Source organism: Tamandua tetradactyla, chromosome 4, assembly GCF_023851605.1.
Source record: "Tamandua tetradactyla isolate mTamTet1 chromosome 4, mTamTet1.pri, whole genome shotgun sequence".
NCBI lineage: Eukaryota > Metazoa > Chordata > Mammalia > Pilosa > Myrmecophagidae > Tamandua > Tamandua tetradactyla.
In genome coordinates, this window is record NC_135330.1 from 198548690 (window position 1) to 198620778 (window position 72089).

Here is a 72089-nt window from a genome sequence, read left to right on the forward strand (position 1 = left end):
GCCCCCGCCCCGAGAACTGTGAATTCCCCCTCCCCGGCCGCTCCTGCTCTGGGTGAGCGCTTCTGTCCCTCACAGACGTCTTCCTCCTGCAACCCGCCAAGCCCGCAGTCACTCCGGTAGTCTGCACTGAGCCCGATGGCCTCGGCGGGGGAGTGTGGAGATGAACCAAGGCGGCCTCAGGGAGCTGCCAGCCCCACGCAGGGACCCCCCCAGCCCCACTCAGGGACCCTCCAGTCCTCAGCCCCACACAGGGACCCCCCAGCCCCACTCAGGGACCCTCCAGTCCTCAGCCCCACTCAGAGACCCTCTAGCCCCAAGCAGGGACCCCCCAGCCCCACTCAGGGACCCTCCAGCCCCATGCAGGGACCCCCCAGCCAGGCTGCGCTCGGAGCAGAGGCCAGGCGCCAGGGCCTCACCCGGGACCAGCTCAGTGAGTCTGCAGGTGTGCCACCTGGAAATGTGAAATTCTAAAAGGTCTTCAAGGTGTTTGGATAAACAGCAGGACTTGGGAAGCGCTGGTTTCTGGAAGAGGAAACGGATGACTGATGACCCGCCAATGCCCGCGGCGCTTTGAGGGGCCTCTGTGGAAGGGTGGTGGGTGCAGGGCCAGGAGGCGCCTTTGGCTGCAGGGTGGGGCATGAGGAGGGGTGCAGGGGCAGGGTGCCCCACAGGCCACAGTGTGGGGACACGAGCACGGCCAGCCGCTTGGGAGAAGTGCGGCAACCTGAGGGAGGTGTGGCCACGGCTGGCCTGGCTGGAATCAATCAGTAGCAAATTGCAAAATCTGTTTTCTGAGCTATTGAAAAACTGGGCGTTGGTGGTACTTCCCTCATAGGGTTGTCAGGAGGATAAAATGCCACATCTGTCGGGTCTGAATATCTCTGAGAGGTCTTCGCACAGCCACAGGCCGGCACGACGTGGGTTGAGTGGGACGGCATTGCAGTCAGAATACCTGGATGTAAATCCTGTTCCACTCTTATTCACTGTGACTCTCCGGGCAAGTCTCTTAACCTTCCCGTTCCTCGCTCTCCACATGTCCCCACCCTGCTCCCCGTCGCACAAGTAATCTTTCTGTAGCTTTGATCTCATCATTGAATTCAACAAATATAGCACTCCTGTCCACGGCTTCTTATCGTCTGTGACTAAGGGAAACCCATAAAGTTGGTGTTGTCCGTCCCTGAGCTGACACCACAAATATAGCACAAATTGGTTTTGGCCTAAACAGTAGGAGCTTATTGGTTTATGGTTTTTGAGGCTGGAAGGACAAAATCAAGTTACCGGCATGGCTCACTTCTTCCTGAAGCCTGCAGCACGCTGGTGCCGACTGCCGACATCCCTCGGGGCTCCCTGGCTTGTGTCTCTGCCTCTGCTTGGCGAGGACCTTTCCATTTTCTCTTTGGCAACTTCCAGCTTCTTTGGATGAAGCCTCTAATAACACGGATTAAGACCCACCCTCACTCAGTTGGGCCACTCCTTAACTAAAAATAGCATTTTTAAGGGATCATATTTGTGGTGGGTTCTCACCCACAGCAACTTGGATTGAGGTTGAGAGCATGTGCTCATTAGGATACATCATTCAACCTACCCTAATCAGCATTTAAAAATTCCCAACAATTTTTCCCAACCTTCTCGCCCACCCTCCTTTTTTTACCATCACAAAAATATGCTGAGGTTTAGCCTTTAAGCTCTGAGCATTGCAGTCCCCATCTCAGGCATTCCCTCCCGGGTTGTCTCTTGTAGATGCACCTAACCATTCTTCAAAGCCCAGCTCAAAAGCTGCGCCCTCCATGAAGGCTTCCCTCATCATCCAAACCAGAATGAAGCTTTGAAACTCTGTAAAAATGCTTGGACCTCCACGAACACATGTATCACCCACTGCTTTCACAGGGGTTATCAAACATGCTTCTCACTCCTTAAGCTTCTGGACAACAGAATTGACTTCTTATTCACCATGGTCTGCGTGAATCGATTGACTCATTGCCTGCCCTTTCTGTGTAAGAAAATTATAATCAAATTCTGAGTTTTCTGCAGTTTATTCTGAAATTCTCTCTGCATTTTACACTTTGCTCACTTACTGTCTTCTCTTACTTATTAATGCCATCCATTTGAAGACTAAATCTTTGATTTTCAGAGCAAAGATATCCTACTGTTTAGGATATCTCTTAATGAAATATATACTTTAAGCGTTTAGAGAAGAAAGGCAGTTGGGAGGGTACGGGTGCACTGTGTGTGTAGTGGGAGGCAGTTGGGAGGGTATGGGTGTACTGTGTGTGTGGTGGGAGGCAGTTGGGAGGGTATGGGTGCACTGTGTGTGTAGTGGGAGGCAGTTGGGAGGGTATGGGTGCACTGTGTGTGTGGTGGGAGGCAGTTGTGAGGGTATGGGTGTACTGGGTGTGTAGTGGGGGGCAGTTGGGAGGGTATGGGTGTAGTGGGGGGCAGTTGGGAGGGTACGGGTGCACTGTGTGTGTAGTGGGGGGCAGTTGTGAGGGTATGGGTGTACTGGGTGTGTAGTGGGGGGGCAGTTGGGAGGGTATGGGTGCACTCTGTGTGTAGTGGGAGGCATTGGGAGGGTATGGGTACACTGTGTGTGTAGTGGGGGGCAGTTGGGAGGGTATGGGTACACTGTGGTGGGGGGCAGTTGGGAGGGTATGGGTGCACTGTGTGTGTAGTGGGGGGCAGTTGGGAGGTATGGGTGTACTGTGTGTGTAGTGGGGGGCAGTTGGGAGGTATGGGTGTACTGTGTGTGTGGTGGGAGGCAGTTGGGAGGGTATGGGTGCACTGTGTGTGTGGTGGGGGGCAGTTGGGAGGGTATGGGTGTACTCTGTGTGTAGTGGGAGGCAGTTGGGAGGGTATGGGTGACTGTGTGTGTGGTGGGGGGCAGTTGGGAGGGTACGGGTGTACTGTGTGTGTGGTGGGAGGCAGTTGGGAGGGTATGGGTGTACTCTGTGTGTAGTGGGAGGCAGTTGGGAGGGTATGGGTGACTGTGTGTGTGGTGGGGGGCAGTTGGGAGGGTACGGGTGTACTGTGTGTGTGGTGGGAGGCAGTTGGAAGGGTATGGGTGCACTGTGTGTGTGGTGGGGGGCAGTTGGGAGGGTATGGGTGCACTGTGTGTGTGGTGGGGGGCAGTTGGGAGGGTATGGGTGCACTGTGTGTGTGGTCGGGGGCAGTTGGAAGGGTATGGGTGTACTCTGTGTGTAGTGGGAGGCAGTTGGGAGGGTATGGGTGACTGTGTGTGTGGTGGGGGGCAGTTGGGAGGGTATGGGTGACTGTGTGTGTGGTGGGAGGCAGTTGGGAGGGTATGGGTGCACTGTGTGTGTGGTGGGGGGCAGTTGGGAGGGTATGGGTGCACTGTGGTGGGGGGCAGTTGGGAGGGTATGGGTGCACTGTGTATGTAGTGGGAGGCAGTTGGGAGGGTATGGGTGCACTGTGTGTGTGGTGGGGGGCAGTTGGGAGGGTATGGGTGCACTGTGTGTGTGGTGGGAGGCAGTTGGGAGGGTATGGGTGCACTGTGTGTGTGGTGGGAGGCAGTTGGGAGGGTATGGGTGCACTGTGTGTGTGGTGGGAGGCAGTTGGGAGGGTATGGGTGCACTGTGTGTGTGGTGGGGGGCAGTTGGGAGGGTATGGGTGCACTGTGTGTGTGGTGGGGGGCAGTTGGGAGGGTATGGGTGTACTGTGTGTGTGGTGGGGGGCAGTTGGGAGGGTATGGGTGCACTGTGTGTGTGGTGGGGGGCAGTTGGGAGGGTATGGGTGACTGTGTGTGTGGTGGGAGGCAGTTGGGAGGGTATGGGTGCACTGTGTGTGTGGTGGGAGGCAGTTGGGAGGGTATGGGTGCACTGTGTGTGTGGTGGGGGCAGTTGGGAGGGTATGGGTGCACTGTGTGTGTGGTGGGAGGCAGTTGGGAGGGTATGGGTGTACTCTGTGTGTGTACTGGGGGGCAGTTGGGAGGGTATGGGTGTACTGTGTGAGTAGTGGGGGCAGTTGGGAGGGTACGGGTGCACTGTGTGTGGTGGAGGCAGTCGGGAGGGTATGGGTGCACTGTGTGTGTGGTGGGGGCAGTTGGGAGGGTATGGGTGCACTGTGGTGGGGGGCAGTTGGGAGGGTATGGGTGCACTGGTGTGTAGTGGGAGGCAGTTGGGAGGGTATGGGTGCACTGTGTGTGTGGTGGGGGCAGTTGGGAGGGTATGGGTGCACTGTGTATGTAATGGGAGGCAGTTGGGAGGGTATGGTGTACGTGTGTGTGGTGGGGGCAGTTGGGAGGGTATGGGTGCACTGTGTGTGTGGTGGGGGGCAGTTGGGAGGGTATGGGTGTACTGTGTGTGTGGGGGGGCAGTTGGGAGGGTATGGGTGCACTGTGTGTGTGGTGGGGGCAGTTGGAGGGTATGGGTGACTGTGTGTGTGGTGGGAGGCAGTTGGGAGGGTATGGGTGCACTGTGTGTGTGGTGGAGGCAGTTGGGAGGGATGGGTGCACTGTGTGTGTGGTGGGGGGCAGTTGGGAGGGTATGGGTGCACTGTGTGTGTAGTGGGAGGCAGTTGGGAGGGTATGGGTGCACTGTGTGTGTAGTGGGAGGCAGTTGGGAGGGTATGGGTGCACTGTGTGTGTGGTGGGAGGCAGTTGGGAGGGGGTGCACTGTGTGTGTGTGGGAGGCAGTTGGGAGGGTATGGGTGCACTGTGTGTGTGGTGGGGGCAGTTGGGAGGGTATGGGTGCACTGTGTGTGTGGTGGGGCAGTTGGGAGGGTATGGGTGTACTGTGTGTAGTGGGAGGCAGTTGGGAGGGTATGGGCACTGTGTGTGGTGGGAGGCAGTTGGGAGGGTATGGGTGTACTGTGTGTGTGGTGGGGGCAGTTGGGAGGGTATGGGTGCACTGTGTGTGGTGGGAGGCAGTTGGGAGGGTGGGTGCACTGTGTGTGTGGTGGGAGGCAGTTGGGAGGGTATGGGTGCACTGTGTGTGGTGGGAGGCAGTTGGGAGGGTATGGGTGCACTCTGTGTGTGGTGGGAGGCAGTTGGGAGGGTATGGGTGACTGTGTGTGTGGTGGAGGGCAGTTGGGAGGGTATGGGTGCACTGTGTGTGTAGTGGGAGGCAGTTGGGAGGGTATGGGTGCACTGTGTGTGTGGTGGGAGGCAGTTGGGAGGGTATGGGTGCACTGTGTGTGTGGTGGGAGGCAGTTGGGAGGGTATGGGTGCACTGTGTGTGTGGGAGGCAGTTGGGAGGGTATGGGTGACTGTGTGTGTGGTGGAGGCAGTTGGGAGGGTATGGGTGACTGTGTGTGGGAGGCAGTTGGGAGGGTATGGGTGCACTGTGTGTGGTGGGAGGCAGTTGGGAGGGTATGGGTGACTGTGTGTGTGGTGGGAGGCAGTTGGGAGGGTATGGGTGCACTGTGTGTGGTGGGAGGCAGTTGGGAGGGTATGGGTGCACTGTGTGTGTGGTGGGAGGCAGTTGGGAGGGTATGGGTGCACTTGTGTGTGGTGGAGGCAGTTGGGAGGGTATGGGTGCACTGTGTGGTGGTGGGAGGCAGTTGGGAGGGTATGGGTGTACTGTGTGTGTGGTGGAGGCAGTTGGGAGGGTATGGGTGTACTGTGTGGTGGTGGGAGGCAGCTATAGCAGTGACTTGAGTTATGAAAACATCTTCTCTGAACAAGATTAAGGCGACCAACACTTTGAAAGCCCCCAGTCCTGACTCTCTGCAGGGCATTTGGTACAGCAGCCCACAGAGAACAAGGTACAGGTGCGAGCATGAGATTTTAGACCTACTGGAAATAGATTTTTCATTTTTAATGCAATTTTATTGAGATATGTTCACACACCTTATAGTCCATCCATAGTATACAGTCAGTGGCTCACAGTATCATCATATGGTTGTGCATTCATCCCAGTCAACTTTAGAACATTTTCAATACTCCGAAAAAGAAAACCAAAACTTCATGTCCCATGTAGGGGGGAGGGTAGTAACTTCACCTGCCTAGTTGGGCTTAGAGAGAGAAGCCACGTCTGAGCCACAAAAGAGGTTCTCTGGGGGTGAGTCTTAGGCATATTTATAAGTAGGCTTAGTTTCGCCATTGCAGAAATGTGTTTCATAAGGGCAAGGCTTGTGGTTGAGGGCTTGGCTTATTAAATTTGGAATCCCTAACGCTTGAGAGAATATCAGAAATTTCTCAGGTGAGGAAGTTTACTATTTCCACCTATTTCCTCAGTCCCTCAAGCGGGCTTTGCAAAAACTTTTTTTTTTTTTTTTGGCAAATACTTGTTTTTATTTTCTGCCCAAAACACTCTGGATGTATCAGGGTATTAAATTAACCTATACAGAATAACAAGATCTCATTCACAATTCTAGGTTCCATGTATTTGTGTTGTTTAAATAAACTGACCCTACAGGTTAAGTTAAATAGTGTGCTGCAGAAAAATTAAATTTTGAACCAAATACACGCCTTTTCTTTTGGTCTCACATGGCAGTTGAGGTTTTAAAATACAGTCAATATCATCTTTTCCCCAGTATTCTGATTTACCTTTGTCCTAACCAGATCAGCTTCATTCATGTCTCTAATCAAAGCCTGCTCACTGTTTCAGCTCCACAGTCTCTGTGTGGAGTGATGCTGATTTTCAGAGCTGCAGAGCCCTCACTCGGAGTCCCAGGTGTTGCCCAGAGACCCAGAGTTCCAGGGAACTACCCAGTTAGATGATAAGAGCACGACATCTCAGAAGTCACAAATAACTGTTAAAACTCAGGAATAGATGTGACTGCTGTAGGAGCGTACAATCTGGGAACCTTTATGATGAGCGTCATTGAACGTTGTACACGCCTTAATCGTTGATTGCCCAGTCTTTGCCCATGTTGTATTCCCTGATAACCTAGGCTCTCAAATTTGGTTCTCAGAGTTTGCTCATTATAGTGAGTCCATATTGGTGAGGGCTTGCAATATTTGTCCTTTTATTTCTGGCTTATTTCACTCAACATAGTGACCTCAAGGTTATTCACCTAGTTGCATGCCTCATGACTTCATTCCTTCCCGCAGCTCCTCACTATTCTGCCGTATGTTTATGCCACAGTTTGCCCTTCTGTTCACTAGGGGATGTAGCCCGAGGCCACCGCCATCCATTGGAAATCGTGAAAAACATTGCTGTGCTGGTTTGAAACTGTTATGTCCCCCAGAAAAGCCGTGTTCCTCTAATTCAGTCTTGTGGGGGCAGACCAGCTGTTGGGTGGGACATTTTGATTAGGTTGTTTCCATGGAGATGCACCCACCCAATTGTGGGTGAGACCTTTTGATTAGATGGCGATGTGACCCCACCCATTGAAGTTGGGTCTTAATCCTTTCCAGGAGCCCTGGGTGGGAGAGAACGCAGAGCTGACACACATGGCTGAGCGAGGAGACAAGACACAGATGCTTGGCGACGGACAGAGGCTCAGAATGAAGGTCACTGGGACACAGGAGCTGAAAGCAGCAACCAGGATGCTGGGCTGACAGTTGCCATGCCCCTTCCCATGTCATGTGACTGGGAGACCCTGGACATGCTCAGCCTTTCTTCAGTGAAGGTAGCCTCTTGTGGAGGCCTTAATGTGGACAATTCCATGGCTTTGAAACTGTAAACTTGTAACCTAATAAATCCCCTTAATAAAAGCCAGTCAATTTCTGATATGTTGCATTCCAGCAGCATTGGCAGACTGAAACACTTTCCTTTCCCGATGGTCTTTATTTCTTCACTCTTCTGCAAACCTCTCTCTCCTGTCTTTTCCTACCTGTCCATAGCATTCCCTTTAGTATTTATTACGGTGCAGGTCTCTTGTTCATAAACTCTCTCAGTGCCTGTTTATCTGTAAATATTTAAAATTATCCCTCTTTTTTTTGCACGGGCAGACGCTGGGAATCAAACCTGGGTCTTCAGCATGGCGGGTGAGAACTCTGCCATTGAGCCACTGTCGCACCACCCTATCCCTCATTTTAAAAATTGTTTTAATGTTTTTTGTTGTGGAATATAACATAGATACAAAAAAGCTATAATTTTCAAAGTACATTTAACAAGTAGTTATGAAACACATTTCAAATTTGGTCTGGGTTACCAATCCACATTTTCAGGTTTTTCCTTTTCACTCCTCCAAAACACTGGAAGCTTAAAGAAATATCATTACGATGATTCAGCAGTCATACTTGTTTGTTAAAGCCTGTCTTCTCTGTCATAGCTCCTCCTTCTCCTTTGTTCCTACACCCAATCTATAGGGGTCTTTGGGCTATGTCCATTCTAACTTTTTCTTGTTGAAAATTAGTGTCAGCAATATAGGATGGGGGATGGAACTGGTAGATATTCTCGGAGAGGCAGGCCTCTCTGGGTTCCAGGATTCATCTGGCCTAGGAACCCTCTGGAGGTTCTAGGTTTCAGGAAAGTAAATTTAGTATATGAAACTTTTGAAGAGTCTCAGTTAGAACCCTAAGTGTTCTTTAGGGTTAGCAGGAATGTTGTTGGTTGGAGTTTGGCAAGCCATGGCAATTAGCATTATCGAGCTGAAGCTTGCATAAGAGTTGCCTCCAGAGTAGACTCTCGACTCCATTTGAACTCTTTCAGCCACTGATGCCTTGTTTTGTTACATTTCTTTTCCCCCTTTTAGTCCAAAAGGTGTTGTCAATTCCGTGATGCCAGGGCCAGGCTCAAACCTGAGAGTCACGTCCCCCATTGCCAGGAGACTTTCACCCCTGAATGTCCTGTCCCAGGTAGTGGAGGGCAATGATTTTCCTTTCAGAACTGGGCTGAGAAAGAGCAAGAGAGGCCACATCTGAGCAATTAACGAGGTTTCCTGGAAGCAACTCTTAGGCATAATTTTAGGTAGTCTTAGCTTCTCTACCACAGAAATAAGTTTCATAAGGGCAAACCTCAAAAGCAGGGCTTAGACTCTTTTCCTGGGGGTCCTCAATGTTTGAGAGAGCATCAGGGGTTTCCCAGATGGCAAAATTTAACATGCCATGCCGGAGACCTGGGTTTGCTTCCCAGAACCTGAGCATACAAAAGAAAAAAATTACAAAAAAAATATTATCTAATTGGTTAAAACTTATGTATTAATTATTAAGTTCTAAGAGAAAAAATTCAAAATACAATTTAGAACACAATGTTGCAGTGACGTTATCTGTATCTGTAATGATAGACTGTCACCAATCCTACACATCCCATTTGTTAAAGCCAACTTTTTTTGATATTGCTATTCTGCTCTGTAGTCACATCTCAAAAAATCTGGAAGTTGAGGAATTGCAATGATTGTGGCCAAAGCAAGAGTTTCCCACAAAAGCTCAAATACTGTGAAGAACTGGGTATTCCTTCTTTCTGGCAAAAGCACAAAGCATAGAGGTAGACTATAGAATTGTTGGCCTCCATTGGCCAATGGTTGGTCACTTGGAGGTTATCTAGTCCAGCCCTTCAACATGCAGATGAGTCCATTCGGGCCTGGAGAAAGTGACCTGCTGAGGGTCAAGCAGCAAGCCAGGGGCAAAGCCTGGACCGGGGTGGAGAAAGCCAGGAGAGATCTTCACTCCTGCCCTCACCCTGGAAGGCTGCTCCGTGTTTTCAAATCGTGGAATGTGGAAGAACCTGTTGGACCCTAGCCTGTGACCTGCGAGGTAACTAAAGGGAGCTCAGGATAGAGACAAAAGAGTCTTGTTGACCCCAGGAGGGCTGGTGCTGGCCCTTCCTGCTGGCCCTTGTCTCATGCCCTCTGCCTCCAGGCTCACCACCGCCATGCCACATGCGCCTCTATGACCAACTCAGCCCGCCCACCAGGGGCCTGCACGGCTGTCGCCCTCTATGCCGAAAAGCACTCTCCTTCGTTCTTTCTGGAGCATTTACTTTAGTCTCATTTAGGTGTTACTTCCTTGAAGAAAACTACCTGATTAGGATGGGTCCCCTTAGATGTCTTAATTGAGGCACTTATCGTAATATGTCATTTCAATATGTGTGGCAGTAGAGGCCAGTGTGGGTTTTTTTGATTCACGTTGTCTTAATGTTTCTTTTTTTAATCTAATTTTTAATTTTATCAAAGTACATTGCACTTAGAGTCAAAAGGTTCTGCAAGGCCTATGAGGAACAGCAATCCTCTGCCCCCTCTCTGCCCACCACTTCTTTTCTTTTTAACGTCTTAAAATTTTATTGTGGTAATGTTTACACAATGCAAAATTTCCCATTTTAACCATGTTTGTGCATACAATTTAGTGGTATTTGTTGCAGTCACAATCTTGTGCTACTGTCAACACTGTCCATTGACCAAGAGTTTTCTGTCACCCCAAGCATGAGGCTCTGTACCCATTAGGCAATACCTCCCTAAACTGCCCAGCTCCTGGGAACCTGTTATCTATTATCACTCTCTATGAATTTGCTTATCCTGGGAATTTCATACAAATGAAACAATAAAATATTTGTCCCTTTGTATCTGGCTATTTCATTCAACTTGACGTCTTCAAGTTTCATCCCTGTTGTTGCCTGGATCACAAGTTCATTCCTTGTACAGCTGAATAGTTACCCACTGCAGGGACATACCACCTTCTGTTTATTCACTTACCTGCAGATGGAACCTTGGGTTACTACCACCTTTTGGCTGTTGTGCCTCGTGCTGCTATGAGTATTGGACAACAAAAGTCCGTTGTCATACCTACTTTCATTTCTTTGGGGTATATGCTTAGAAGTAGGATTGCTGGGTCATACAATAATTCTGTGCTTACCTTTCTGAGGAACAACCAAACTGCATTTTTCACAGTAGTTGCACCATTTTAAATTCCCACCGACAATATATAAGACTGTGCTCGTTTGAAATGATGTATATACCTAGAATAGCCACGTTTTAACCCTATATCCCATTTTGTAAAGGCAGTTGTTTCTTCTGATCCCTATTCAGTATTGTATGTTTGAAACTGTAATTAGATCATCTCCCTGGAGATGTGATTTAATCAAGAGTGGTTGTTATACTGGATTAGGTAGAGGCATGTCTCCACCCCTTTGGGTGGGTCTTGTTTAGTTTCTGAAGTCCTATAAAAGAGGAAACATTTTCAAGAATGAGAGATTTGGAAAGAGCAGAGAATGCTGTAGCACCACGAAGCAGAGAGTCCGTCAGTCAGCGACCTTTGGAGATGAAAAAGGAAAACGCCTCCCGGGGAGCTTCATGAAACAGGAAGCCAGGAGAGAAAGTAGCAGATGTGCCCTTCCAGCTGAGAGAAAACTGTGTTTGCCATGTGCCTTCTCATTTGAGAGAGAAACCCTGAACTTCATTGGCCTTCTTGAACCAAGGTATCTTTCCCTGGATGCCTTTGATTGGACATTTCTATAGACTTGCTTTAATTGGGACATTTTCTCGGCCTTAGAACTATAAACTAGCAAATTATTAAATTCCTCTTTTAAAAAGCCATTCCGTTCCTGGTATATTGCATTCTGGCAGCTAGCAAACTAGAACAGAGACTTTCACTTTTCTGCATCCACCTTGTTACTTTCTTTTTTTTAAATAGCCACTTTCAGGGGTGTGAAGTGGTATCTCATAGTGGTTTTGATTTGCATTTCCCTGATAACTAATGATGTTGAGATCTTTTCATGTTTTATTGCCCATTTGTATATCTTTCTTGGAGCAATGTCTATTCAAGTTCTTTGCCCATTTTTGCATTGGGTCCTTTGCTTTTTTTGTTGTTGATATTTTAATTCTTTGTGTGTGTGTGCACCTAGGGTATTGACTTTATGTTTATTTATAGCAGACTAATACTAATACTGTTTTCCTAAATTCTAGCTGTTGATTTCCTGTAAGGAAATGAGGACTTAGCACTCCTATACCCTCTCCTCCCACACACACTCATACACATGTTTGCACAGCACAGGCACATCTGCTCTGTTCCCATCTTCCAAAAATATTTCCATCATTTTTTGTTAGATAAATATATGATATCTTCCTTATTTTGATCATGTAAATAGAGCTCAGAATTATGCCCCTTATACCATTTCCTTTCTTATATGTTATGTATTCCTTAAACATAATTTTTATGTTCCCTCCTGTTAGTAATTATGTCATTTTCTCCTTGGCTTAGTTTTTAATATGCCTGTTCTAATTTATCCCTAACCTTCCTCCCATAAATGTGAATCTCATTTCGGTATGTGTAAGCATGAGGCATTAATTTCACCTTCCTGGAGACAGTCCTTCTGGAGCCCTTTCCTCCTGCCGCACCTGGAAAGGCTGTTTTCCGTGCTTGCCCTGTTGCCTTTGCCATTGCCCGGGAATTCTGTCTGCTTTGCTCCCATGTGGGATCTCTTGTTTTCAAGTTCCCTCTCTCAGAGCCACAGAGGTCTCATTTTTAAAGCAAAAAATATAACAGAAATGTCAGTTACAATAGCCACATAAGCCCAAAGGAATAAAGGTCCCTTCTCAGATGTATCTTTTTTATTTTGACATCACACATTTCATCAAGTGTTGTGTTTTCAAGGTTGTAGTTTATAATACCATTTTACTTAAATTCTCTTTTATAACATCTATGAGTGACTTTTCACAGTTCTAACATCCATTACCTTGCAAGAAGGTAACAAGGGCATATATATATAACCAATGTATCACAGTTAAATCATGCAGATAAAAGTGCTTCTTTGCTTTTGAAATTTTGGCTGCATTTAGAAAGGCTTAAAAAAATGGGTAACAGCTTTTGAATGTGCTCTGCAGGAACGATCAATTTTGTAGGATTTCCAAGACAGCAAGGTAAAATCCACAATGCTCAAATATGGACTGAAATGCCTGTAGCAATCCAAACAGAATCTCAGTGAGATTTTTGTGAAAATTGGGAAGCTAATTCTAACATTTATATGGAAATGCAGAGGGCAAAGATCAAAACCTGTTTGATACAACCAGCCAGCAAAACCTCCCATAAAGCTGCAGTGATCGAGAGAGCCGGTGTTGGTGCACGACTGGACAAGGGGACCACTGGAACTGAGTGGGAAGTTCAGAAGCACCTTTGTGGACCCCTGATTTACGACAGGGTGATGCTGTGGTCTTTTCTCTAAAGACTGCTGCCTTAACTGGACATCACATGGGAAAAATGTATCTTGATTCTTATGTCACACACCACATGCAAAAATCAATTCCAGTAGATTTAAAATCAAATGGGAGAATAAAACAATCAACTTTAAACAAAACACAGAAGAACATCCTCAAGACTCTAGAATAGGTAAAGATTCTTTAAAAACATTATAAATTGGACTACTTTAAAGTTGAGAATTTCTGTTTATCAAAAGATAACCTTAGGAGAATTGAAGGGCAAGCCATACTGAGAAGAAAGATATTTATAACACATTATAAGGAACAAATCAGGAAGAAGAGACAAATGATCTAATACAATATTGGCAAAGAGACTTGAATAGACACTTTATAAAAGAGGCTAGCCTGATGAAAAATATGCACATGAAAAGTGGTCAACATCATTAATCACTTGGGAAATGCAAATTTCAACCATAATGAGATTTCTCTACAAAACCACCAGTACAGCTAAAATTAAAAAGACCTTTCAGGGAGGATGTGAAATGTGTAACTTTCGTTCTTTACTGGTGAGTGTGCAAATTGGTGCAAATATTTTGGAAAATTCATGTCAGTATCTAATGACAGTATCTAATCTGTCCTGTTACCTAGGAATTTCATTCCTAAATGCATGTATTCAATATCAGTTAGTACATATCACTCAAAAATATATACAAAAACATCATAGCAATATTATTCTTAATAGCCTAAACACGGAAACCACCCCAAATATCCATCAACAATATAATAACTAAATAAATTGAGATATATTGATCAGTCTACATAATTTGGCTACCTAATTTGTAAGACCTAGTATAAAATGGAAATACAGGGGCCTTGTTAAAAAAAAATTAAGCATTTCAAGAAAGCAGTGGTGGGGCGTTAAACTGCGAGGCCATGTGGCAGTGCAGGGAGGGCTCTCCCAGGAAACCTGCTGATGCTGATGCGGTGGGATACTGCACAGCAGGGGAAAGGTTGACCTATCGCTCCGTGTAGCAAATGGACGAACATCACAGGTAGATGATGAACAATAGAAGTCAGTCCCAAAAGGGAAGAGGCCACAGGACTGCATCTATACGACACTGAGGAATAGGCAAGAGTCATCTACGAGAGACAGAGAGTTACTGGGTAAAGTACGACTGGGAAGGTGTGAGAAACGAAACCACCGCGTAGCTCTGTGAACAGAGAGGCAGAGAGAGGCGCCTGCCTGCTACTCCAGCGGCAGCCCTCTCAAACGCGGTGCCTGTACAGACGAATCCAGCAGCACACCCTCCCTGAATTTATGGTCAGGATTTCCCTGTGCAGTAGAAGTCAAGTTTTGCATTCTCTTTAATACCAAATTTAGTTATTGCTACTGTCACTTATTTGGTTTCATTTTTTTGGTCAACTTTATTGCGGTATAATATACATACCATAAAATGTATGCAGTGTCCATAATTGACAAATGTATGCAGTCGTGTAAACATCACACACTCAAGATGTTGAACACTGTCATCAACTCAGGGGCTTCCTTGAGCCCTTTCCCAGACCATTCCCCACCCCACCTCGTCCCGAGGACGTGGACCCACCCTCTGTCATCATAGGTGGGTTTCCCACAGGCTCACAGGGATGGAGTCATGTAGGGTGGGGTCTCTTGTCTGCCTTTTTCTACTTAGCACAGTGCTTTGGAGATTCTTCAGTGCTGCTCCATATTTTAGTAGTCCTTTATTTTTAATTACTGAAAAGTATTCCGTGGCATGGGTATGCCACAACTTATCCTTCACCCGCTGAGGGACATTGGGTCGTTTCCAAGCCTTCCTGGGATGAACAAAGAAGCTATTTATGTTCAGGGACTGGCCTTTTTAGATTTTTCATCTTTCTCGAGTAAATGTCTACAAGTAGAATTGCTAGGTTGTAAAGGTAAGGTTATGTTCGACTTCATGGGAAACTGCCAAATCGTTTTCCCAAGTGTTGGGCCACGTCACGTCCCACCAGCAGTGTGTGAGAGTTCCGGTCCCTCCGCCTCTTCACCAGCACTGGACTGTCACTTTTTCTCTACTTGTAACCACTTGACTGGGTGTGCACAGGGAGCTCGTTGTGGTTTTACTTTTCATTTCCCTGATGACTGATGATACTGAGCATTTTTTTCATGGGCTTACTGGACAATTCTGTATCTTGTCTGTGAAGGGTCTGTGCAAATCTTCTGCCCCTTTGTAACTGGGGTGTTTGGATTTTTTCTTATACATACAGTCCTTTGCAAGACATGTTTGTCACTCTTTTCATAATAAGTTGCTGATTTTTTTGCTTATTCTTCCTTTTTGTCATATCCCTATTTTGTGAATATTGAGAAACCAAGCTTATAGTTTGCAATGTAATTTGATATTATTAACTATTAAATGGGTGACAAAATTGTACCACGGCATTGAGAGGATGTCCTAAATTGTAAAGGCCTATCTGTATTAGTTTTCCATGGCTGCTGTAACTCATACCCAGAAATTTGGTGGTTAAAGACAGCCTTATTGATTATCTCAGGGTGTGGCTCAGTGGCTCTCTGTGCCCGGCTCCCAGGGCTGAAATCCCCGTGTCCCCAGGGGCTGTGGCCCCTTCTGGGGACCTAGGGTGCCTCCCCTTCTGGGGATCCTGCACTGTGTCTGTGCCCAGCCTTTTGGGAGTGGACAGTACCCAGCTCACTTGGGCACGGTTCTGTCCTCCTTATTGGATGTAGAAGGACTGGGAAGGAGAGAGCCTCCTAGGGCACCCCTTATCTGGGTCTGGGCTGTGTCTAAAAGATCAGTAGGAATACTTTTCAGGCTGCATGAAGAACGCAGCAGTGCACAGCTGCAGGTGCCCTCCTCCAGCCTCTCCTCCAGCCCGTGTCAGGGTGGACGCCCTGGCCGCAGGTCCCACGGCTCCGGGCTGGGGGGAAGCCCTGTGCTGCCCGCTCACCATACCCCATCTCCATGGCCTGCACCCGCGGGCCCAGGCCACGCCCTCTAGGCTGCGAGTCCACCTGTCCGGGTCACGCGCGTAGGTGCCCTGACGACCCCACACTCCACGCTGCCTGCCCTGGGGCTCTACCTGCTGTTGTTTATCCAGCCCAGTAGTTCAGAGGCCTTCCTCTTTTCATTGCCAATTAATAAACCTTACTCTTTACCTGGGGCTGAGGCCATTTGGCTGAAGCTGCCTCAATGTATAATGGATACACCCGGCTCCATCCCTACGTGTCCTTTTCCCAGCCACACGACAGGGCCCCCTGCAAAGAGCCACGGCCCACCCTACTCATGAGACTCCCTGGCCATTTCGCGTTTTACTGTTAAAACTTTTGTGCTATTTGTCAACCTCTTTGATAAGTCAGGGCTATTGTTTCCTGTTATAAATTCAGCCTGTAATATCCTAGGCTATTTTAATATTGTGTATAAATCTAATATGACAAGGGCAAGCCATTATTGCAGCTTACTTGAAGAATGGGAGAAGAACTGGACTAGGAAATCATAGCAGGTTGGGTGGGCTTCTGGGAGGGAGGGGCCCAGCCCCGAGAGGTATGGGGAGGGGGCAGGGGCGACCCCACCCTCAAGGCACACACAGCCAACAGGGCTGGGAGCTGATCAGTGGGTGTCCACCTGGGGTGACTACGCCCAGAAGAACTGTCCACACTCCTCAGGAGGTCTCTAGTTCCCCAGAGGTGATGCTGCTAACACCCCTTACAGGCCTTTACTCCTCCCCGCCTCACTCTCCCCAGGCCCCCGCTGCTGACCCCTGGCTCCCCCCCACCCCCGCCCAGCCAGCTACCTGCTCTGCTGTTGGGGCAGTACAGCTAAGACACGAGGACCCAGGCTCCTTCCTTCTCAGAATCATCACTTGGATTCTTTGCATTGAAGTGGTCAGTTAGTACCGAGAGGATGGAGGAGTGCCCAGGAGCTTGTATGGAGAGGGCGTGCAAACGGTGTCCACATTGGTGCCTCATATCCTGTTAGCCAGAACTCTGTCACATCGTTCCACTAATGACTGAGAACGCTGGGGCAGGGCCAGTGTGCCCAGCAGGGACAGCGAAGAGATTTGGCGAATGCAGGAGTATTGCTGCTGCCACAACTCACCAAGAATTTTCCTTCCTTGGGGAGTTTCTGACTATTCTCTGTTTACTTGCACCAGGGTCTCTGCTGTTATTTCAGAAAGATACATTTCATATGATTCTTGCCACAAACAAAATGTGACCCATGTAAAGCTCCTGTGAGAAATCTCTTTTCAAAAATTTCTCCAGCTTATTCTGTAATGTTAATTCTAAAGTACAGAGGGGCCATCAGCTCAGCCTCCGGTGAAGGAGTGCTGCTGTGACAGCATGCTGATGCTAATGCTGCCCACGGGAGAATAAATTACACGAGAAAGAGGCCAGAGCACCTCTCTACTTTAAAGGAGAAAACCAGTTCCCAGCCAAATTCCCCAAGATGCTCCATAAGAACGGAGGTCCAAATCTCTGCTCAGACATATGAAGACTCTCTCACAAGTGTGGGGTGTGTTCTAGTTTGCTAGCTGCTGGAATGCAATATATACACCTGCCTTTGAAAAAGGGAATTTATCAGGTTGCAAGTTTACAGTTCTAAGGCCATGAAACCCTCCAAATTAAAGCAAGTCTATAGAAATGCCCAATCTAAGGCATCCAGGGAAAGAGACCTTGGTTCAAGAAGGCTGATGGCGTTCAGGGTTTCTCTCAGCTGGAAGGGCACAGGGCGTCTGCCAGCTTTCCTCCCGGCTTCTTGTTTCATGAAGCTCCCCCAGGGGCATTTTCCTTCTTCATCTCCAAAGGTCTCTGGCTGCATGGGCTCTCAAGGCTTTTTCCAGAATGGTTCCTCTTTTGAAGGATTCCAATCACCTAATCAAGACCCACCTGGAATGGGTGGAGTCAATCTCCATCTAATGAAAGGTTAACACTCTCAGTTGGTGAGTCACATCTCTGTGGAGTTAATCTAATCAAGTGTCCCACCTACAGTGCTGGATAGGGATTGAAAGAAAAGGCTGCCTCCCCAAGATGGCTCAGGATTAAACCATGGCTTTTCTACAGCACCTAATCCTTTCATACCCGCACAGGGTGAAACTGTTATGTATTTTACTTTCGTTAGTGTTCCCATCAGGGTGAGCTCCATGGCAGTGGCCCGTGCAGTGCCACATAGTTCTGCTTTTGGTTCATTGCTCTGTCGTTCTTAATAATTTTTGACATTTGCGTTGTTTCCATCTTTTAGTTACGAAGAATAATAAGATATTTTTACTAAGACTATATAGCAGAGTTTTTGTTTGCTAATGCTGTGGTAATGCAATAAACCAGAAATGGAATGGCTTTTTATAAAGCGGATTTATTAAGTTACAAGTTTACAGTTCTAGGGTCATGAAAATGTCCAAATTAAGACATCAGCAAAAGGATACCTTCCCTCAAGCAATGCGGATTCCCATCAGGGTTCTCTCCGCACATGGGAGGCACATGGCCGTGTCCGCTGGCCCTTCCTCCGGCTTCCCCTGCTTTCAGCTTCTGGCTCCAGCGGCCTCCTAAGCTTTGTCTGAAACGTTTCTGCTTTCAAAGGACTTCAGGAAACGAATGGGGACCCAGCTGGAGCGGGTGGAATCACATCTCCATGGAAACAAAAAGTCACACCCAGGACTGAGTGGTCCCGTCTCCATGGAAACACCCTGGTCACGAGGTCTCCTGGCTCCCGGGGCAAACAATGTGGCTTTCCTGGGGGTTCATAACAGTGTCAAACCCTCACCACCACTAAGAACGTCCTTGCACATATATTGGGAGACATTACTAATATCTATTGAATGCATAGCTGGTAGCTTCCCCAAAATGCTTGTACCAATTCTCACACCTGTACCTACACTTCCGTAGTTGTAATTTTTTTATTAATGCTCTTGATGTATTGCTTTCATCCCGGTAAGAATCTTGAGGAATGGAGCTAAGGAAAGACAGTGAAGATCAGATTTAAAAAAAATACCCATTTCAATAAGCAATGCAGTGACACTTGCGGGGTGTGTGCCAAGGCCGCACCCCAAGGGGACGCAGGGTCAGACCGCCGTTAGCAGGTTTCCACTGAATGAAAGGCGACAGAAAAAATGAATGCAGCGAATCGAGGAAAGTAAGTCTCTGAGGCAGCCGCATTCGACGCTCAGAACGTCAGCGTTAAGTCTTTGATTCTGCAGAAAGTTCCTGGGTGAGAACAAAGGAAAAAGGTTCTATGAAGCAGTGAGCCTGCCGCTAGGCGGGGCCCGACGGCGCGACTGGTTTTGGCCGCATTCGGCCACCGTACTCCTTCGCCCTTACGTCTCCCTACGTGGTGATGCCCGGTCGTGACGTCACGGAGCCGGCGCTCGCGGGAAACTCGTCTGGGCGTCCCGGGAAGGCGCGCGCGCGGGCTCTGAGGCGTCAGGGCGGAGGTCGCGAGCTGCCATGAGCCTCTGGGTGGACAAATACCGGCCCTGCTCCCTGGGACGGCTGGACTACCACAAGGAGCAGGCGGCCCAGCTGCGCAACCTGGTGAGTCGGCTGGGCCCGCTGGGGCGGTGGGCGCCGAGGGCCCCGAGGCGGGGCTGAGGCCGGCCCCAGCGCCGCGTTTGGCGGGTGGGGAAACTGAGGCCCGGAGGTCTCAGGAGCCGCGGCGAGTTGGGGGCCCCTGCGCGGCTGTCTGCAGCAGCCCGTCTCCCCTCGGGCGTCTCCATCCCGTCCTGAGACGGGAAGGCGTGTGGGGGAAAACTTCTGGGGGCTCTGCTTCCGCGGCGCACCCCGCGGGGCAGGAACGGGGGCTCCGCCGAGCGCCGTGGGGGGGTTACCGTCAGCGGGTCCTCGGGGTGCCGTGAGGGGCGTGTGGTCATCCCGCTTGGCCGAGGGAACGAGCTGGGACGAGGCTGAGTCGCTGGAGGAGAGAGCCGGCGAGGGGTCGGGCCCGTGTCGGAGTCCAGACCGGGCGGGAAGCCGCGGCCCTTCCCCGCGAACGTGATGCCCGTCCAGCACCCGCCGTCGCGCGCTGCCTGGGGCTTTGCAGGACTCCGTCCCCTTAGCACACTTGGAGAATTGGTAGGATGGGGCTTTGCAGGACTCCGTCCCCTTTGCACACTTGGAGAATTGGTAGGATGGGCTTTGCAGGACTCCGTCCCCTTTGCACACTTGGAGAATTGGTAGGATGGGGCTTTGCAGGACTCCGTCCCCTTTGCACACTTGGAGAATTGGTAGGATGGGCTTTGCAGGACTCCGTCCCCTTTGCACACTTGGAGAATTGGTAGGATGGGCTTTGCAGGACTCCGTCCCCTTTGCACACTTGGAGAATTGGTAGGATGGGCTTTGCAGGACTCCGTCCCCTTTGCACACTTGGAGAATTGGTAGGATGGGCTTTGCAGGACTCCGTCCCCTTTGCACACTTGGAGAATTGGTAGGATGGGGCTTTGCAGGACTCCGTCCCCTTTGCACACTTGAGAATTGGTAGGATGGGGCTTTGCAGGACTCCGTCCCCTTAGCACACTTGGAGAATTGGTAGGATGGGCTTTGCAGGACTCCGTCCCCTTTGCACACTTGGAGAATTGGTAGGATGGGGCTTTGCAGGACTCCGTGCCCTTTGCACACTTGGAGGATTGGTAGGATGGGCTTTGCAGGACTCCGTGCCCTTTGTACACTTGGAGAATTGGTAGGATGGGCTTTGCAGGACTCCGTGCCCTTTACACACTTGGAGGATTGGTAGGATGGGCTTTGCAGGACTCCGTGCCCTTTGCACACTTGGAGGATTGGTAGGATGGGCTTTGCAGGACTCCGTCCCCTTTGCACACTTGGAGGATTGGTAGGATGGGCTTTGCAGGACTCCGTGCCCTTTGCACACTTGGAGGATTGGTAGGATGGGCTTTGCAGGACTCCGTCCCCTTAGCACACTTGGAGAATTGGTAGGATGGGGCTTTGCAGGACTCCGTCCCCTTTGCACACTTGGAGAATTGGTAGGATGGGGCTTTGCAGGACTCCGTGCCCTTTGCACACTTGGAGAATTGGTAGGATGGGCTTTGCAGGACTCCGTCCCCTTAGCACACGTGGAGAATTGGTAGGATGGGGCTTTGCAGGACTCCGTCCCCTTTGCACACTTGGAGAATTGGTAGGAAGGAATTTGATGTGAACCCTTATTTGGGATGCTTCCTTTTCATTTTTTCGAATCCTAAGCGTTTATCTCGCTTTGATAATTTGCACAACAGTTAGAAAATAGACTGCAGTTTCTTCCTGCAGTTAACTTTTAAGTGCCATATATATACATGTTGTGCCTTTTTTCCCCTTCTCTGCGCCATTCCTTTTCTTTCCCTAGTTCCACCTGAATAGATTTTTTTTTGTTATAATTCCTGTATATGTTTTCAACAGTAGTTTGTGAATCATCTGCTGGATTGGAAAACAGAAACATATGTTCTCATTTTGTCTTTTTCAGTAGACATTTTTTTGTGACTTCTGGCAAGCTTTTTTACTCAGTCAACGAATGTTTATTGAATACCTAGTACTGAAATTATATCTGGGTAAAACAGATGAAACCTCTGACTCTGTGGTGTTAATAGTTTAGTGGGGAAATAGTGATACTAACCTTAAACAAGTAAACTATTCCAAGAATTAGAAGCTAATAAATGCTATGGAGAAAAATGAAACAGGGAAGTGGAAAAAGAACATGGAGGGCAAGAATTGTACTTTGTTTTTCTTTTTTGGCATGGGCAGGCTGCAGGAATCGAACCCAGGTCTCTGGCATGGCAGATGAGAACTCTGCCACTGGGCCACTGTTGCACCGCCCAGAATTGTACTTTTAAATAAGGAGAGCCTCACAGAGAAGGGACAGCTGAGCCAAGACTTGAAGGAAGTGAGGAAGCAATGAATACATGTACCTGGGGAGAAGAGTAGAGCAGGTGGAGGACACAGCAAGTACAAAATCCCTGAGGCAGCTGAGGGCAGAGGTTGCATAGCATGTGGTAAGAACTTCAGGTAGGGTAGCTGAGCCCCAGGAGAAACAAGAGGATGCAGGATTTTGGGGGGAGGGCAGTGAGGTCCTAAGTTCCTGCTTAAGTGAAATGGAAAGCCCTTGGAGGATTTTGAGCTGAGAATAACATCATCTGACTTACCTTCTTAAAACTTCCTGGTCTCAGTTTCATTTATAAAAGGAATGTGTTAGATTTATTAACTCCTAAGATAACTCATAATCCTCAAATTCCACAGGTATTAAGGCGTCCTTGACTTAGGTTTCTTATGGAAGAAATTTTTGGCCTCATCCTGAGACCTTTATGATGTCTTTGATAAAAGTGTCTAATGATACTGATTGTGAAAAGTGCATCTTGTAGAGAGTGGAGAGAAAAAGGGTCTTGAGAAGGTGTCTGTGGAAGCCATTCATCTACTGTTTATGAAAGGACCGTATGATGCCGATGCAACTGGTTTCGCTCAGCACTTTGGTGTTCTAGTACAACCTGTTTCACAGTTGCAGGTACGGTTTAATTGTAAAGTACTTTTTACAAATACAAATGAGAAATAATTTTTTAAAATAACTCCATCCTTATAATAATCATTAGAAAAGTTGTCATGAGACTGAAGAGTTTTTTTCTCCTTTCTTTAATTACTGGTATTACATCAATGCTAGTTTTTTAAAAAGAAGTTACAGCTGTTGACTTCATTTATGGATAGATTTCGTTTTTTTTACAAAAGTGTTGGCTTCATTATTACTAGCCATGTGTATTGGTTTGCTAAAGCTACTAGAATGCAATATACCAGAAATGGAATGGTTTTGAAAAATGGGATTTATTTAAGTTACATGCTTATGGTTTTAAGGCCATAAAGATGTCCAAACGAAGACATAAGAAAGACACCTCGTGTTAAGACAGGCTGATGTCTGTCACATGAGAAGGCATGTGGTGGTATCTGCCAGTCCTTATTCCTGGTTCCATTGCTTCCATCTTTTGATGCCAGTGGTTTCCTCTCTAAGCATCTGTGGGCTTTCACTTAGCTCTTCTGGGATAGCTCTTCTGGGGGTTTTGGCTTACTTAGCATATCATGGGAAGGCACATGGTGATGCCTGCTGGGTTCGAAACGTCCCTGTCTAGGCATCTGCCCTCTCTAAGCATCAGCAGGCATCTCCAAGCATCTCTGTAGCAGCTGTTCTCCAGGCGTCTCTGTTGGCTCTGAGGTTTCTCCAAAATGTTTCCCCTTTAGAGGATTCCAGTAAACTAATCAACCCTACCCTGATTAGATGGAGAAATAGGTCGTCAATCTCCATCTAATCAAAAGGCCATACCCACAATTGAATGTGTTACATCTCCATGGGAATAATCTAACCAGAAGGTCACACCTACAATTGAGTAGGTCACTCTCCATAGAAACAGTGTAATCTAATCCACTAAACAGTAGGTCTGGCCCCACAAAATTGGATCAGGATTAAAACATGGCTTTTCTGGGATACATAATAGTTTCAAACCAGCACAGCCTAGAGCATATTTTATTTTCTATGATCATGTTTTTGTTGTACAAAATTTAGAATATATATTGTGGGCCATGTAATATACTGGTTTTATAATAAATTTTCTTTTAAAAAAAGATTCATTTATTGCCTGTTGAATCCAGTTTAATACAACTATGAAACATTTAAAGCCTAACTTTTATTCTTGGTTATGGGAAGTTTAAAAATGACAAAGGCATGGTTTCTTTCCTCGAGACTTTTCTGTTTCAGTGCCAGAGGAAGATGAGTTTACAAGGTTCCAAACTCCCTCTCTGTGAAGGCACTTTTTCATTTTTCTATGATGGTTACTTAAAAACTTTTCCCTTGCAATATTTTATTGCACCTGAGGATAAAGACTGTGTCCTAATTATCTTTATAGCCTTCACAGTATTGTTCCCAAACCTGACTGATCATCAGAATCACCTGGGGAGCTTTTTAAACCTACGTGGTCTCCTGTTGTAACATAGGAGACACTGTCCATGTCCTGCTCTGTCTTAAGTCTGAGGTGCACACAGACTGGCATCCGGTTTTCTTCCTCTGTAGTTTGTCTGTGGCTTTCTCTTGCTGACTCCTCAAACCAACTTGGAATACCTGGGAATGAATGCCATCCCCTTCCCTGGGGGAGGACTGCTGAGAGAGCTGTGACCCTCCAGCTTCCCCACACCTTGAATGGGATAACCCTACCGTGTGTGTTTACATTGGCTCCTAGAATTTCTCCAGCAGAATTAAGCCACAGATACCTACAGTGGTTTCGAATGTGCTAGTACTTTCTAATTGGCTGCCTTCCTTTCCTTGTTTTGCTTCCCCACTTCTCTCTAGAAATTTTCCTTTACCTCCTAGAGAAACCAGAAATTCCCAATTCTTGTCACGGGAATTGTTTCTAGGAGCCCAAACTAGTACAATATCGATGGTAGAGTTACCAAATATTAATCATGGATGGTGATCAGTAATCAATCAGTAGTTCATTTATTTATTTTTGAATGCTGTATGGCAGGGTCACATTTCATTATTTTTCCATGTGGGAAATACCTGGAACAGGAATCGAATCCTGGTCTCCCACACTGCAGGTGAAAATTCTACCACTGAGCTACCCTTGTACCCCTAATCAGTACTTTATATTAAAGTTCTGTGAGAGTTTGGCAGTCAGCCAGGTTTGGGCATTCCTGCCTCCCAGCATGTAGTGTTGTTACATGTACTTCTAGCTATATGAAAGCTATAAAATCAGCACCAGGGCAGTAGCCATATTTCAGAATTTATTTTGTATGCACACACATATGCATGTATGTATTTGAAGTTTCAAGAACAGTTACATATTCAAAATATTTGGTGTTTAAAAAGCAGTTCAGACTCATCTGGCCCCATCAGTGCAGTGGGTTACTGGCAGCAGTCCTCCACAATGGCAGGGTTACCGGTAACAGCCCTCCACAGTGGCTTCCCTTCCCCATGCCCCAGCCCCTGCTACTGGGCTGGGCTGCATGCTTAGTGCTTGGCTCAGAACCCCTGAAGCACCCACAGCAGTCAAAAATGCCCATTCAGTCAAATGCTTGAGGGCTCGGTGGTGTCAGCAGAGAGGAAGACGGGTGCTAACCAGTGAGTGTGCTCAATGTGTACGACATGTGCTGGATGAACAAATGCACCTCATCCGGGGGAATTCTGGAATATTTTGAATTTCCCCAGGAAATTTTTCTGAACTAGGAGAAACATTCACATTTAAAGTAGCTGTTGTTTTAGAGAGCACTGACTTCCTATAAAATGATATAGAAAAAAGTTGTGGAAGAACTAGGGAAAGAATATAAAGACAGTGCCTATCATTTGATGCATAAAAGCTGCAATCATTTTTCTTCAGCTTTATTAGAGATTCTATGTGGGTAAGAGTCCTTGCTGCATCAGTGGACTTGTTTGTTTCTGCTGTATACCCCTTCTGCAGAGTTGCCTCTGGAAGGAGTGACTTACTCCTGCAGCTTCCATCGAGTGTCAGCCAGAACCAGGATGAACTCGAGGAAGTGCAGGATGCTGCCGCATCAGCTTCCAGGGCAACCCCTGCAGCAGGCTCCAATCCTGGCATCACACTGACCTAAATGTTTTCAAGGTCACACATTCAGAACTCTCAGGCAGTTGAATATCTCTAGAGAAAAGCAAAGAGTAAGCATCTTGTGGATATTTCATATGCAAAGATGGCTATTCCACAAATCTCAGTTTTCAGCTCAAGGTTATATTTCTAATAAAAAAAATCACTTGGCACAGGAGGGAAAACTTTGTATGGAGCCACCCTCTATTTTTTTTATCCACTTGTAAATTTGGATTTACTTTTTATGTTCATAAAAACTTAAATTATAGTATTTTGTATTGCTGTTTACACATCTTGCATAGACTACCACTGTGAAAGAAGAAAATTGTCAAGTCTTCAAAAATTAGGCAGGTAATCTTTGTACACTTCTGCCAATTGCCAGAGCTATGGCATAAGTAATAGGCACACAGATAGGTACTTATGCAGGTATAGTCACCATCACCTACTTAAGAATTGTCTTTTGGATTTTTGTTTGTTTTTGTTCTTCAAGGTGTTGGCACCAGGATGCAGGGAGCCAAGCTGACCAAGGTGAGGATGCACACACACAGACCTGGCAGGGGGTCTGAGTCTACTCCCGGGCACACTTCCTCTTAGTACTTCCTCCCACCTTGAGTAGCACATCCACCGAGGTGCCCATTAAACAGTTGGTTTCCTTACAGATAACTATCTACCCAGGTAGGGTGGCACATTTTTGGGTGTATCTGGCATTGATGCTTTTGATTCTGAAATTCAGATGTTTTCCTTTGAGGATATTCTTACTAGTGTTTTGCACATCTTGCAGAGGGTGAAGGGGGCTCCTTTTATTTTAATGCATATTTAACGCATAGAACAGAGCTGGTTTGATGGGGTAGGAATATCTTAAGTGGTAACCTTCTGAGTAGCTGTGTGAGCTGACGTTCAGCTGTCTCTAACTATTCAGGCTACCTTTTGTACTAGACTTTAGAAACCAGTCTAAAGTAGTATACCCCCCAAAAGATAGTTCTTTGATATTTCAAACTTTATGTACCATCTCAGAAGAGTATTGGAGTTTTTTTGTTTGTTTGTTATGGGAGTAGATTCACCTCATAAATAGAATACCTAGTGTCACTGACCTCTTGTTGGAAATCATTTGCATGAATCTTGGAAAATTCATTTTTTTATGCTGTCTCATATGTATGTCTCTTACATTACATACTATGAATGAAATTGTCATCCCAGGGAAGTCCCCCTAACAAGGAGCATGTCTGCTTGAGTCTACTCCCAGTTTAATCCTCTGATGTAAGAACCACATCATTACATGTAAAATCATATTTTTCTGCTTTAAGAATGAATGTCCTATATAAGATATTGGACACAGTGTATACATTACCCAAGCCAGTCACTCCAGCTTTATATATATATATAGTTAGTTTTGAGTCATTTACATGTATTTAAACTTCTAGATCGGATTACTTGCTATTGTTCTATGTGAAGATACACATCTTATAGAAAACTACCCTTAAGCTGATTGTGATTCATTTTATCAACTTAAGCATACCCTGTTAATGGAAAAGTAAACCTTGGGTTATAAGCATTGACCTGACGAAAATGAAGCCTCTTAACCTAATTTATGCCCTCAACTGTTCTATTTCTGGAGAGGAAAGCCTTTACAAATTACTCTCAGTTCTTTAGGGGGCAGAACACTTGTTTTAAGAGACATGACAAAAAGAAGAAAAGAATGTATGATCTTGATGAAAAGTTGACTTGATTCAAGTCTAAAGATGTGATTTAGAACAAAACACTAAGGCTATAGCGGTGAGTTGGATCATTAAAAGTAGAGTCCTGTCACCAAAACCCAGGTTATTGATGCAGTTTGCTGAACATTTTGCTTTTCATTATGTGGTAGATGACAGTTTCTCCTAATCCTTTCAAATTATACATGATTTAAATCTGGGCTCTTGACAAATATAAAGGAGTTGCCATTAGTTAGATACTTGTTGGGTATAACCAAGAACATCCCTTCTGTGCTAGATTGTGCAGAATCCAGCAGCTCCACATGCAAATGAATTTGTTGTTACTTTGTTGTATTTCATCTGCAGCATTTGGAGTATAATAAAAATAGCACCAAACTGAATAGTGGACCAAGCCCAGTTGTCGTGGTAACAATCAGCAGATAAAACTTCTGCACATTAGGTTTCTTGCAATCTAATTGTACCTGAAGTTGGGAAATAAAGAGATTTTAGCAAATCTCATTCAAGTCAGGTCCTCTGCAGTTCAAAATTGAGAATAGATTCTCTTGTCTAATATTTAACCAGCTGTTCCTTGCCTTTGGAGAAAAATAATCTTGTTCTCAGGCTGATCTCTGATAAGAAAAGTCCCATATCAAGAATCTCATCATTAAGATACATGGAATATGATTGAGTCAGATATTCTCTTTGTAGTTGTAACAGGTAAGACATACTTCTTTCTCAAGGTTGATTGGACAGTATTAGCGTATCAAAAGCTGCTGGTGGGTGCACAAGTGGTTCAGTGGTGAATGCCTGCCTTTCATGCGCGAGACCTGGGTTCGATTCCCAGACCATGCACCCCCCCCCCCCCCAAAAAAAACCTGCAGGTTTCTACTGTTTTAAATCTGCCCCCTCCCCTCTCCCCCCTGGCTTTTTTTTGTGTGTGTAAAACCTAGGAAGGTGGCATCAGTTTTGGGAAGTGTGTAGGATTGGAGAAGGTGGTGGTGCTGTTCTAAAGAGAGCTTCCACTCGATGCTAAAATCCGGACAGCTGATCTGACCCACAGCAGTAGTGCCAGTTACCCATCACCAGCATTTGTATGGCAGGGAATTCTGCTTTTAATTCATTGATAACAAAGTGTCTGTAGAACTCTATGTCCATGGCTTCTCTCCATCACCAAACAAGTAGATACACACTCACTGCTTCAGGTTCTCATCCGTGTATCTTCTTGTGGTTCCATTTCTGTGAAATGCTCTGTAATTTTGATACATGCTGTATTTTCTTTAAACAACGTAATATAAAAAGACTTGAGTTTTGTTCAGCAAGCTGACCATACTGCCATCGTGTCCCTTTCTCTTTGGTATGGTTTTAGAGCACAGGTAAATTAGTAGACTTTCATTGCTTCTCAGTCAACATGTATACATCTTCACTGCTTGAAAGGTGTTGCAGCTGTTAAGGAATCTTCATGAACCTGGAGATACTTTCTTCTGAAGTTGAATGCAGTTATACTGTCACCGATAGTATTTATATTAAAAGGTACCAGGAATCCTCACTTTTGCTGTCTTGATACAGCATTTAGCTATCATGTTGTAGCATTGAAATATATCAGTTTATTAAAAATTGCTTTTATAAGAAAAAAGAGTTCAGTTTGACTAGGGAAAATGCTTTGTACTTTTCTTTCCAGGTGCAATGTGGTGACTTTCCTCACCTGTTAGTTTATGGACCATCAGGTGCTGGAAAAAAGACAAGAATAATGTGTATTCTACGTGAACTTTATGGTGTTGGAGTGGAAAAACTGAGAATTGAACACCAGACCATCACGGTAAGTATTTCATTTTAAGGCCCTCCAAATATTGATGACAAGGTTATATGTCATCAGTTTACCCCCACCCTCCAGTTGCCGTCCATTGTATGATTTAAATGAGTTCTACAGGTGTTCTGGTGCACAAGGATTCAGAGCTACTGATTTATAGACCTGACTTTGTAACGAGACCAAAATCTGTTAGTTTATAGAAGAAATACAAACAACAGGCAAAATGTAGAGGTAGGATTCATGTCACATTACCTCCTAAGTTGATGTGTCAGCAGCTTGAACTAGGCTCACAATTTCTGAATTTCATTATTATGAGGGCCACAGTGGGAATAGAAAGAAAGGGAGAGGTTTTGAGAAAAATTTTGAAGATGGAATGAAGTGACTTGGTAGGAACTGGGGAACTGAATAAGTATATTGAAAAAGAAGGAGTCTGGGCTTGAGCTCTTAGGAGGCTTTCTGTGATCTTGCCCTGACTTGGCTTTCCTACCTCGTGCCATTCAGCTTATCTTCATGCTCTTTCCTTGAGGACGATGGTGAAGAGCTTGCTGAAGTGTCTGCTGTCTGGAATGCCTCCCACCTCCATCAAAAGTAATTTTTCCTTTACGATCCATAATTTAGGCTTTTGTTGTTCTTTTTCTGTTTAACCTTGGTTATAGTTTATACATCTTTTTCCTTGACCAGACTGTTTTGAAGTCATGTTGGAAACATGTGTTCCTTCTCATATCTTTCATAGCCCCTGTTTATGGGCTTCTGTGTATTTGGCACTGAAAAGATGTATGCAGAATGACTGGATGGGAGTGCTGCCCAGAGGCTCTTCAGGGGGAGAAATGGGTTGAAGGCTTCTAGTTTGAAAGCTCTCAAAATGTAATATACCAGAAATGGAACAGCTTTTAAAACGAGGGATTTATTAAGTTGCAAGTTTATAGTTCTAAGGCCATGAAAATGTCCAAATTAAGCACCAACAAGAGGTTACCTTCACTCAAGAAAGGCAGATGAAATTCGGAGGTTCTTAACTGAAAAGGCATGTGGTGAACATGGCAGACATCTGCTAGCTTTCTCTCCAGACTTCTTGTTTCATGAAGCTCCCCTGGTGGCATTTTCCTTCATTCCAAAGGTCTCTGGCTATGTGGGCACTAAAGCTTTTTCCAAATGGTTCTCTCTTAAAGGGCTTCAGTAAGCAAGCCGAACTTGAATGGGTGGTGACACATCTCCATGGAAACCATCTGATCAGAAGTTACACCCACAATTGTGGGTGGTCACATCTCCGTGGAAACAGTAGAAAATCTCCCCCCCCCAGAATATTGAATGAGGGTTAAAACTGATAAATTTTATCCATGATAAATTCAAACTGCCGCAGAGGCTAAGCTTGATGAGCTTGTGTTTGGGCACCTTGACCTTGAGGTGCTGGTGGAAATGCTTATCGGATGTGTAGGGACAAATTTAATAAGAAATAGAACTTGTATTTTATAGAAGGACCTGAAACAAGAGCTGAACAAATGGAAAGACGCAGCATGTTCTTGGGTGGGAGGCTTAATATGTAAATGTCTTTTCTCCCTTTAGTATATTAATTTCAGAATAGAAAACATAGAAGCTGTTGAAGAAATGAAATAGATACCTGGCAACACAGGAGTTTTAAAAGTTTGTATTGCAAGAAATAAAATCAATAGGAAAGTGAAAGATTGTCAAAAAGTATTTGAAAGGAATGTAACAGATCATAGATTTTACAGTTTGACATCAGAAAGACAACCCAGTAGAAAATGAACAAAAACTAGTCATAGAGAAATATGAATGATTAGAAAATGTATGTAAAGATTTTTGACCTTTGTGATAGTTAAGGAGAAAAGCAGTGCAAGACTTTTATTTACTCATCAGATGGGCAGAAATTAAAAGATGTCATAAAACCTGTAGATGGGGAATGCTGGGGAATAGTATTTGTACATTGTTGGTAGAAAAGCATATTGTTGGAGCCTTTGTGGAAAGCAGACTGGTTCTATTTAGAAAACACATACCCTTCAATCCAGCAAATTGATTATTGGGAATCTCTCACATAGAAATGAAGGTAGCACATCGGAGTTAATGTGTGCAAGGATGTTAATTTGTGGGATTCTTTGAGGTGACACAAAACAAGGAACAATGCCCACCATGCACGACTGGCTTTGAAACATCCACACTATAGATGTTACACAACTCTCACACCCTATACCAGTTGTTAGGGGGCATTGCCAAGTTACGTCAAGCAGGAAAAGCAAAACACAAATGTGTTTAATTCTCCACCCCTCTTTTTTTTTTACAAGAAACGACGCTATAAAAACAAGTTAATTTGCGTGTGTTATGGACAAGTCTATGAAAGTATACGTGCAATTTTTTATAATGATTACCTGTTTATAATTAGGAATGGTTTGGCAATTTCTGGAGGTTAGTAAAAAAAAAAAATTCACAATAAAAAAGGATGTGTGATGTGGCCCAATTTATTTTAATCTGTACGTTAAGCAAAGAGTGGAGTTAATGGATTAAAACATTAGTGGTTATCTCAAGTGTTATATTTTTATTAAGCAAAATTATTTATGTAATAAAAGCCAATGAGAATAAAAAGGAGAGGGAAGAAATAGCTAACAAATAAGCATTTATAAATCTTGTGTTTTTTTTTGTACGTAGACTCCGTCTAAAAAGAAAATTGAAATCAGCACTATTGCAAGTAATTATCACCTTGAAGTTAACCCCAGGTAAGTTGTTACTATATAGAAATAAACATTTTTAGAATAATGATTTTCAGCTTTTTCAAACAAAATTATACCTATGAGAGCCTAGTAAATACAGCAGATTTAAGTGTGGCTGCATAGAATCTTCCTACTTTCCTTTCTCCCAAGTCAGATGATTTTAATAATATGTAAATTTTCTTGCTGTACAGAGCTCGGTGTTTTTTTTCACAAAGCACCTTGTGTATAAAGTAAGTTAAATTATATTGCTCATTTAGAACTGTGTCTATAAAGGTAGAAATGTCTGGAGTGACTGTTTCAGGAACTGAATTTGGGTGAGATGTTTCTTTTCTATTTCCTGTTTTTCAAATTATTGATTATAGGATTTTTGATGGTTTTTTTTTTTAATGCCCGTACGGCAGGGTCACATTTCATTATTTTTCCATGTGGGTATCCCTTTATTGCAGCACTTTTTATTGAATTTTTTTGTCCGTTTGTTTCTTTGCTTTGCTTGTTTCTTTGTATTTGGGTACATGCATATGGAAATCAAATCTGGGTCTCCCACACGGCAGGTGAAAATTCTACCACTGAGCTACTCTCGCACCCTCGATTATAGGGTTTCTTGATAGTCTGTCAATCTATGTTTATATTACCTTTCATGAGACAGTAAGATTAGGATCTTGTTGGGGAGGCACAATGAAAATTTATGTAACAGCTGGTAAGTAATAAGTGGTGTAGGAATCATTGAATGGGGGGTGAAGTTGGGTAAGGCTTCGGAGCTTCCATGGGGCCTGATAAAAGAGTATCAAGGGTATCTTCAGGCAAAGGCAGCTGTATAGCAGTGGTACAGAGACAGAAGCAAGCATCCATTTCACGGAGAGGAAGGAGACTGAATGGAGCAGAAGAAATATAGTTATAGGCTCATGGACACTGAAAAGCATCACATGGATTGATATTTAACTGTGAGAGGTAGGTATTATTAGTGTTCTCTGTAGGTTTGTCAAGGAGTATTAAGAGAAATAAGGTCGGTGGGACTAGGTCATCATAAAAAAAGAAGGAGTGTTAGTTTGATAGGCAAAAGGGAAATGTTTTAGATTCTTAACTAGGAAAATTATCATAAAAGAGACAATTTAAGGACACTGATGTAATAGTGAATTGGGGAATACATGATGGCTGTTTCAGAAAATAGAGCTGATTGCTTTGCCCTCCTGTTGTAAGTTCCTCTTTAGCAAGAATAGGCCATTAGAGATTAAGCTGATTGCTTTTTAGGTGTTTGAAATTGGCATTCATTCAGCCTAAATTACTGGATAGCATAGGTTGGGTTGTGAGGTGCTTGAAGCAATAATGTAGTTATAAGTGACAGATTAATGGCTAGATGTAATGAGTGTATAGCTTAGAGAGTTCTGACTTTTTGTCTTAAACCCAGCTTGTTTATTCCCTCCTCTTACCAGCCCTTGAATCAGCTCTGGGGATGTTGGGAACAGACTTTTCCAGGCTTGTCCTCTCAGATCTTTGCTATGTTAGGGATGAGAACAGAATTGTGGGTTGAATTTCTGTTTCAAAGAATTATTTTTGTGTTTTGAATAATTACAGATACTTGAGAAATTAGCTGTAACTAGGTATTAATTTTTGATAATGGATACAAAAAATGTCAAAATAGTTGCCACACAATTATTAATTATTCCAGTTTTGAAGCCATAAACTTAAGAACACGTTTTTTCAGTGAAGTTAATAAAATTTAATTGAGTACTGGAATATTGTTTGTATTTGTGATAACCCTAAAATATTTCACTTTTAAGGTTTTGTGGCTATAATTATGTATAATAATTTTTATTAACATTTTAACCAATTAAGGTCTTCAACATTTTTCTTTATAATAGTAGGTTAAGAATAACAGCATGATGTTCTCTAAATAGCCACAAAAATATTTGGCACTGTTTTTGTTCTGTCCAGCGATGCTGGGAACAGTGACCGAGCAGTCATTCAGGAGATGTTGAAAACAGTGGCACAGTCACAGCAACTTGAAACTAACTCTCAACGAGATTTCAAAGGTATGGATTAAGAAGATTTCTTTTTATGAGGCAATCGACTTATAAGCCACGAGGGTCTTAGAAGTGGGCACATGCGCACCCCGTTTGTTTGGCAGGTATTTATTAGGCCTCCCCTCTGCTCCTGGTTTTGTGCCACACGTTTGAGGTTCAGACTGAGCAAGAGGGGCGTGCGCCTGTGTGCTTACGGGGCTCTGTCATCCAATGAAATGGAAGTTGGAGGGAAAGAGGAGACTTTCATATTTTAGAACGAGGTGAATGTTGAAAACTCACTTCTTAGTTACAGTAAATTACATGATTTTTAAATTGCTGTGGTTATGACCAAAAATAAATGCTCAGTATAAAACATTTAGATAAAACAAGAAGAAAATGAGTCACCTGCAATTCCACCATCCAGTGACCACTGTCACTAACATTTTAATCCTAACCTTACAGTATTTTTTCTATGTATATGTAAGCATACATTCTTAGAGATGACATTTTGCTGACAAATATGCAAATATTTAATGCTTTTGGTATATTTTGCCAAATTCTTCATTGAAAGAGGACACAGACTTATACTGCCATTGGCAAGTGTTTAGGATACCTATTTCTCCCTGACATTCACCAGCACCATATATAATTATTTTTAATCTTTATCATTTTGAGTGTAGAAAAATAAATTGTTTTATTTTTCTTTAGTATTATCATTTTTTCATTGGCCAGTTTTATCCTTTTGTGAATTGCCTGCCTGTATTCCTAACCTATTTCTTTTCTTTCTCAGTCTCTGTATTTCATGATAAAATCTACTTATTTGGATCTGAGTCTTTTTAAAAGCATTTGTTAACTGATTTTGTTTGTATGTACAACAGCTATTCATTTTTATATCTCAATTTTATATAGTGCTATGTTATTATATTGTTTGTAGTAGCCTTTCCATTTGTTCTTTAGTTTTTCAGCATGTTTTCATTGTTGTTATTTTCAAGAAATTCTGTAACTTACTCTGTATTTCACTTTTCATTTCATACTTATCTAATAGACTGGTTTAAAATTTCATGTGGAAGTGTTTTTTTTTATTTTTTAAAGCTAATTTACATTTTTAATGCATTACAGTCAATGAATGCATTTTATTCTTGAAGTTTGAGCTTTATTTGTGACTAAAATAATGACAAATTTGGTGGAGGTTTCATGTGTAAGTAAAAAGATGTGTTCTCTTTCATCAGGATTCAAAATCCAGTATATATATACCTATTATTTTGTTAAATGTTTTGTAAATCCATCACTACATTAGAAATGTCTTGAATTAAAGGGTATGTTAGCATCACCTATTATTAGTATGTTTCTAGTTCTCCTTGAGTTTCTTACAGTTAATGGTTTGTGAATGCAAGTATGTTGTTTTAAGTACATAAGTAGAAATATTTGTTATCTCTTAAACATGAATTGTTTCCCTTAGCTTTGTAAGTGTCCTTTATCTTTTTAAATTCTTTCTGACAGATTTGTGTCCCTGTTTTACTTAATTTACAGTGATCTGACATTTCTTTTCACCTGCCCAGCCTTTTGGTCTGTAAACTTTCTCGGTATATTTGGTTTAGGTGTTTCTTTTTTATAGCATACTGTTGGATTTTGCTCTGTTGGCTACATTGTTTTCTTTTAATGAGGGAGATAAGCCCATTTAAAATACCTTTATTAATATATTTGGCCTTATCTCTTCCATTTTGATTTGTGTAAAAATCTCTTTTGGTGTGTCTTTTTTTATTTAGGGAGGTCTCTTTTTGTTTTATTGGTTACTTTTATACCTAATTCCTTTATATAATGCCCTCAGACTCACTCCTTCTATCTTTGATATGTATTTGGTTTGCAGTTGGGTACTGGATACCTGCCTACCATGAGCAATATTGAGATTGGTCATTGTAATTATTCTATATATTTTCAGAGCTTCCAGTATATATGGCTGTCTAACCTCTTTTATAACCATTATTTATTCTTAGTTCTTATACACTAGTTCCATTTCTTAAGCTTATACACCTCTGGTCTGTTTTATTGTCTGAGTCTTAATTTCTAGGGGCTTTTTCAGGGAAGGGTAATGGGATTAGAATTCTCTGCATTCTAGCATGTTTATAGTAGTTTGTCTTGAGTCCTTTATACTTTGCAGGTCTGTATTAAAATAAAATTTAAATTCATGACTCACATTTCTTTTCTTTTTTTGCCTGGATTACCAAAGTTGTATGTGTGTGTGTCCTATCATTTTATTAGACTATATATTGTATATATTAGAATAGGTTGTGGTATTTGGCTACTCTGTGTTGATTTTCCAAGTTATGTTTTATGCCCTTTCAATATGACATACTTAGCTCAGAAAAATTTTCGAGCATATTTTAGTTTTATTATATATTCCGTTGCTATTACATTGTTTTTCTTCAGTCTCCTGTTATATGCATGTTGGATTCTTTTTAGTTTATATTTTTCACTTTATTTCAAATATCTCTTATTTATTAAGAAATTTTTCCTTTTCATCTTAATTATTCATTGTGTTTGTTTTTATGTTCCTTTTAGGAAGCACTTCTGAAACGGATTTTTCCTTATTATTCTAATTATTTCTTGAGTTCTGTCAGCTCACTTCATTCTTGTTTTATAGCTTGAATCATTTTCTTAATTTTTTAAAGCTCATCGTGACATGTTAGCATACAATTTTTATCTGATTTGTGGGCCTCTCTTTCTGGTGTGTGTTGTCCATGGGATGTTATTCTGTCCTGTCCTGCTTTCTTTGTACTATACTCTGTTTGAATTCAACTGTGATCCTTCCTGATGCTTTTTCATTTCTTCAAGTGAAGTGAGTTTTCCTGTCCTCTTAGGTAGGACTGGTGAGCCAGGAGGGTGTTTCTACATTTGGAGCTCTAGAGCTGCCTCTTGGTTTGTTTTCACAGTGATAAAATATATGGCCGTGTATTCTCAGAGGTCTGCCTCCTAATTTCTCTGCCACCTTGATCTGATTATTTCCTTCAGTTCTGATTTTCCTATTCTCATTTGGTTTTACTTGTAGAATTTCTTCTCACTGTGGGACATTTTCTTGGAAAGGAACTTCATTTTGGTAGTTAGAAGGGTTTATAGGGTCAGGCTTGCATCATGGTTCTCTTGTTCCCACTTGTGAATTGGGCCCTGTGGATCCCTTTCCCAGTTTTGTCTGATAGGTTGGTCCAGGATACTTTCCACTGTGTTCTTGTGGGCATTTTTAGTATTCCCCTTTCCTAAAGGCTGTCAGAAACCTAATTGACTTCCTTTTACTTCCTTCCCCAAAGAAGCTAATACCATATGGGTGTTTATGTTTTAGTTGTTTGGTCTCACTTATTCATACTTAGTATTCTTAGGTAAAATTTGTTACTTAGTTTTGATATAGATATTTTCCATGGGTCTTTGGTTTCGGAATCATCAGTTGCTCTATTTTTATGGGGGATATTGAAATGCTACACTACTGCCACTGATACCCTCTGCAAGAAGTTTCTTAATGTAATGAATAGTACAGCAGTTGGGATTAGTCCCTGTCTACATATTATTCCTGAAATACTTTAAGTGCCCACCCGTGACTATAGCTAGCAGAGTTGTACTGTCCTAGTGGTTAGGTGTCTTTATGCCTTGTTGACAGCATCTCTTGCACGAGTGTTTTCTCAAGTACATTCCTTAGAATGCAAGATTTTAAGGTGTTCCACAAACTGTGTTCCTAAGACAAGATATTTTGGGGAAATGCAGCATAGTACATCTTGCCATGATGATTTGTAGTGCTTATTAATATATAAAAGAGTGATGAATTCTACAGCAAGGTCAGTTCTTTAACTTCATGTATCCTAGTGTTGTCTTAATCTTGTTTGACTAGGGAATTTAAAAAAATAAAAATAAGTGATTTTACCATCCATTTAACTTTAATGTGCCATGGCCAGCCAAGGGGAAAAGTAAGATATTAAGGCTTATTATTCAGGATTTCACTCTGAATAATGAGGAAGAAGAAAGGAGACAGATGTTAAGTTGCAAAGTTTGTTTTGTTTCTCCTTGGCTCAGTGGTATTACTGACAGAGGTGGACAAGCTCACCAGAGACGCCCAGCATGCCCTGCGCAGAACCATGGAGAAGTACATGTCCACCTGCAGGTTGATCCTGTGCTGCAACTCCACCTCGAAGGTGATCCCACCTATTCGCAGTAGGTGCCTGGCGGTCCGCGTGCCTGCTCCCAGCATTGAAGAGGTAAGTCAGGTTAAACTCCTCAGAACAGTTCACTTTGATTCAGTGTGTGCGTCCCTGTCATGTTTGGTTTTCGTAAAACCCTGGTGAAATGTATCGGTAATTCACGAACAGTTAAGACTCTAGATGGTAATGTAGATGCACAAACCAAGCCGTGTCCTAGTAGATGCCAAGACCAATATATATGAAAACATTTCTCTTCAGAGCATCTTTTACTTCCAACAAGTAGATATTATGACCTTCACTACACTAGGTAAAGGCCAGTTGTTTAGTGTCTTCTACCTCACCTCAATTTAATTGGCTGTAGGAGGAGACCTGAGTATGGAGGGAATAGGTGTTAGGAGGAGATGAGGTGGGAATGTCCTTTAGAGTTCAGTCCCTAGCTAGGGCACCAAAGTTAGTCTGAAACAATACTAGTATTTTTTTCCCCTCTATCATTCTTGCTGGCTAGCAATAATAACAGTTGCTCACAATAAAACCCTTCTGTACTGTTAGTAGATTTTTGGAGATTTTATGCAAAATAACAATAATATGTGACATTGTGTGAATTGCACAATGGTAAAGTACCTTTATTACCACTTTCACCTGTAAAAATTTTGGGAGTCATACAGTTAAAAATGTCTTTAAAGATGTTATCAGCAGAAACTGTTTCGATGTGCTTTTTGATGTTAATTATTTTATTTGTAGATTTGCCATGTGCTATCTACAGTGTGCAAGAAGGAAGGTCTGAATCTTCCATCACAGCTGGCTCAGAGACTTGCAGAGAAGTCCCGCAGGAATCTCAGAAAAGCCCTACTTATGTGTGAAGCCTGCAGAGTGCAACAGTGAGCAAAAGGGGGCAGTTACTACAGGAAACATTTGGGGACATACGCACACTGCTATTTAATTTATTGTATTATTTTTTGTCATGTAGGTATCCTTTTACTGCAGATCAGGAAATCCCTGAGACAGACTGGGAAGTGTACCTGAGGGAGACCGCTAATGCCATTGTCAGTCAGCAGACTCCACAGAGGTAACCAACCTGGGATGAAGGCGATAAAAGTTTTGTAATCCAGATGGCACACATTTTATGAGTTTTAGATTGGCTGCTTTATGCTAACACCAGGCCATTTAGAATTATAATTAAATCTTAAATCTAAATATTAAACTTTCAAAGAAAAGTTAAGATTTTATTTCAGAAATTTAGTGCTTCAGAAAAACTGGTCTGTGATGTCATGGATTTTATAAAGCTATTAACATGTAAAAGTACGATTCATATATAAATTAAATCTTGGAATTTTTAGTTTGCCTTGCAGATTTCAGATGACTTACTTTTAATACCTAACACAGTGTGGCTAGCTTTCTGATATTGAAGAGGACAGTATATACCTTTGTAATTGATGCACCAAATGCTAGAAGGATACTAGAATGTGAGCCAGTCTTCTCTTCTTCTACTGTGTTTTAGCTGAGTATCTTTCAGCAGGTAATTTTACCATAGAGGATCCTGTTGCTTCCCCACCAAGGATACGTGGGTCTGGATTGTTATGAGAGCAAGAGGCTTGTGCAGTAATGGTTTTAGACCTAGGGAACCCTATGTATATGTGTGAGGATGGGTTCTATGAAGAAAAATATCGTGTACATACCTTGGTACTTAGGAAGTATTTTTGGCGTATGAACTGCAAAGTAGTTTCCATTTACTTCGGTGGTTTTATCAGTGGTGGGGCCATACTGAAAACACCTCAACCACTAGTTGTTTGATTTATGGCAGCTCAACGTCAGAAGGAAATCTACACTTCTCCAGGTCAGTAGTGACCGTCTCAGGCCACACCCCTTGGGCAGGGTGGACAAGGTGGCCTGGACTCACTGAGACACAGTGCCCAGCCCTGTTACCTGTCAGAACTGAGAAGCCATTTTAGGACTTGAGAGAAGATATTGGTCACTTTGGGCTACAGAATAGCCTGAGGGCATCCACTAAAATTTAAGCTTCCTTGATTTGAAATGAAAATAATGGCGAAAGGAACGTACCACCTTTCCCCTTTAGGGTGGAAGGACTGCTGAGGTCTCATTTTGTAAGAGATTCTTCAAAGAGATTAGAAAATTTGCTTTTTGGCTGCGTGTAGATTAGTGGAGGTAGGTGGTGAGTCATATTTGAATTCCTGTTATTTGATTATTTTAGTTGAAAGAAAAAGTAGCTTTCAAAAAGAGTCAACCATCATAAGTGGTATAATAAGAAAAGGGATCTTGTTTTTTAGAAAACAGTGTGCACTCCATTCTTAAAAAAATCTCACCTTTTAAAGATAAAATTTCAAACAAAGCATGTCTTAAGAACCTTTTACTTTTATAAAATATTTCTATACTGAAGATGATGTTAGAGTCTTTTTAGGACACTGTTTCTTGTTTTTGTTTTGTTTTAAAAAAAAATGGTGGCATTAGAACTTCCCCACTTGTAAGGGATTCGTGCATAAATATTACAATATTTGACAATTATCAGATGCTTTTTTAAATCTTCAGTTGATTATTGCTTTGCTGAATTCTTCCAGCTACTCTTTGCTCCAAATTGCCTAACAGCTTTTGGCAACTCATAAATGACCTTATGCAAGAAGAGATGCTGCTGTTTCCTCTTCAAACAGTTATGGGGATCGATTCCATTGTGCTGCATAAAAAGAAATTTCCCTCAATTCCAGAAAGCTGTGGGCCTGATCAGAAATACTGAGAGGGCAGTGTCAGGTGACTGCTTCTGAGTTTTGAGCCCTTATTCTTGCTGTGATATTTATAGTATTGATTCTTAGTTGATCTTTTATAGAAGTCATATTTTCTAATTTGACTTTGTAAATGCTGATATTTAGTGAATGCATATGTCAGCTTGCATACTACATTCTCTTATTTGATTCATTTACTAGTCCTATGAGGAAAGTATTACTGTCCTTATTTTGTAGATAAGAACATTAGAATTTAGAGAGATTAAGTAACTTGCCCAGGGCATTCAATTAATGTCAGAGACAGTTCTAGAATACCCATTTTTACTCTGTCAGAAGAGTTTGTGCTCTTAATCACTTGTAGTCCCTGATGAAATAATGACAAAGACATAGTCAATGCAGAATTTAATGTTTTTAAAACCTGAGTAATACAGAAGTTGCCTCTGACTTGACCTGAGATGAGTGATAATGTCACATACTGTATGGGCCCAGCACGGCCCTGTAGCCAAACAGATCGTGACCCACTTTTCAGAAATAAACTATTTGCATAATTATAACAATGATTCTGTACCGCATGGCATTTATGTCCTTTTTATGTTTTAGTTATCAGGTTTTGTTTTTGAATCATACTACCATATTTTAGAAAGGTCAAGGGCTATAGAGTCAGGCTCAAGTTTAAATGTTGGCTGCACTGCTTTAATTTTGATGGAAGTCTACTCTCTATGAACTTCACATTCTTTTTCTATAGAAGAGAGGGATAAATAAAGGGCTGAAATGAAGCTAGCACAGAGTAAGGTGTTCAGATGTTTTGGCAGACGTTGGATGACTATGGACTCTCATAGTAAGATGCATTTATGTTTCAATCATGCTTCTGCTGTAGTCAGCTTTGTCAAGTTTTGTAAGCTCTCCAAACCTTTAGGTGATAGTCTTATCACCTAAAAAAAATGAAGATAACACCTCCTCACCGATCTGGTGTGAGAATTGTTTGTTATAGTGTTATCTATATTATAAATCCCTTCTCTGAAATATCAGAAGTATGGCACATCTACAGTATTGTTTTAACAAAGATTCAGAAGGTTTTTTTCCCCATTCGGGGTAGGTGTATATAGAGAGAGGTGTAGCTAAAGATACTTGTTTTATTTATCTTTGGAATTCTTAATTATCACTTTTTTCTTGCTGTTTTGAAATGTCATGTGTTCATTTTGTTCCTTTACCCTTTTCTCTTATAAAAGTGTTATGAGAAGGGCCTAGGGTTAAGGGCTTAGATGTCTGAATGTTCATACTCACTTAGGCACCTGGTTTCATGCTTAGCTGAAACCTATGACCTCATCTCTGGAAACACGACTTTGTTTTTCCACTATATTGAGTTTTCACTAAGCAGTCTAGATAGTAACATTTATATCTCATGTCTATATTCTCTTTTGTCCCTGGTGTAGTTGACTAGTGACTATATCATCTTTGCCCATAACCATTTTCTAATGTCCTGGGTAGTGTCTCTCTGGAGGAAAAAAAAAACATGCTTTGAAATATCACTATATTAAAATTTGTGGTATGAATAAGCTCAACTCCTCCTGATTCCTAAAGTCTCCATTCCTGTCTGATACTTTCTGGTACCTTTCAACTAATTCCTATCTGGTGTTTTGATATAATTAACAACCCTGAATATAAATGTTGTCTTAATTTAAGAGTTCTGAAAATTTTCTTTTAGAAAAATTAACTGAAATTAAGAGAAGCTTCGATATGTGTTTCCCATGGTAAACCATTTAAGAAAATGTACCTGAATTAGATTGCTCATTTAATACATAAAGTAAAACTGTATAGTAGGTGCTTGGAAAAATCACTTCTTTTCTTTGCAAACTAATTATTATTTTGTCTTTATATAGGCTCCTTGAAGTCCGTGGCCGACTCTATGAGCTTTTAACTCATTGTATTCCTCCAGAGATAATAATGAAGGTAACCCGATTTCAGACTGTGAGCTGTTTGACTGTACAGCTTGAGCAGTGGACCTGCTGTGTGGTCACAAGGCTTTTGCAGTGCCTAGATATGATGTCACCTCCCTCCTCTTCTAGCTCACTGCATCGGCAGATAGTTACTGAGCTTCCACCATCCCTGGCACTGCCTTTGGGGTCATGTTGAAGGAGACAGATGAGGGTCCTGCCTTCAGAGAATTTATATTGTAGTGGGGTGAAATGAGACACAGTAAAGCAGCAGGAGGATTTCAGAATATTCTAAGTATTGTAAAGGGAAGAGCAAGTTGATAATGATGGTAATGGTGGGTAGAGCTAAATTAAAGTAGATACGGCTTTTTTGAGAAAGTGAGGAAGTTCTGTTTAAGGTGAGATTTGGAGGATTTTAGGGAGGTAACCTTTTCAGTAGGTGAGAAGTATGAATTTCAGATAGCGAGGCTCAGAGCATGTGGGAAAGTGTGGTCAGGAATCAGGATCCAGCCTGTAGGAAAGCATAGGCCCTGCCTTCAGGTTTGCTCTGTCAGTGTCTGGCTAGCTGAATTGATGACATAGATTTTAGAGAACTCAGTGATTTTTGTTTGAATTTTACTAAAATTACACGGTAATACTTACATGAAAAGACACAAAAGATAGTGAATATACAAAGGGGAAAGTGAAGAACCGCCCTTTCATTTCCATAAAGACCTTCATTTACATACAAATCATTACATGTTCATGTGTGAGTGTGTGTGTAGCTTCAGTGTTCTCCAACTGTGTTTTTTTGTTACTGTGATAAAATGGATGCTATTTCATGATTGTACAAATTCTCATTCTTTTTAAATGGCTGACTAGTATTCCATTGCATGAATATAAAAATAATTTATTGACTGTGGTCCCTATTGGAACTTTAAGGCTGTCTGCACATTATTCTTCTAAGTATTGCTTCAGTGAGCGTCTTTGTACTTATTTCCGTGTACTGTTGTTCACGTTAATGTTTGGAGTGTGTCTGGTTCACATGGAAAAAGTTGAAAGTTTTGCATACATTGAAAAAAATATATTAATCCTAAAGTTCGACTTTCCTGTTTGAATGAGAGCAGTGAAACATTTTCAGCTCCTATTTTTTAAAAATGTTTACTTTTTAAATTACTAGTTATCTTTCTTCAGGGTCTTCTGTCAGAACTTTTACACAATTGTGATGGACAACTGAAAGGGGAAGTGGCCCAGATGGCAGCTCACTATGAACACCGCCTACAGCTGGGGAGTAAAGCCATTTACCACTTGGAAGCATTTGTGGCCAAATTTATGGCACTTTATAAGAAGTTCATGGAGGATGGATTGGAAGGCATGATGTTCTAACTTTGATCAGTAATTCTTCTGAATATTTCACAGTCAACATTTAAATACAGTTTCTATTGGAAGAGCTGCAGGTTAAATAAACTGTGTTTAGTTAATCACACCCTGTGTGTTTTGTTTTTGTAATAATTCCTCTGAACTCTCCTGTCTGATTTGGGCAGAGTTTGGGCTCAGATACCTCAAAACCGTCATGCTACCAAGTTAAACCTGGGTTGAAGAACACATTCAAGATTGCAGCCAGATCTCCGTATTGCTTATTTTTCACTTTTCTCATTTAGCAGTCAGGGATGTGCAGAGAGTTTGTGTTAACCCTTCTATGGATCTTTTGCTTCCAGGAACTCCTAGTTTAATTTCTCACTAGTCTGTTGGTTGGCATGAACTCAGCCTGCAACCTTGGGGTAGCAAAGCTGTGGGTTTTCACCCTCCTTTTTGAACCATGTTTGCCACGTTGAGCAAGCCATGGATCACTGTTTTTACTGACAGAGCTGTGGGAGACAGGGCCAGGCTGCAGCTCCAGGCATAGGCTTGCTCTCATTTTTACCCACCTGAACATTTTTTCATTTTCTTGTCTGACTTGTGTCAGTTTTCAGTACCCTGAATTGGTTGCTTTTTAACAGTTTTTTCCACTTTCATGATTTTCTGCAGGGGAAAAATCCCAATGTCTTCATGTTTCTATTACTAGAAATAGCCCTCTACTCTTTATTGCCTTTTGTACATTCACATTTCAATATGGTGTCACTTTCCTTCATCCTGAAGAAGTTCCTTTAACCTTTTTTATAAGGTGGGTCTGCTCATGCATTTTCTAAGATTTTTTTTTTTTGAGGTGGTGAGCTAAAAGTTCTTTAATTTACATTAATTTTTTTTTAAATTAAGTACTTCATTGGTGTATAATTTAAATATATACAGTAAAATGCAAAGCTCTTAAGAGTATAGCCAGTTAATTTTGAGTAATGTTAAGTCCGTATAACTACTACCCAGATTAAGGTAACATTTCATCACCGTAGAGAAAAATTCCATATATCCCTTTGCCTTGCCTTAGGGGCGATCACTATTCCTATTTCTGTTATCATGGATTAGGTTTGTCTGTTCTTAAACTTCATTGAAATGGACTCTTACTATATGTAGTCTTCTGTATCTGGCTTATGGCTCAACACGCTTTGAGATTCTTCCTCATATTTGCATTTAACAGTAATTTGTTCTTTTTTATTTCTCAGTAACATTCCATTGTATAAATAAAGCCCAATTTGTTTATCTATTCTCCTGTTGATGAATTCAGGACCAAGTACTTGCTGAGAGACTTTGGGGCCATTATGAATATAGCTGCTATGAACATATTTTGCATCAATTTTTGAAAAATATTTTCAATGGATATACAGTTGTAGTTTGACTTTAATAAAACATGACATTTGTCTTCTGGTTTGCATTGTTTCTGACGATAGATATGTACTTGTCCTAAGCTTTTTACCCTATATGGTTTTGAAATTTATTTTACTTCTGGCCACTTGCCAGATTTTGAATTTCTGTTTATGACTAGTCTATCAGTTTTATTAAGATGTGTTTTAGCATGAATTTTCTCTGTGTTAATTGTGCTTTGAGAGTATTGTGTCTGGATTTGTGAGCTATTTATAATTTATAAAATGTGGAAAAAATTTGCTATTTTTCTTGACATATTTTTCTGCCCTCCTCTTTCTGGGACTCTGTTATCTGTGTTTGACCACTTGATACACCCCACATATCATGGAGTCTTTCTCCAGCCTCCTCCTCATTCTTGTAGAATATGAGTAGGTTCTGTGGTCTTCAGGTTCACTAACCTTTTCTTCTGTACAATCTAATCTATAAAGCACTTTTCATTTTCTATATTGAATTTTTCACCTCTGGAAGTTACATTTGCTTCGTACTGTCCGTTTCTCTTTATGTTCATGTTTTCCTTTAAATCTTTTGAACATAGTTTATGATAGCTATTTTCTAGTCCTTGTCTTCTAAATCCACCAAATCTATCATTTCTGGATCTCTTTCTATTCACTGATATTTTTTCCTGGTTGTGTGTCACATTTTCTGCCTTTTTGCATGTGCAGTAATTTTGGGGGGATGCTAGCCATTTTGAATATTACCTTGTAATGTTGCATTATTGAGTGAATTCTGTTGTCTTTTCTTTAGCACTTGAATTTTGCTTTGACAGGCAGTTATTTTATTATCATCTTGATCCTTTTCATGTTCCTGCTTAGCGTTGTTAATTTAGGGTGGGCCTAGAATAGTATTCCGGGGCTAGTTTAGCTTTATACTTCAGCTATGGTCTTCCTGATGTCTCTTCTGAATGCTTTGGAGTAAAGTGAGGTGACTCCACCCTGGTCACCAGAACTCTGATGTTTTCCAGCCCTGTGTCATCTCTGGGAAATAGTTCCCAATAGTTCTTTCTCCAGTTATTTTCTTTCTTGGCCTTGTGAAGTCTTACCTTATGCATACGCCCCTTAGTAATCAGCCAGATACTCAAGACCAACTCTCTATCTTTTGTGTGACTCCTGGCTCTAGATCTCTACCCTCCATACCCACCCACCTGAGATTTTCTGAATTCTGCTCTTTTTTTCCTTAACTCAGTGGGATCACAATTGGCTGCTTGGGTTTTCCCTGCCTGCTGCACAATCTGGAAAGTGCTTCCAGGCAGAAAGCAGGGTTAATTGTAGAGTTCACCTGATTGATTTCTTTTGTCTAATGCATCACAGTCTCTCACTGCCTGTTATCCAGTGTCTTCAGAGGGTTGTTTTATGTATTTTGTCCAGTTTTCTATTTGCTTACAGTGGGATGGCAAGTCTGGTGTCAGTTACTCTGTTGTAGCCAGTAGTGGAAGTTTTGAAGTTAAGTTTTTAACCTAATGCTGTGATTCTTGGGTGGAAGTCACTATCTTATACAGTTCTTTTCAAATCTGTGATTTTGTTTTTATGATATAAATTCAGTTTTCCCCTACGATTTGAAGTTATGCAGTATTCATCCAGACAGAAATTCTCATCATGTGTTTTAGTTGACTTGGCTCCTCAAGCAGATGTGTCATGCAATGAATTGGTTTAAACAATTGGAATTTATTAGCTCTTGGTTTCAAGTTAAGAAAAAGTTCAAGTCAGGGTGTCCTCAAAGTGATGCTTTCTTCTGAAGCCTGGTGTTCTGGGCTGTCTGCCCTTGGCCCTCGGCGCCTCTGCCACGTGGCAGTGCCCAGTGTGGCCTCCTGGCTTCTCCATTTCATGTGGATTCCATCAGATTTCAGCTTCTTGTTTCTCCTGGCTTTCTTTGATTTTCATTCTGCTTTTAAAGGACTCCAGTAATAGGATTAAGACCCATCCTGTTTGGGGTGGACCACACCTTGACTGAAGTAGCTTCATCAGAAATCCTCCTCACCATGGATTCACACCCGTGAAATAGATAAAAGTTGAAGAACATTTTTCTGGGATATGTATATATAGCTCAGAACACCATACTGCGTTTGCTTGTGTTTATACTCTTGAGATGCATTGACATTTAGTAATAAGAATTTAAATGCTAATTTCCAATCAGTACTCTAAATCACTAAATAAATTCCTTAAAAAAATAAAGATCAGTCCTTGGCAGCAATTTGCTTTTTAGCTCATTCCTAGGTAAAGTATAATCAGTATGCTTTTATATTGATGAACATCTCTAGTTATTTATCCCTGGGTTCTTTCCTGTTTACAATTCTTTTGGAAATCTGGGAACATTATCACTAGTTGTTCTTTATTAGTTTGATGATGGAATGTAAGACTTCAGAATAAATTGCTCTCATAACATTGCAAAAATAATGGTGCCATAAATCTTAGCTCAGGTATAAACGACCCTGATGCTAGTTACAAGTATACTGTTAGCATCTAGGAAAAGCTGGTGAGTATTTTGCAGCTGTTTTGATAGCTGATTGCCCACTGATTTAGCAACATAAGAAATTCAGCAACTTGCTGAAGACCAACTGCAAAATAATCACTAGAAGTAGGCATGGGAAGGACTTCACACAACCCCTCCAGACTAACAAACTGCTTTAATGTGTGGGGCTGTATTAGGTCCTTTGCAAGGCATTCTCATTTAATTCTCATACCAGTGTATGAGCTAGGCATTTTCCTGCTTTGAAGATGGGAAACTGGATCCAGGCAGCCGAGCTTGGGGCTCCACTCAACACCACTGACCAAAAAAATAAGCCCTCAATGCTGCCAACAGATGATCATTTTTCTCTGGCTAGGTTTCCAGAATACCCTGCTCAAACCCTCATTCCCAGTAGACATCACTGGGCAGCCACCCAAACCAAATTTACTTGCATCTGTATCCTATGCTTCTCTGACAGCAGAGGAGCTGTCAATACCCCACAAGTCGAGCCCCTGCACCTAAACCTCAGATGCTAGAGGTTGTCAACACACCTTTTGATAATGATCAGTCCTCCTGCTGTTTCAGCCTCTCTCAAAACTGGATCCTTGCTTTGCTTTTGATTTTCCCAGTAATTCACTATTAAAGGTTTAAATGTATATAGAAAATTTGAAAAAAAAATGGACAGAATATTCAGATTAATATTGTACAATTAATATTCGATTGTACTTACTCTGCCATTTATCCATTCCTGCATCCATCAGTCATTTTTTTTTTATCTATTTAAATTACTGACATCATTACATGTCCTCCAAAGTTTGTTAGCATGCCTATCATTAAAGTTCAATATTTGTGTACAGGTTTTTTTTTTTTTTTTCTGTTCAGGTAAATTTATGTTCCATGAAATGCAAAAAATCTAGAGTTCCAACAAATCCGTATACCTGTGCAGCCCAAACCCTGTGGAGAGACGATGCAGAGCTAAACCTTCACCTGTTCAAGTTACTTCCTGTCTCTTTCCAGGAAATCCCATCTCCAGAGGGACCTCTGCACTGGTTTTTTATTTTTTCCAATAGATTAATTTTGTCTGTCCTAGAACTTCATATAAATGAATTCTACAGTATGCAGTATTTTATGTAAGACTTATTTTCATCGCCATTTAAAGAGTCATCCATGAGTTGTGTATCAGTTTATTTTTATTGCTGAATATTCCATTGGATGAACATAAAAATTTGTTTCTTCGTTTCCTATCAATAGGTAACTGGGTGTTTCTAGTTTTTCACTTTTATGAATAAAGTTGCTATGAACATGGTAGAAGTCATTTTGTGGACATGGCAGTACCTATGAATGGAAAAAATTGCTGTGTCATAAGATGGGTGTATTTAAGTTTCATAAGAAATAGATCTTTATCAAAAGTGCATATGTAATTTAACACTCCCATCAACAATGCTTGAAACTTTAGTTGCTCCACATCCTTGCCAACATTTGGTGTTGGCAGTCGTCTTAATTTCATTCATTCTGGTGAGTGTGTTATGGTGTCTAACTGATTGTAAGCTGCATTTCTCTGATGCCTAATGACATTGAACACCTTTTCTTATGCTATAAAATGTTCATTCAAATATTTTGCCCATTTCCTTTACCTTTTTTTTTTTTAAGTTTTGAGTTGTAGGAGGTCTTTAAATATGTTGAATACCAGTCCTTTGTTAGATATATATTTTATAAAGCTTCTCTCCTGGGCTTTGGCTTGCCTCTTCATTTTCATCATATATCTTTTGATTAGTAGAAAAATTTAATTTTTATGAAGTCCAATTTGTCAGTTTTTGTTTTATTGTGTTGTTTGTCCTAAGAACTCTTTGTCCTATCTAAGAATTCCATGAAGATATACTTCTATGAAGATATTTTTGTAAATTTTCATCTAAAGATTTGATAGTTTTAGCTTTTATATTTTATAGTACATCTCAAATGAAACTGCTTTTAGTGTGAGGTAAGGTTTATTATTTTTCTATATGAATTTCCAGTTATTCCAGCACACGTGGAACAAATGAGTTCTTTTTATTCTCCTGAACTTCTGTCACCTTTAGGGACAATCAAATGACCATTTAATTGGGTCTGTTTCTGGATTCTCTGTTCTGCTCTGTTGATCTAGTTGTCTGTCCCATCGTCAGAGCCACATTGTCTTCATGACTGCAGCTTTGTAGCAAATCTTGAAGTCAATTGTGTGAGTATTCCAATTCTTTTTTTTTAACGATTGCCTTCATTATTCTAGGTTCCTTGCATTTCCTTGTAAGTTTTTCAGTCACTTTGTCAACTTATACATACCCAGAGAATAATAAGTTTCTGGAATTTCAATTGAAGTTGTGTTGAATCTATAGATCAATTTGGAGAGAGTTGACATTTTGATCACGTTGAGCCTTCACATCCATGAACAGGATATATCTCCCTGTTTATTTAGGTCTTTAATTTCTCACAATGTTTTGTGTTCAGCCTACTGGTCTTGAACATTCTTTGTTAAATTTATTCCTAAGTATTTTAGATTTCATGATATATAGTAAATGGGACTGATTATTTAAACTTCATTGTACAATTATTTACTGTTAGTATGTTAAAATACAGTTCATTTTTGTGTGTAACCTTGTATCTTGTGACCTCGTTACATTCATTAGTCTGTTAGAAGAGTCATTGTGTAGATTACGAAGATCTCCTATGTAAGCAATCATTTTATCTGCTAAGAGGATTTTTTTTTCTATACTTTGGTGTTTATTAGTCTTCCCTTTGACAGGGGAAATCACTTTTAGCTATGTTCAGTTCATTGAAACTAATATTTTGCTACCCTGAGAAGTTTTTTTTTTTTTAACTTTTTTATTGTATAGTATAACGTATATACAAAGCAAAGAAATAAAAAAGCAATAGTTTTCAAAGCACTCTTCAAAAAGTGGTTATAGAATAGATCCTAGAGTTTGTCATGGGTTACCATATGATCCTCTCATATTTTTCCTTCTAGCTGCTCCAGAATATAGGAGGCTAGAGGGCTTAAATACTTTATCATCACAATTGACTTTTTTTCCTTCTCTTTTTGTGAAAAATACCATATATACAAAAAAACTATAAATTTCCAAGCACAGCACCACAATTAGTTGTAGAACATATTTCAAACTTTGACATGGGTTCTAATTTCACAATTTTAGGTCTTTACTTCTAGCTAGTCTGAAATACTGGAGACTATAGGAAATATCAATTTAATGATTCAGCATTCATATTCATTTGTTAAGTCCTATCTTTGTTTAATTCCATCATCACTTTTGATCTTTTGATACCTCTCATTGGGGTTGTTTGGACTACGGCAATTCTAAATTTTTGATATTGGAAGGGTGAGCCACTAATATGGGGTAGGGAGATGGAACTATCTGATGTTCTGGAGAGGCTGGTCTAGGTTTCATGACTTATCTGGACCAGGAACCCATCTGGAGCTTGTAGGTTTCTGGCAAGTTACTCTAGTGCATGGAGCCCTTATGGAATCTTATAAATTGCCCTAGGTGTTCTTTAAGATTGGCTGGAATGGTCCTAGTTGGGGGTTGACAGGTTATGATAGTAGCGAGGTCTGCCAGAAGCTTGCATAAGAGCAACCTCCAGAGTAGCCTCTCGACTCTATTTGAACTCTCTCTGCTACTGATATTTTATAAAGTATACGTCTTTTCCCCCATTTGGTCAGATGGAATTGTTGATCCCATGGTGCCAGGTCTGGATTCATACCTGGGAGTTCTCTCCCACGTCACCAGGGAGATTTTCACCCCTGGGAGGGCAATGATTTCATTTGCAGACTTGAGTTTAGAGAGACTGAGGCCACATCTGAGCAGCAACAGAGGTCCTCCAGAAGTAAATCTCAAGCATACCTATAGGTAGTCTTAGCTTCTTTGCTACCTACATAAGCTTCACAAGAGTAAGCCTCATGATCGAGGTCATGGCCTATTGATTTGGTGTCCCTAAGGTTTGACACAGTATCAGGGGATTCCCTGATGGTAAGGTTTAATAGCTTCATAGTCTTTCTCCCCTTCCTCAGGGGACTTTGCCAATACTTTTTGATTATCTGGTTAATATACTCTAGGATGTTTCCAGGCATTACAATAATTCATATAGGATTAAAGGACTGCTTTCTCATTCTGTGCTTCTTGTGTTTCAATTATTCAAATGAGCTATACAGATAGGTTAAATTAGATTATGCACTACAGAAAATTTCAGTTCCAGATCAAATAAAACTTTCTTCCATTGATCTCAAAGAGTATGTGTGGTTCTAAAATATAGACACTGTCTTTCCTACCCCTATGTTCTGAATTACTTTAACCCCTACCTGTTTGGCTTCGTTCTTATCTCTAAATATCAGGTTATGTATATAAAACAGCCTCTCAAAATCCAGAAATAATAATCACCACTCCGGACTTAGTGTTTCTGCTCTAAAAGCTTACCATCCAGACCCGTTTTCTTATAAGCATTTTCTAAAGATGACCATACCATTGTTTTTTTGTTTCTGGCTTATTTTGTCTCAGCAAATGTCCCATATGTTCATTCATATTGTTGCATGCCTCACTACATTGTTCCTTTTTGTAGCAGCATAGCCTTCGTTCATAAGTATACACCATTGTTTGCCAATCTGCTTCTCTGTCAGTGCATTCTTCAGCCACCTGTATTCATTGGGCACCATGTAGAAGGCCCAAAGTCCACAGTCCATCAACATTCTCAATTTTAGATAGTTTCATTTTTTCCAAGAGACAGAAAACCAGTAAGCACACCCTCCTCTTAACTCTTGTCCCTCACCCATTATTTACCTCTGCTGTTGCTGTAGTAGTGCTGATGGTTTCCTTTTGAACATAGCTCATAGCATGCAATGGCAGTTTTCCCCCTGTACCCTGGACTTAAACACCTTTTATACAAGAATCGTATCTTTCAAGTAAATCTTACAAGAACTCATTCATATTTCTAGTGTGAGTCAGTGGAACACATAGGTCTATACAACCCCATTCAATCTTGTTCATTCTTCAATATCATAATATTACTTCTAGACCCACTAGAGAATCACCTTCGCTCCTATCTATTCCCTTACATTGAAGTTCAACCTCATTAGCTAACGGTTCACCCATCTTTATCTTCTATGCATCTCTAAGTCCCCTGTATTCTGTTATATAAGTCTCTGATTATACCTTTATGCTGGTCATAAAAGTGGAACCACACAGTATCTGTCTTTTTATGTCTGGTTAATTTTGCTCAGCATTACATCCTCAAGGCTTATCCATCTTGTCATGTGCTTCAGGACATCTTATTGCTGCAAAATATTCCATTGTATGTCTATACCACATTTTGTTGATCCACTCGTCTGTTCATGGGCATTTGGTTTGTTTCCATCTTTTGGCAAATGTGACTAATGCTACTATGAACATTGGTGTTCAAATGTCTGTTTGTGTCATTCCTTTCAGCTCGTCTGGGTTTTACCAAGTAGTGTTATTGCTGGGTCATAGGGCAGCTCGATATTTAGTTTCCTAAGGAGCCACCAAACAGTCTTCCATAGTGGCTGTACCGTTGTACACGTTCCTACCAGCAGTGCGTAAGTGTCCCAGTTTCTCCACATCCTCTCCAACATTTAGTTTCCTGATTGTTTAATAGCAACCATTCTTATAGGTGTGAGGTGGTATCTCATTGTAGACTTGATCTGCATTTCCCTTATAGCCAGTGAAAATGAGCATCTCTTCATGTGCTTTCGAGTCATCTATATTTGCTCTTCAGAAAAATGCCTATTCATATCTTTAGCCCATTTTATAATTGGATTATTTGTTCTTTTGTTTTTGAATTGTATGATTTCTTTGTATATACAGGAAATCAAACCTTTGTCCGATATGTGATTTCCAAATATCTTCTCCCTTTGAGTTGGCTCCCTGTTCACCTTTTTGACAAAAGCCTTTGAAGTGCAGAAGCATTTGATTTTGAGGAGTTCCCATTTATCTATTTTTTCTTTTGTTACTTGTGCTTTGAGTGTAAAGCTCAGGAAACTACCTCCTATTACTAGGTCTTGAAGATGTTTCCCTACATTTTCTTTTAGAAGCTTTATCATGCTAGTTCTTATATTTAGGTGTTTGATCCACTTTGAGTTCATTTTCGTGTAGGGTATAAGATAGGGGTCCTCTTTCATTCTCTTGGCTATTGATATTCAAGGATTCTTCCATGCCCAATTATTGAAAAGACTATTTTGTCCCAGTTCAGAGCATTTGGGGGCCTTGTCAAAAATCAGTTGACCATAGATTTGGTGGTCTAATTCTGCACACTCAATTAGACTCCATTTGTCAATGCTTGGTCTTTGTGCCAGTACCATGCTTTTTTTTTGTTTGTTTGTCTTTGTTTTTGTTTTTTGCATGGGCAGGCACTGGGAATTGGACCCGGGTCTCCAGCATGGCAGGCAAGAACTCTGCCTGCTGAGCCACCATGGCCCACCAAGTACCATTCTGTTTTGACCACTGTGGCTTTATGATAGGTTTTAAACCTATTTATAATAAACCTTTTATAATAGGTTTTATAACAGGGAGTGTTAATGCTCCCACTTTGTTTTTTTTTTTTAGGATGCTTTTAGTAGCTATTTGGGGTCTTTTTCCCTTCCAGATGAATTTGGTAGTTAGCTTTTCCAAATTTTCAAAGTATGTTGCTGGAATTTTGATTGGTACTATGTTGAATCTGTAGATCGGTTTGGAGAGAAATGACATCTTAACTATACTTAGCCTTCCTATCCATGAGCAGGGAATGTGTTTCCACCTATTTAGATCTCCTTTGATTTCTTTTAGCAATGCTATGTAGTTTTCTGTGTACAAGTCCTTTATGTCCCTAGTTAAGTTCATTCCTAAGTATTTGATTCTTTTAGTTGCTATTTTGAATGGAATTTTTGCTTAACTGACTCCTCAGCTAGCTTATTGCTTGTGTATAGAAATGTTACTGATTTTTGCACAGTAATTTTATATCCCCGCCAACTTGCTGAATTTGTTTATTAGCTCAAATAACTTTGCTGTAGATTTCTCAGGATCTTCCAAGTATAGTATCATATCATCTGCAAATAATGAGAGTTTTACTTCTTTCTTTCCAATTTGGATGCCTTTTATTTCTTTGTCCTGCCTGGTTGCTCTAGCTAGAACTTCTAGCAAAATGTTGTATAATAGTGGTGACAGTGAGCATCCTTGTCTTCTACCTGATCTTAGGGAGAAGGCTTTCAATCTGTCTCCATTGAGTGCTATGCTGGCTATCTGTTTTTCATATATTCCCTTTATCATATTGAGGTAGTTACCTTTGATTCCTATCTTTTGGAGTATTTTTATAAGAAAAGGATGCTAAATTTTGTTGAATGCTTTTTCAACATCAATCAAGATGATCATGTTGTTTTTCCTTTTTGATTTGTTAACGTGATGTATTACATTAATTGATTTTCTTGCGTTGAACCATCCTTGCATTCCTGGTATAAACCCCACTTGGTCATGATGTATAATTCTTTTAATGTGTTGTTAGATTTGATTTACTAATATTTTATTGAGAATTTTTGCATCTATGTTCCTTAGGAATATTGGCCTGTAGTTTTCTTTTCTTATAGCATCTTTACTCAGTTTTGGTATTAAAATGAAATTAGTTTCATAAAATGAGGTAGGTGGAGTTCCTTTTTCCTCAATTTTTTGGAAAAGTTTGAGCAGGATTGGTGTTTATTCTTTCTGGAATGTTTGATAAAATTCCCCTGTGAAGCCATCTGGTCCTGGGCTTTTCTTTGCAGGAAGATTTTTAATGACTGATTGAATCTCTTCACTTGTGATTGGTTTGTTGAGGTTTTCTATTTCTTTCTGAATCAGTGTAGCTTGTTTTTGTGTCTCCAGGAATTTGTCCATTTCGTCTAAGTTGTCTAGTTGGTTGGCTTATAGTTGTCCATAGCATCCTCTTATGATTTCTTTTATTTCTTCAGGGTTTGTGGTAATACACCCCTTGTCATTTCTGATTTTGTTTATTTTCATCCTCTCTCTTTTTTTTTTCTTTGTTAGTCTTGCTAGTGGCCTATCAATTTTATTGATTTTCTCAAAGAACCAACGTTTGGATTATTGATTCTTTCTATTGTTCTTTTTTTCTCCCATTCATTTATCTCCACTTTAATCTTTGCTATATTCTCTTCTCCTATTTGTTTTGGGGTTACTTTGCTGTTCTTTCTTAATTTCCTCCAGGTTAGCTGTTAAGTCCTTGATTTTTGTTCTTTCTTGTTTTTTAATATAGGCATTTAAGGCAATATTTTTCCCTCTCAGCCCAAACTTTACCTGCATCCCATAAGTTCTGATAAGTTGTATTCTCATTTTCATTCATCTCCAGATAGCTACTGATTTCTCTAGCAATTTCTTCTTTGACCCACTGGTTGTATATGAGTGTGTTATTTAATCTCCATATATTTGTGAATGTTCTTATTCTTTGCTGGCTATTGAGATCCAGCTTCATCCCGTTGTGATCAGAGAAAGTGCTTTGAATAATTTCAGTATTTTGAAATTTATAAAGACCTGTTTTGTGCCTCAGCGTATGATCTATCTTGGAGAATGTTCCATGAGCACTAGAGAAGAATGTATAACCTTGTGCTTTGGGGTGCAATGACCTATATATGTCTGTTAGGTCTAATTCATTTATCAAGTTATTTAACTTCTCTGTTTCCTTGTTGATCTTCTCTCTGGTTGTTCTGTCTATAGAGGAGAGTGGTGTATTGCAGTTTTCTGCTATTATTGTTGGAACATATATTGCTCCCAGGGCACAGGGTGGAGCACTCAGTACAATGATTTGTTTCAGGGCAGGTATGGGCGCAGGTTGGGGATATTATGCTGATGCTTGTGAACATGGGCGCCCAGTGGCCAGAGAGGATGTAGCTGGACGGGTACACCGGTCTAGGGGACATACCCCTGGTGTGTGCTGGTCTAAAGCACAGAGACTTTGTGCACATGCATAGAGCTGTGACAGCAGGTCGACATTATGCTTTCATGGATTGGGGGCAGATGTGACCTGGTTATGCAGGTCGGCACGTTCTCAGAGCTGGAAGTAAGGCTGAAGGCTGTGCGCATGCTTGGTGCTAGGTCCGCTGTAACATGCAGTTCCCAGAGCTGAATGACGTGATTGGGGGCCCATGTGCATGCATGGGGCTGAGATGCCGTAAACAGTTGTGCTGAGCTCAGGGAGGGCAGGGTGAAGCTGTGAGACACTATGGGTAGGGGGTGGGGTTGCCTAGGTATGGAGGTCAGTTCCTGCAGCCTTTATGGGCTGCCAACAGCCTGCAGGGAATGGGGGTGGGGGGTGGGAGGGAGGGAGTGCTCGGGTGGGGTGCAGGAGAGGTGGGGTGGGCTGCACTTGGGGTGGGGGTGGGGGGCAGGGACGTGCAGTGGGGGCTGGTGGGGTGGGGGCTCCTGGAGCATGGGGATGGGAGCGGGTGAGGGGTTCAGGTGTGTGGGGTGAGTGGCCAGTCATGGGGCTGCGCTGGTGAGGGTAGCTCACCCAAGGAGCACGGCCTGGCTGACTTCCTGGTCCCTGTCTCCCATCCGTGCACTCCCTCTGGCTCCACACCTCTGTGCCAGACCACAACTCTCTGCCTCTCAGTCCCTCGGCCTCTGCAACCAGGTGCCCTGTGAGGTGCAGAAGGCTCTCCCAGGTCAGCCGCAGTCCCGAATCGCCGCCTCAGTCGCCCTCCTGGCCCTTCTCTAACTTTCCCGTGGAGCTGCAAATAGAATTGCATTCCTTCCTGTAGGTTTAAAAATGTTGCAAATGTTGACAACTCCCATGTCAAGACATAGGTGCTTTTCCTAATGTAAACTTCAGTCACTTTATTTTATGCAAGACAAATTCAACTGCTTTTGTCAGGTGCCTCTTTTCCCACCATATCTTCTATAAAACTTTGGAGTGATTTGACCCCTCCTTATGTTTTGATACACTGGTAGTTGTCAAGTTCTTGTCATTTTCCCTCATATATGGATGCTGTTTTCATCCCTCCCTATTTCCCTACTTCCATTGGAATTTTATGACTCTACCTCCCACCAAGTAAGCTGGAAAAGGCATTTTGTGTGGATGCTTTCCTCAGACGGGCATAAAAGATCAAACGGACACACAAACCACAGATAGAATTCAAATCACTGGTACTTCTACATTTAAAATCTGTCATTTTTCAAATTCAGTGATATAAATAATCTAGTAACTCATAGTATTATTGGAAAGAAATACACAGAAATATTAATAATTAGATTCAGATAAAATCTTTTGTCACTAAGTATAACTTCATTTATTCATTCAAAAAAGTATTCATTGAGCAACTGCTATGCGCCATTTTTTTTTTTTTTGAGTATCAGGAATACAGCGAAACAATCTAGATAAGTTCCTTCCCCTGTGGAGTTTACATTCCACCACAAAGAGAGCAAGAGAGAAAATGTGTCAGGCAATGCTAACCGCTGTGAAGGTGGAGGAGCGTCACTTGTTATTTTAGATAGGATGATCAAGGAAAGCCTCTTTAACAAGGTGAAATTTGAGGAAACTAGCCACACAGGTATCAGGGAGACAGTGTTTCCAGGCAGCCGAAACAATATTTGCCAAGACCCACCCAGCGCAGGGTGGCGAGAAGTGAGATCACACAGCTTGCATGGTTGGTTGTTCATTTTTTTTTAATTCCTGAAGGCAAAGAAAATAAACTTTTACTTTTACCCAACTGTCCTATAAAAAGTAGCAAAATGAGTTGAGAGAGGGCTGTGTGATTCAAGAAGAATTCATAAGCATATTTCTTTGTAGACATGATATATATTCCTATGTGTTTAAAATACCAATAAAACATCTGCTTTGCAGGAATACAACTTAACATACTTCTAAACAAATCATAGTAGGAACTATGACTAAGATATGGAAAAAAGCGTCATTTTCAAAAAATGGATGTACCAACAAAAAATTTGATTTTAAATTGAATAAGATATGTGCCTATGAAATTAATGATGTACTAAGTGAAAAATCAGGTTGTCAAAAAATTTTCAAATGTCAATTTCATAAATGAGTGTCTGTCTATAAACTGACTTAAAAACACATTTGCAAAAGTGTATCTGTGCTGTTTTGAAAGCTGCTGTTTTTCTGTACCCCAGAAAAGCATGTTCTTCTAATCCAGTCTTGTGAGAGCAGACCTACTGTTGGGCAAGACTTGGTTAGGTTGTTTCAGCGGAGTTGTCACCCAACCCATTCAAGATGGGTCTTAATCCGCTTACTGGAGTTCTTTAAAAGGGAGACCTTTTGGAGAAAGCAGAGGTGCTTGGAGAGCTGACACAGGGAGCAGATGCTCAGAGACAGATATGCTGGGATATACTAAGGAAGGACCCACAGGAGCTGAGAGAGCCATGTTGAAACCAGCCCAGGAGAGAAGGGCCAGCAGACGTGGCCACGTGCCTTCCCAGTGACAGAGACCCTGAACATGGTCAGCCTTTCTTGAGTGAAGATATCCTCTTGTTGATGCTTTAATTTGGACATTTTTATGGCTTTAGAATAGGTACTTGTAACTTAATAAATCCTCTTTCTAAAAGCTAATCCACTTCTGGATTGCCAGAAAGCAAAGATAAAATAAATGCAAGGGAGCCACTCAGTTTTGGCAAGCAGCATTAGCGCCAACAGGTATCAGAGGAGAAAAGCACCTACATGAGAAGGAGGTTAAGAAACTTGAAAAACCTTCCTGAAGGGGGTCTCGGAGTAGCAGAGGGAACTTAAGTACTGAATGTCCCAAAGACGCAGAAAAAGGATGCAGAAGAAAGAAAAGCTACCCAGGCCATGGACATTTAGAAGACGGTGTCCCTCCGGGCACAAGCTTCAGAAGCTTCAATGTCACTTTAGTGCAGGAATCTGATGAGGGTGATGCCTGAGCTAAACCCAGTGGGACTGAAGGCAGGCTCTTCCCTGGAGCTGGAGACAGTGGAGCAGCCGCTGCGGTGCACGGCTGGGGCAGGGCCTCCTCCTGGAGCGTGCTGTGCGCCACTTGCCCAAACATGTAGGCCAACACCTCCATCTTAACCGCCACTGAGATAAAAGTGACATTTTGGTTTCATCTTTGACTAGTTCTGACCCCTGATGCAGACCTTGGCACGCTTTGCTTCTGTGAAAACCAAATTTAGTGACTTTTCAGTGTCCTTATGTTCCTAATTTGAAGCGCAATTCAAGTTAACAAACATCGTGACTGGGAATGCAGAAATGACTAATATATTAGGTGATGACTGTATCTAAGGTAAAGGACAATAAGAGAAAAAGATAAAATTGTAAAGGAAGCACAGAGGATGGGGTGACCAGCCTGCCTGGTGGTTCGGAGGCAGGTAGCTTTCACAGAGAGGGATTAGGGCTAAGCTTTGAAGGCAGAAAAGGAATTTGCAAGATGGCTCATCAAGGGAAGCATTATTGAAAGAGAGAACAGCACCTAGTAAACCTGTGGATTTTCGTCACACATTATATCATGCGTTAACCTCTCCTGAGCCTAAGTTTCATGTCAGGAAGTAAGGGTGGAGAGGTGGAAGGAACCCACTATGGCCACTCAGGAGGCTCAGACTGGGCACTATCATTGAGGGAGGGCCTTGGAACAACCTTAGCCCAGAGAAGGATGTGAGGAGTTTATAAAATGAGGTAGTTGGGACAATGACTTCTACATTTGTTTTTAGCTTTGGAGTTCTCTGATTTGTGTCTTGAGCCTTTGGTGTACCTCAGGCGTGTTGCTTCTCAACTATCCTAGATCAGCTGTATTGTCACACTGCATTATGTAGGATTGGGTTTGAGTGCGTATAACAGAAAAAACCACAGTAAATAATAAAAATAGACATGACAAATGAATTTTTCTTTTATACAAGCAATTCAGGGGGTGGTCTGGCAGCTTTACGAAATTGTTCGTAGCCTTCTGGCTCTCCTTTCTACAATTCTAGAATGTGAACCTTGTCCTCGTGTCCTAAGGTGGCAGCTGGAGAGCCGGACATTGCACTCACATTCTAGGATGGTGGCAGAATGAAGGACACTTAGGGTTTCCCAGAGGAACTGTCTATATTTCATAGATATCTATATATGCTATATAGATATATATATTTAGTCCCCTGGTCACACCTCAGGTGGGAAAAAAGCTAGGTATATGGCTGCACCATGTAAAATTAGGAAAAAAAATGAATATGGATAGGTAGTCAGCTATCTCTGTTCTATTTGTAGAAGAAAGTGAGGTATCTATTTACCTAAATGGAAATACATGTAAGAGCTATCAATTATTAGAGAAAGCACAGTTATCCCTTCCTCAACGATGAGATTAGGGATGCAACGACCCTGTGCCCTGAAAAATCCACACACAACTTTTTGGCCCTCCCTTACTGGAGAGGAAGTCTGAATTTTTTCTTTTTCTTTTATGGAGTGTTTATGGTAACTTAAATTTAGGTTAAGTATTTGGTCATAGGCTATATGTAGGTCAATGTTAACTAAAAATACTGTATAAAAAAGAAATTAAAAAAATACAAAACAAATATGAACATTCTTTAAAGATGAAGCCAATTTTAAGAAAATGATACAGAACATATCAGATGTATAACAAAAGACATTTTAAAAAAACGACATTTGGATTCCCCTGCTGGTCTCCCCATTAGCCTCTGGGACATCTCTGCTGGCCTTTTCATCTGCCATTTCCCAAAACTCCCCCCAAATTTCCATTAAATTAAATGCTGACTCCGATATATCAAAACTATGACAGAGAAAGTCGCGATGTGAAGGGATAACTGTATATCGCATGGATTTTTTTCCTAATTCTAATGCTTTGTCTTACCTTTTCTGGACACAGCTCCATGGAGGGCGGCATCATGGCAGGTCCAGAGAGCATGGCAAGCCCAGAGCGTGGCAGGCCCAGAGAGCGTGGCAGCCCCAGAGAGTGTGACAGGTTCCAGAGCATGACAGGCTCAGAGAGCGTGGCAGGCCCAGAGAGCGTGGCAGGCCCAGAGAGTGTGGCAGCCCCAGAGCGTGGCAGCCCCAGAGAGCGTGGCAGCCCCAGAGAGTGTGACAGGTTCCAGAGCGTGGCAGGCCCCAGAGTGTGGCAGGTCCCAGAGCGTGGCAGGTCCAGAGAGCGTGGCAGGCCCCAGAGCTTGGCAGGCCCCAAGAGCGTGGCAGGCCCCCAGAGCATGGCAGGACTAGAGAGCGTAGCAGGCCATCGTCTTCTCTCTGACCTCTGCTGCTCTGGCCACAGTATTCTCTTTCCCTGGGACACTGGCCTCCTCTTTTCAGCCTTGCTCACGTCTAATTTGGGGACCCAGTGTCTGTGCCACTTTACCTGTGAGCCTCCTGGTCAGTGAGCCCACGTGCCCTGTGAGGACCTAGCACTGGCCGTGGGGCTGTCCGGCCCAGGGAGACACAGCAGCGGCTCCTGTTTTATTTTCCGTGCTCTCATCGCATGGGGCCTAGAAGACAACAGCTGCACTTACAGCTGTCCAGGGCCTTCAGCTCTCATGGCCACAGCGCTAAGCAGTGGTGTTGGTTATGGAGAGGGGAGAATTTGGGTGTGCTAAGGTAGCAGTGTTTTCCTAACCAAGGCCAGTTTTCACGCCGAGCCCCTCATTCTCTCTGGAGGTTCCATTGTCTTGAGCCCCGGTCGGCTCAGTCAACGTGTGGTTTTCACAGTCTAGTCAGGTGCATTTTCTGTCCACCCAGGAACCCCTTTCTGAGCGTGGCGCTCAACTACAGGGGTCTCAAGGCCTGTGGAGGCTCGAGGGGCCCGTGTGCCGGGGCCGTGGCTGCTTGCCATCCCTTCCACTGTCCTGCCTTGTCTCTGGGCTTCTTAATTCTTCTGCCATGGCCTCTGCTGAGCCTCCTGTCCCGCTGCTTTCTGGTCGCTGGGCATGCAGTGAGTCTGCGGGCTTTCCTTTAGGACCCCTGTCCCGTGTTCCACCCTGGGGAAACTTGGCAGGGCTTCCTCGGGCCCTCTGTGTGGAACCCTGAAGCCCCCTCTCCTGGGTGGCAAGTGGGGCACAGGCCTCTGTGCCCACATCCCCAGGCCTGCCTGGGCTCTGGGGTCACCCCGTTGCCCTGCCCTCTCTGGGATGTGGGTCCCTGCTTGGAGGCCCACCCCAGCCGGCTCTACCCCTCCTCTTACAGTCTCTCTTCCCAGTGAGTTTTCATTCCCTCTAACCTGGCTCCGGCCACTTCATGTGCTCTCAAATGTATCATCTGGGGCGAAAAGGGAATGTCATGACTGCGTGGGTGTGAGACTGATAAGTAACATGGCAACACCTTTGCAGAGGGTTTCCTGGGTCTCATTTAGCCTCTGAGGTGGCCCTTCACCCCTAGCCTGCTGGGCCAGCCTCTCCTGAGGCCACTCCTGGAAGCCTACCCGTGGGCAATGTCGCTGAGGTTGTGGACGGGCCTCGTCCTGGCCAAGGGCAGGCACAGGGCTGAGCCATCAGGCCGGCTGTCCCTCCTGACCCCGGGCACAGGGGGCACAGAGGGCTGCAGGAGGAAGCCAGATGTGGCCGAGGCCGGAGGGGCAGACCCAAGGCCAGGTGTGAGCCGGGCAGTCCCGGCCGGGGGACGTGCCTGCTGCCGCCTTCACTTCGGGCTTCTGGCCCTAGACCGCGAGCCAGTCAGTTCCCGCCGTGGCAGGCAGGCGTGGAGCAAAACAGGAATCACAAGTAACAGGCAGCACGTCGGTTCATACCAGGCTGCCCCAGCATGCCATGTGAGCATGGGAGCATGTGAGCAGTCGGTAGTCATCGGGGAGCCCAAACATGGGTGAGCAGCTAACACTACAAGAAAGAGAATGCAGTGATCGAACGTTTCACATGTTTTTAATAACATCACAATATTTATGTTTTATGAGTGAAGAGAACAGTATATAGAAGTGCCTGTGTATAAAGACCACAGCTTTATAAAAATATGCTTAGAGACAAGTCGTGAGGACGATGGAGTCAAGTTTTAGAAGTGACTGGGTGGCAGGACAGTGGACAGTTTCTGTTTTGTGCATTTGCTCATTTTTCATTGAAAGTGCATGAATTTCTTTAATAATGAAAATATTGTATAAATATAAATAAATGTATACAAACTCTATACATATGACTGTGTGTTTATATCTCCAGCTATATTTAAATCTATATTTATATCTATCTATTTATATCTCTATTTCTATCATCTACCTATCTACTCTATCATCTCTGTATCTGTCTCACCGTCTTCCTACAGTTTGCAATAAATAATAAAGAATCTTGCTGACAGGCTGGGCCAACAGCCTCCCTTATGTAATGGTGGCTGAGTAAGACTGATTTCTGTCTGGATATACAGCACTTATTTTTTGAAGAGAGAAAAGAGCAGGGGAGACCCCTGAAGGAGCAAGCGCCCTTCCTCCAGGGAAACGGAGGGAAGGCAGGACGAGTGGGGGCCCGTGGCTTGCAGGGAGGGGCGGGGTGGGGACTGGCCACCGGCCACCTTCCTGCCCTGATGAGGGCGCGTCCCTCTGCTGCCACACAAACACATTTAAGGGCATGGCCAACATCGCCGTGCTCCAAATAGTGCGTCAGTTAGTGTGTTTTTCCTCCATTGTCCTCTCTCTGGACTAAACATTTCCAGCTGCCGTAAGCACTCACTCTGTGGCTTGGTCCCCAAACTCTTTGTCTTTCTTGTTGTTGCCTCTGGATGGAACTTTGCTTATCCCCAAGCTTTTCAAAACTTGACAATCAACCCCAGATGTATTCCAGGCAGCTCTGAGGATAGGGGACTCCTTTCTCTCTAGGCCAAACCAAGGAGAAAAGGAAAAATGAGATGTGTTTCTGTCTGAAGTATCATGCCCTGTCATGATTTTCATTCCCATCAGGGGGAAGGGACTTTGGCAACAACAATTTTATGTCCCTTTAAATAGCTTCCTCCTTGCTTCTTCCATGAAATAAAGGAAGTCCTGCAGGACTTCTTAGCTAATATCCTTTTTAATCTCTTTCATTATGTAAGAAACATATTTGAACATATCATATGATATTCAAAACTATATTGGCAAGAGAGACGAACGTATCAGTTAAAGGCTTTATGTCAATTTCAAGGTTTGTTAGAATAGTGATAATAAAGTTGACTTTAAATGAAGTTGTGAGGTACACAACGATGTGAATGAACCTGTGGGATGTTGGGGGAGGCAAAATAAGCCAGAAACAGAAAAGCAAATATTGTATGATCTCATTTAGAAAATACTGATAAGCAAATTGGGGCCTAGGTTGTAAGCTCTTATAGCAGTCATATTTAGTCTGGAGTGGTAATCTTTTCTGGATTTGGAGAGGCTGTTTTATATACGTCTAACTTGGAATTTAGAGATAAGAATGAAGCTGAGCAGGTTGGGACTAAGGTAATTCAGAATACTAGGGTAAAGAAGACATTGTCTGTAGTTTAGAACTTCGTCTACTCTTTGAGACCAAAGGAAGAAAGTTTTATTATGTACAGAACCTAAATTTTTGATAGCACATAATCTAACTCAATATTTCTGTATAGATCTTTTAAACAATAGGGAGCCCAGACTAAGAATGAAGGCCTTTAATCCTGTATAGTTTAATGCAAAAGCCTGGATACATCCTAGAGTATATTAAACAGATAATCAAAAAATATAGGCGAAGTCCCTTGAGGGATGGGAAAAATTATGGAACTATTAAACTTTACCAATGGAAAATCCCCTGATACTGTGCCAAAAATTAAGGACACCCAAATCAATAGGCTGAGCCCTTGATCTTGAGGCTTGCTCTTGTGAAGCTTATGTATGTAGTGGAGGAGCTTAGCCTACTGTGCTGGTTTGAAAGGATGTATGCCCCCCTAGAAAAGCCATGTTTTAATCAAAATCCCATTTCATAACGGTAGAATAATTCCTATTCAATACTGTATGTTTGAAACTGTAATCAGATCATCTCCCTGGATGATGTTATTTAGTCAAGAGTGGTTGTTAAACTGGATGAGGTGATCATGTCTCCACCCATTTGGGTGGGTCTTGATTGATTTACTGGAGTCCTATAAAAGAGGAAACATTATGGAAAATGGGAGATTGAGAGAGAGCAGAGAATACTGCAGCACCACGAAGCAGAGAGTCCACGAGCCAGCGACCTTTGGAGATGAAGAAGGAAAATGTCTCCCGGGGAGCTTCATGAAACCAGAAGCCAGGGAAGAAGAAGCTAGCTGATGACACTGTGTTCACCACGTGCCCTTCCAGATGAGAGAGGAGCCTTCACTGTGTTCGCCATGTGCCTTTCCAGATGAGAGAGAAACTCTGACTGCTCACTATGTGCCCTTCCACTTAAGAGAGAAACCCTGAACTTCATCAGCCTTCTTGAACCAAGATATCTTTCCCTGGATGCCTTTGATTGGACATTTCTATAGACGTATTGTAATTGGGACATTTTCTCGGCCTTAGAACTGTAAACTAGCAACTCATTAAATTCCCCTTTTTAAAAGCCATTCTGTTTCCAGTATATTGTATTCAAGCAGCTAGCAAACTAGAACACCTACCTATAGGTATGCCTAAGAAATACTTCTGGAGGACCTCTGTTGTTGCTCAGATGTGACCTCTCTCTCACTAATCCTAACTCTGCAAGTGAAATCATTGCCCTCCCCCCTATGTGGGACATGACATCCAGGGATGAAAGTCTCTCTGGTGACATGGGAGATGACTCCCCAGCGGTGAGCCTGGCCCTGGAACTGTGGGATCAACAATGCCATCCTGACCAAAAAGGGGAAAAAGAAGTGTAACTAATATAGTATCAGTGGCTGAGAGAGTTCAAATAGGGTTGAGAGGCTACACTGGAGGTCACTCTTATGCAAGCTTCAGTTAGACATTGCTACCTATCATAACTTGCCAAACCCCAACCAAAACCATTCCTGCCAATCCTTAAGAACACCTAGGGCATTATGTAAGATTCTACAAAGATTCCATGCACTAGAGTAACTTTCCAGAAACCTACAACCTCCAGATGGGTCCCTGGACCAGATAAGTCCTAAAACCTGGAGGGCCTATCCTCTCCAAAACATCTACTAGTTCTGACCCCCTATCCCATATTATCGACAGCCCCTTCCAACATGAAGAAGTTATGGGGAGAAAGATCAAAGGTGATGGTGGAGTTATACAGAGAAGGTTGGATTTAACAAATGAGTACGATTGCTGAATCATTATACTGATATTTCTTTTAGCCTCCAGTACCTTAGAGCAGCTAGAAGTAAAAACCTAAAATGGTGGAATTGTAACCCATACCAAACTCTGAAATCTGTTCTGCAACTAATCATTGGCATGTACTTTGAAGGTTATTGCTTATATGTATGTTATTTAACGAGAAGGAGGAGTATAACAGAGAAGATAGGATTTAACAAATGAGCATGACTGCTGAATCATTATATTGATATTTCTGTTGGTGTCCAGTGTCTTGGAGCAGCTAGAAGAAAAAACAAAAAATCGTGGAACTGTAACCCATGCCAAACTTTAAAATCTGTTCTATATCTACTTGTTAAAATGTACTTGGAAATTTGTTGCTTTTTTGTATATATGTTACATTTCACAGTTTAAAAAAAGCTAATAAAACACTTGACTTTAATGTGGCATTGAATTAATAGTAGCAGTAAATTTCATTTTGTATGTTTTACAAGTATACGGTTGCTGATTGCAGGGTAACTTTGAAAAGAGAAGAGTTATTGTGTTTTCGTGTTTAAAATAATATGTAAAATCACGGCAGTTTCTTGCTATGGAGGAAATTCATCTCTTTAGAAGAATTCCAGCTCCTCTTGGAAACTCCCAAAATGATTTTTCACATAACAGTTTCTTGTTGACACTAACTGTGCCATACCAAAGTACTGCGAGTAATTACAGCTGTTCACCTTTGCAGTAAAACTGACCCCAAACACGTTAGAAATTGTTTTTACGAGCAATAGAAATGACTATTCTGTAGGCTCTATAAACCATTATATTTTACTTTAGGAGTAGAAAATTACCTGCAAAAATATGCCTCTTGCTATTTCATATGCTGTGTATGAAAAGGTATATTCCACAGGGTTACTGGAAAATAGCTATTCAGCAGTATTGAAGAGTTACTTAGCTCTACATGTCTCATTTTCAGATATTTTAAGATGAAGTGTTTGTCCTTCAATTATTCAAAAATTTTGTCCCTTCTACTTAGCAAGTTTCCACAGGTCTGCATTCCAGTCAGCAATTTTTCCCAGTTATTTGGCTAATGTTCATTACTGAAGGAACGGGTATGCTGATTAAATCCAATCTCAGCAAAGTTTTCAGCCAACTTATTTAGGTACTAAGCAAAATGGAATCCCGTAGGGATGGAGAATTGTGTTGTGCGGTAGAATTGTGATGGAATACTTTAAAGAGTTATTCCTGAAAGAGCTCAGAGAACTTCCTTGTCTTGACTCAGCATCAACTTTTTCCATTTATAGTTCCCATCTTTTTATAATGCGTTATGTTTATTTTTTCTGCTGGTTTTCTACATTAATATGCTGCTTATGCCAATGATTTTATATAAATCAGTAAGTCTACCACTGATTATATTTACATCAAAATATTTTAAAAAATAAGACAACTTATTTTTAAGAAGGTAAGAAATATAAATATATAATATTAACGTATTATGTGCATTTATTTACATACTTATAAATTTTATCATTCTGCATTTTGATATATACCTTGATGATGTATTTTGAGTATTTCTTCTATAGTTGTGTCCTGTATTTTTATGTATTTTTATCTGGTCTCTTCTTGCAACTGACAGTTTAAATGCTCTGAAATTATACAGGCAATAGGAAAATCAGAATTTAAAAATATAATGAAGGTTGCTCTTTTGAAGTCACCTCTAAGGTCATCTTATTTCATCCATTCCCCAAGCTTCCGCCTGTGCTGCTCTAACATAGAATGGAGTTTACAAATTGCCTCGAAATGCTGTCGGATTCTATTATTTATAATACATTCTTCCATCAGTTTCCAAGAAAGGCTGTGAAAATGATGTTCGAGAGGTCTGTCAGTGTGGTGTTTCCCACAGAGACCTTTTGTTTTGTTGGTAGTTGGTTGGCATTTGTTTCTAGGAGCAGGATGATGTCTTTCTGCTCCTTTTACTGGCGTATTATTATTATTTTTTGTATCCTGTATGGCGGGGTCACATTTCATTCTTTTTCCATGTGAGTGTCCTGTTATGGCAGTAGCATTTGTTGAAGTTTTGTTTGGTTTTTTGTTTACTTGCTTGCTTGTTTGTTTGTTTTGGGGAAGTACGTGGGCTGGGAATCAAACCCGGGCCTCCCGCATGGCAGGCAAGAATTCTACCACCGAACCACCCTCGCACCCCTTGGCATATTATTTTTCATCACAGTTTTTTTTTTTTTTTTGCAGACAATTAGAAACATGCTTTATTGAGTGAGCAGGCACCACTAGGACCACCTCTCCCTTCATCTCTCTGCCTCTTCCCAGCATCCCAGCTCCCTTCCCCAAGGTCTGGACAATTCCAGCCAAATTGGGGGCAGGGCTAGTGGAGTCTGCTAGTTAAACCCCCCTGGGATTGGCTTCCTGGGCCCTTACACAGTCTCTAAAGTGCAAACAACATATTTTCACCATGCAGTGGTATTTAATTACACATAAAAACAGAGCCATTAAACTGAAATTAAACCCCTGTTGGAATCACTTAATTCAGGGCATGACAAATTGCTTTGAGTGGGGGCGGTAGTGCAGTTGCTGGGGGAGAGATGGAGATCAGCAGCTTCCATGACTGGCTGGGTCCCTACATTCTGTGGCCCCCTTGCCAGCTCTGATTACTGAAATGGGGGTCAGCACCTCCTTTCTAAAGACCACCCAGGCCAAGGAGAAGCTTCTAGGCTCGTTCAGGACAATTGGAACGAAAGGTTGGGGCGTTACAGAATACTGTTTAACCCAGTTGTATATAACTCAGTCCTTTTTGTGTGTGTGTTGGGGGGGGCGGGAGGGATGCATGGGCTGGGAAATGATAACCTAGTCCATTTTATTGATGGGAAAATTGAGGCCCAGAGATGCCATGGCCAGGGAGACTGCTTTTTCAGGCCTGTATCCTTAACTCTGGGCCTGGAAAGAAAGGCTGGAACTGGGTAGGTGAGGCAGGGGGGAGCCAGGGCAGGCTCTGGACGGGGAGGGCGGACTTCTCCCGAGTCTTGCTTCCACCTAGTTGTAATTTGGATGAGGTCGGCAGCTAAGACCCTTCACTCCTCCAAGTAGGGATAATTCAGGGCCATGACCAATAAGCATTCAACTAGTCTTCCTTCTTTGGGCCTCAGATTCCCCAGTTAGAATAGGATCCAGTTGGGAACTGATGGTTTCTTTGTTCTGACTTTCTGTATGTTTGCAGCCCTTTCTTCCCCATCTAGGTGTTCTTTCTTTCAGTTTTCCCTTCTTTTTCCTTCCTCTGTAGTTTTTTTTTAATTTAATTTAATTTAATTTAATTTTTTTTATTAATTAACGGAAAAAAAGAAATTAACCCAACACTTAGAAATCATACCATTCTACATATGCAATCAGTAATTCTTAACATCATCACATAAATGCATGATCATCGTTTCTTAGTACATTTGCATCGGTTTAGAAGAACTAGCAACACAACAGAAAAAGATATAGAATGTTAATATAGAGAAAAAAAAATAAAAGTAATAATAATAAGAACAAAACAAACAAAACAAAAACCTATAGCTCGGATGCAGCTTCATTCAGTGTTTTAACATGATTACTTTACAATTAGGTATTATTGTGCTGTCCATTTTTGAGTTTTTGTATCTAGTCCTGTTATACCATCTGTATCCCTTCAGCTCCAATTACCCATTATCTTACCCTGTTTCTAACTCCTGCTGGACTCTGTTACCAATGACATATTCCAAGTTTATTCTCAAATGTCGGTTCACATCAGTGGGACCATACAGTATTTGTCCTTTAGTTTTTGGCTAGACTCACTCAACATAATGTTCTCTAGGTCCATCCATGTTATTACATGCTGCATAAGTTTATCCTGTCTTAAAGCTGCATAATATTCCATCGTATGTATATACCACAGTTTGTTTAGCCATTCTTCTGTTGATGGACATTTTGGCTGTTTCCATCTCTTTGCAATTGTAAATAACGCTGCTATAAACATTGGTGTGCAAATGTCCGTTTGTGTCTTTGCCCTTAAGTCCTTTGAGTAGATTCCCAGCAATGGTATTGCTGGGTCGTATGGCAATTCTATATTCAGCTTTTTGAGGAACCGCCAAACTGCCTTCCACAGTGGTTGCACCATTTGACATTCCCACCAACAGTGGATAAGTGTGCCTCTTTCTCCGCATCCTCTCCAGCACTTGTCATTTTCTGTTTTGCTGATAATGGCCATTCTGGTGGGTGTGAGATGATATCTCATTGTGGTTTTGATTTGTATTTCTCTAATGGCCAGGGACATTGAGCATCTCTTCATGTGCCTTTTGGCCATTTGTATTTCCTCTTCTGATAGGTGTCTGTTCAAGTCTTTTTCCCATTTTGTAATTGGGTTGGCTGTCTTTTTGTTGTTGAGTTGAACTATCTCTTTATAAATTCTGGATACTAGACCTTTATCTGATATGTCATTTCCAAATATTGTCTCCCATTGTGTAGGCTATCTTTCTACTTTCTTGATGAAGTTCTTTGATGCACAAAAGTGTTTAATTTTGAGGAGCTCCCATTTATTTATTTCCTTCTTCAGTGCTCTTGCTTTAGGTTTAAGGTCCGTAAAACCGCCTCCAATTGTAAGTTTCATAAGATATCTCCCTACATTTTCCTCTAACAGTTTTATGGTCTTAGACCTAATGTTTAGATCTTTGATCCATTTTGAGTTAACTTTTGTATAGGGTGTGAGAGATGGGTCTTCTTTCATTCTTTTGCATATGGATATCCAGTTCTCTAGGCACCATTTATTGAAGAGACTGTTCTGTCCCAGGTGAGTTGGCTTGACTGCCTTATCAAAGATCAAATGTCCATAGATGAGAGGGTCTATATCTGAGCACTCTATTCGATTCCATTGGTCGATATATCTATCTTTATGCCAATACCATGCTGTTTTGACCACTGTGGCTTCATAATAAGCCTTAAAGTCAGGCAGCGCGAGACCTCCAACTTCGTTTTTTTACCTCAAGATGTTTTTTAGCAATTCGGGGCACCCTGCCCTTCCAGATAAATTTGCTTATTGGTTTTTCTATTTCTGAAAAATAAGTTGTTGGGATTTTGATTGGTATTGCATTGAATCTGTAGATCAATTTAGGTAGGATTGACATCTTAACT

The 72089-nt window shown here is 42.0% G+C and overlaps 1 protein-coding gene across 3 annotated transcripts; it reads left to right on the top strand.

The window, feature by feature from the left end:
- Window positions 1–19318: 19318 nt before the first annotated feature.
- RFC3 (replication factor C subunit 3) lies at window positions 19319–44054 on the top strand. Of its 3 annotated transcripts, none has more exons than XM_077159013.1 (10): window positions 19383–19507; window positions 22315–22454; window positions 28897–29034; window positions 31681–31748; window positions 33675–33772; window positions 37799–37980; window positions 38665–38801; window positions 38891–38989; window positions 42536–42605; window positions 43763–44054. In XM_077159013.1, exons 2-10 carry the CDS (start codon window positions 22374–22376, stop codon window positions 43952–43954), a joined length of 1065 nt encoding a protein of 354 aa, XP_077015128.1. In that variant the 5' UTR covers window positions 19383–19507; window positions 22315–22373; the 3' UTR covers window positions 43955–44054. The 3 variants fall into 3 exon arrangements, with proteins under 3 accessions (XP_077015127.1, XP_077015128.1, XP_077015129.1); XM_077159014.1 differs by lacking the exon at window positions 22315–22454 and adding an exon at window positions 26018–26055 and having other exon boundaries at window positions 19386–19507; XM_077159012.1 differs by lacking the exon at window positions 22315–22454 and having other exon boundaries at window positions 19319–19507.
- The last annotated feature ends 28035 nt before the right edge of the window (window positions 44055–72089 follow it).

Excerpts from the sequence above, each read along its gene's own strand:
- RFC3 (XM_077159012.1), top strand. The coding sequence starts at position 19,421 with ATGAGCCTCTGGGTGGACAAATACCGGCCCTGCTCCCTGGGACGGCTG. Across the intron at positions 38,802-38,890 it reads GAAGCCTGCAGAGTGCAACA|GTATCCTTTTACTGCAGATC; the intron begins GTGAGCAAAAGG and ends TTTGTCATGTAG. Across the intron at positions 42,606-43,762 it reads CTCCAGAGATAATAATGAAG|GGTCTTCTGTCAGAACTTTT; the intron begins GTAACCCGATTT and ends ATCTTTCTTCAG.